Source organism: Pantherophis guttatus, chromosome 3, assembly GCF_059756535.1.
Source record: "Pantherophis guttatus breed Tessera chromosome 3, ASM5975653v1, whole genome shotgun sequence".
Classification (NCBI taxonomy): Eukaryota; Metazoa; Chordata; class Lepidosauria; order Squamata; family Colubridae; genus Pantherophis; species Pantherophis guttatus.
The window spans coordinates 41,455,606-41,527,694 of record NC_142065.1 but is presented as its reverse complement, the minus strand read 5'-3'; the positions used below and the strand labels follow the sequence as shown (position 1 = coordinate 41,527,694).

Below are 72,089 nucleotides of genomic sequence, written 5' to 3'. Positions count from 1 at the left end.
TTCCTCTTCCAGTGTCAGTATCAATGTGTTGTCTAGTTGGGTGTCAAAAAAGATATTGAACTCTATAATAAGATAGATACTGACTTACTGATACAGTATAAGCAAAATATGATAAAATATCAAGACATCCATTCTTCCTTCCTTCCTTCCTCCCTTCCCCCATTCCTTTTTTTTTGGAGTAAGTATTATAGCACTCAAAGGCCTTTGTGTGTGTATCAACAAGAAGACTGCTAATATCCACCTTATTATTTACATACCCACTTCTGTCACTAATTGTGACTTTAAATCATAATAGTTTAGTCATCTATTTCTACCAATCAAAGAGAATATTTGTAGCTCAAGGCTGAACATGGGATTCCTGATACTCTCTGAACCAACCTCAGAGAATACCAAGGATCCTATACATCTATTTCTCTAGGGGGAAAAAAAAGACATTTTGTGCATTGTGGATGTGGTTTCCTTCTTTTGCACTCTTTTTTTTCATAATTCTATATATCCAAATTGGATCTCAAATAATTTTAATGCAATCTTAAGTTAATTATTTCAAATCAAATTGAACTGAGTTGTGTGGAGTTGAGAAGTGCTTGAAGCAAAACATTTGACTTACCCTCAGAAGGTTTCAGATACAATTAATTACATTTCTTTTCCAAACATTTTTGGAAGCAAGTGATGGGAAATATGTTTCTACAGGAAAACCTGTATCATTACTGTCAGAGTAGAAAGTACTGCATGGATGATGAAGTAGTTTGTACAGTATAAATCAGCCTCAGTATAATGAGATATAGCAAGAGCTGAATCTTTAAGAGCTATAGTACTATACATATAGAGCTCAAGAAGCCAGGACAGGAGATAATAGGCATATGTGTTTCCTTCATGGATTTATTATCCCTGAATTTTTAGTACTGAACACAGATATCTAAAAAACTTTCAAAAGTTTCAAAGGTTTGAAATTTTCCAGAGCAAACATTAGGGTTACATTTTTCAATCTCAGTGAGAAAGCATTATCCTCCACTGTATTTGTACAACTTGTTGAATGTATGTGACTGATTGCTGGACAGAAATAAAACAGGGTGGAAATATCCTGCAATTTAAAACATTTCTGAAGAAACTTGGTCTCATTCGGGATTGTTTAAATCTAAAAGTAAAAAAAGCTTTTGAAAAATAGATGAGTTAAATTTTTTCTTTGTCCTTCTTCCCACAACTTCTTCCATTCCTTTCTTTTGTACTTAATGATGCACATGCTTCACAAAGCTCTCTCTCCCTTTCTGTCTCTGTCTCTGTCTCTGTCTCCCTCCCTCCCTCCCTCCCTCCCTCCCTCCCTCCACACACACACAGACACACACAGTGTATACCTTTCAATCAATGGTCAACATAAGTAATGAAATAGTTCTGAACTATATTCCTCATTTTACCTCTATAATTTCTCATTCCATTGGATGGAATAAATGTACCTTTAAAAGGTCTTTCAAAGAAAACTTCAACATAGTTTTGATGAAATTCTTTTGGATGGGATTCAGTGTTCGTAAAAGTTGACAGATTGTCATGATTTCACTGTACATTCATCTCTTCAATAACTTTTCTGATTTTCCATACTTTGGTTATATCCCAATAGAAGATATGATGAAGGCACTTTCTCCATTTGGAGTGTTTCCTCCCAGATTGGGTTGTAGGAACAACCAGTGAAGCTTTGGATAGGTATAAAGATTAGTTAACATGAAAGTACAACACTAATGATAGCAGCTTCTGTCCCCTCCAAAAAGAAAATAAGCTTCAAAATACATTAAGAAAAAATACATTTGCAAGTATCCTGAGAGTAAGGTTAAAAAAGAGAAGCCTGTTTTGCCAGGCAGATTTCAAGACAGCATTAAATAAAAGACAAGGACTCAAAACACAGCATTCCAAGGAACCAGTGCTAAGATCTTAAAAACTACAAGGAGTAAAATGCACAGTGGTGGAAAGATAGAGAAATAGGACCAGGGAAAGAATCTCCATAGGTGGATGAGAAAAGTGAAATCCATTTCAAGAAGCAAAGAACTTGAGTTCAGAACTTTGACAGAAGCATCTCAATAAAGGCATTTCACAATGCCTTTATTGTGAAATAAAGGGCTCAGGATTGCTCAAAATTTTTTTTAAAAAGTCTTCAAATACTGCAATCTGTTTTGAATTCATCCTACAGGAGGCAACTGCAGTGTAGAAACTATTTTGCAGGAACATGATCCTCTTAGGAAAAATAGGGGATGTGAATTATTTTCAATTATGAAGCCTTTCTTAACAATTAATGTGTATAATGCTCAGAGTGAAAGCCTCTTTCTACTATAGAAATAAAATAAGGGTGGTTTTTTTTGTTTTTGTTTTTTTGTGAAACAATGTTTACAAAGCTTGTTTATTCATATCACAAACTTCACTCAGCCCCATCTCTATTGCAAATCAGTTTTCCCCAAGCACTTATTTGGAGCATTTCCATTATGCAGTGCATAAAATAAGCATGCTAACCCTTCATATGCTGGCTTTTTCTGTGTCAAGGAATAGCTCATGGTGCTTTGCAGAGAAGGACCTGATTTTGAACATTGTTAATCATGACATAGTGATATAATTCACATTGTATTTGTCATTCTGCCCTCTGGTCCTCTTTATGTTATACTTCATTTCTGCAGAAACATTGCCAAATAAAATTAGCTGTTCTTAATTTCTAGATAAGCAGATGTTCTCTGCCCTATTTTAATACATTCTACCTTTCACTCCCGATATCTTCTGAAACTTTTGTATTTAATATCAGAACTGACATATGCATAGTATTTGGAATTCTTAGCATACAAGCTTCACTTTCCTTATGAACCACTATTACACATTTACATACACACAGCATTAATGAATGTTAATTAAACAATTACAAAACAGTAATGAAACCCCAGTGAAACAAGAGAAGTTGCAACTTTATGAGTATATCCTTCTTCTATATTACATACTGTGCCTTAGTGAAAATGTGCCCATGTCTTCATTGGAGAAAATCCAACTATGTAGCTGTTAAGCAGAAGAAAGAAGAGAGAGCAAGCTGTAACACAGGCAAGAATTTACATTGTTTACATATTTTTTCTACATTAGCTAAAAACAATATGATGGATAATTAGCATAGATGTCTCAATGACCACTGGTTTTTCCTTCTTTAACCCTTTAATGTACATGAGTAGCGTGGTGGCCAAGAGTGAAGATGTCTGCCTTCCACTCGGAAGGTTGAGAGTTCAATCCTAGGCAGTGGCAGATGTTTCTCTATCAGGGCACAAAGGGACAATATCTGCTGCAAAGCCCATGCAGGTGTCAAGAAGTACATCTGGCTAGTAATGCTCAGCTCCACTCAGTTGCCCCAATTCCTCCCTGAATAAAAGGATTAAAGGGTTGTAAAATGGGGAGGGGAAATCCCTTAATATACTTAGTGGTAGCAGACTAGAGATCGAAAGATAAACACTAGATAAACCTTCCTCTATTCTAAAAGAAGCAGAATTTTTTTTGATGGACTCAGATAATGTATCCAACAGTGAACAAGTTTCTAGAGAAATTATCTTAGGGCACAACATTTGTGCATAGTATACACTTCAAAACAGAAAGTTTTTTTTAAAAAAATCAGGTGTTCTTTTATTAAGATAGCTCTACTTAAAGCAGTAATAATTTTATACTCCACTGACATGAATAAATTCCAGATTTCATCCAAAATTCCAGTTTTTATCCAAAATAGAAAAAATAATTAATTAAGCCATGGTATAGTAAGTTGTTTTCTTGAAACTGGAGTTCCAGTTCTAGGAGAAACAAAGGCTAATTGACAGACTATTTAGGCAAAATAGAGATTTCATTTCCAAGTGATCTTTAATACAAGTTGAAATTATACCAAAAAGAATTGCTGATTAATGTATGCTGAGGCATTACATTACTTTCAATCAGTTCAGTTCCAATTTTTATTAATTAATTTAGAAATGAATTCTGACCTTATTAAATTTTTAGATAGCATAATGATTTATTTTTTAAAAAATTATTAGGAGATCAAATTACAATATTAATAGATAATATTATTTATTTATTAATCTAATTTATATAATATTCCAAAATGGATCATTGGAAGAATTTGTCTCAAATGTCCGATTATGATGACAATATATTAAATGAAAAAGGACAGAGTATTTGACTTTTAAATTGTTCGCCATTTGTTTCACCAAAGACACATCAAAATGAGGTTACAAGAAGTAAAATAAGGAATATTCCCTGTATAATATACTTCAGTAGTTCCTGTCCGACACTAGCATTAGGTTTCAGTATATTGTAAATTGCAACAACTATTTTCCTCTTGAGGTTCCTTCTGAGGAAATGTTTGGAAATCCCAATGTAAAAACAAGAAATTCCTGCCCAATGGAAACTAGAAACAATATCAAAATCAAGGATAGTATGAAATCATAGAAGAATTTCAGTTCAGTTCATTAATAATTAAAGTCAAAAACAGTGTAATGATATACATGCAGCATTTTTAATTTTAAGAATGTGACTCTGATTTATGTTGAAATGAATTTAATTCTGCTTAAATGAGGCTTATTACCAGTAAGGAAGACTCCAAGATTGGCATGTGACTGGCAGCTAGTTACAGTCCAAGGATGATTAGACTTAATACTCTCTCTCGTAACATACAGTAAATACTGTCTTGAAAATAATCCATTTTTAATTTTAAGTATCTTTTTAAAAAATATTTGTTTAAATAACTGTCCTAATATTTTTAAATATAATAAAATGTATTGATATATTAGGTTTGTTCTTATTTTTTATTGTTGTTGATATTTGGAGGAAGAACGCCTTTGAAATATTTGTGCATATGTGCTCTTACTGGAGACAACTTGCCACCCTTAACTTTCATTATCAAACATTTGAAAATTAGGAGAATGAAATATTTTTCCTCAATTATGAACATGAACATACTGTCGGGGTTTACTTCTTACCACAATGCTGAAATAATATTAAAATGGCGTAACACAAATGTCAGCCTTGTGTGCTTGCTTCTCAACACTGAACACAAGTACATAATGTAATCCATTCTAATCAGTGGTGAAATCCAAATTTTTTTACTACTGGTTCTGTGGGCATAGCTTGGTGGGCATGGCAGGGAAAGGATACTGCAAAATCTCCATTCCCTCCCCACTCCTGGGGGAAGGATACTGCAAAATCTCCATTCCCAGCCCACTCTGGGGCCAGCCAGAGGTGGTATTTGCCAGTTCTCTGAACTATTCAAATTTTCCACTGCCAGTTCTCCGCACTGGTCAAAATTTCTGCTACCAGTTCTCCAGAACCTGCTGGATTTCACCCCTAGCTCTAATCTTGATTGCAGAAAATATGACTTCTGCAATAGAGTAGTAAATGTCTGGAACACTCTACCTTATACTGTTGTTAGTTTCTCTAACCCCTATACCTTTTACCTTAAACTGTCTACCATGGACCTTACACATTTCTTAAGAGGTCCCTAAGGAGGCATGCATAAGCGCACCAGTGTGCCTACTGTCACTGTCCTACTGTCCCCATTTATATGTACTCATTTTATGTGTTATATTTTGCTTATTTATATCCATTTATTTGTGCCACTTTTTTTTCAGGTGTCCATGTCTATGTCTATTCTGATACTTGTTTCCTTGTACTTGTTGTCAAATAATTAATAAAAATAAATAAAATAAAATAATTTATGGGCTTTTCATTGTGACTTCACATACACATCATAATTCTAGTCCCCCTTGCCCAATCTAGAAATTTCAGGGAACTTGAACCGGGGCAGTTTAAGTCCAACTGATTCACAATAATGGTCATTAAGACCTAATCTGCTGAAAACTAAAGTTAAATGTGACAATGAAAAAGTTAAGGTCATGATAGCTAGGGAAAAAGAAAAGATCTCTATGGTGCTGCCTTTCCTTGGTGCCCTAAGCACATGTTTATTTTGTTTAATGGTAGGGCTGATATGAATGCTAAAGCATCATACAGTTCATGTACTGTAAATGGAAACAATATTGTGATTATCTTTTAAGATAGCCAGAGTCACTTCACATATTTTAAATTTCACATTGTACATTATTGCCCCTTGGCAATGATCAACCTGCTGAACAAATTCTGAAATATACATCTACTGACAGGTGTTCACTCTTTCTGGATGGTTCCATCAAGATTAGCAATATCCTTTCTTGTTTGCCTAACAATCAGCAGCTGAGAAAGTTGGACCATAAGAAAGGCTGAGCACCAAAGAATTGAGGTCTCTGAACTATGGTGCTGGAGAAGACTCCTGCGAGTCCCTTGGACTGCAAGGCGATCAAACCAGTCAGTCCTAGAGATCAACCCTGACTGCTCTTTAGAAGGCCAGATCCTGAAGATGAAACTCAAATACTTTGGCCACCTAATGAGAAGGAAAGACTCACTGGAGAAGAGCCTAATGCTGGGAAAGATTGAGGGCAAAAGAAGAAGGGGACATCAGAGGACGAGGTGGCTGGATAGTGTCACTGAAGCAGTAGGCATGAGCTTAAATGGACTCCAGAGGATGATAGAGGACAGGAAGGCCTGGAGGAACATTGTCCATGGGGTCACGATGAGTTGTACATGACTTTGCAACTAACAACAACAGCATCAGCTGAACTCAAAGGATTTGAAAGAAGAAATTCTCTGTTGCTGTATGTTTTCTTCACTGGTATTGCATTGCTTCTGTCTAGCTGCTTTTGGTTTATCTGCCTTGTTTGCAGCACACATGAAATCAGGAAAGGTTGCTTGAATTCAGTAAATGGACACATCAGAAAGCTCTGAGGCTATTTGATTCTCTACAAGGGTTATGTTTGCAAAAGAAGCTAAGTGATGGAAGTCACTTGTATGTAGTATTACGTGAACCAACTTTGAAGGCAAATAATTTAGAGTATAAACCATGAATGCTGCTCTTAAATATGCCAACAAGCCTCTCTTAAACAATAGTAATTAATCCCTAAATTCAAAAAAAGAAGAAAAAACGGCATAGAAATGTAAGTATCTAATAACGTCATCCCAGTAGCTTTGATTCTTTTTAGCAGCTTATCATTCAAACCCATATCCTTGTTTGTAACAGTATTCATGTATTGCATTCAAAGTTTCCACTGAAAAAGAATTTTTTTCCCTCTCATTTCAAAGCTTAGGAATCAGAGACTTTTTAAATAGGCTGGGGAAAAAAAATAAAGACTTTCACTTAATCTTGTCATTAAAATAAAGAAAAGCTTCATTAGGTAATCACTCTTAAACATAGTCATGCCACATACAACATTCCCTACTAAAAGTTAGACTACAGTTCCAGTTTGTTTGGAACATTTTGACCAGTATGTCCCAAATATCCACAAAGTCCAATTTTGCTCTAGGCATGCTCAGGCTGTTCTAGACAAGCTAGGATCTCTAATCTAAAGACTACCTTATTAGCTATGATAGTGGTGCCTGCTTCCCAACAACTAGGAGATACAGGCAACTGTGTTAAATGATCCCAAACAGGCACTGAATAGATTAATTCTTTGTCTTTAGCAGATAATTAAGCAATATGTAAATGAAAGAAAGAAACTTTACATGTTTATGAATGTAGAGGAGAACATATAGAAGAGAAAGCACCAACATATAATGAAAAGTAATTCTGGCCTTCAAAAGAATATCACCAATCAATTGTTTGGCAGTTAGCACAGCAGCAGCAGCAATGGAGCTCACAGTGACATGGAGGCATTGAAGGTGCCCAGCAAGTGCATCTTCTGGTATAGTGGCAGCAGTGGTTAATTTATTGGTTGTAGATGATGGACCTTGCAGTTGGATGGACTACATGCAATAAATTAACCACTGCTGCCACTATAAGCTGTGTGCCTGCCTGGTTTAGAGAAAGCATATGATAAATTGAATAGGCTTGAATTATGGAATGTTGTACCCAAACATGAAATTGGAGGTTGGTTCTAGATTGTGATAAGAGTGATAGAAATTGGACATTAGAAGAAATAGAATATTTATCAGATGTCAGCACTGAATAGGGATGTGTGACTACCAGGTAGTCCTCAACTTACCATAGTTCGTTTAGTGACCATTCAAAGTTACAGTGGCACTGGAAAAAGTGAATTATGGCAGTTTTTCACATTTAAGACCATTTCAGCATCCTCATGGCCATGCAATCAAAATTCAGATGCTTGGCAACTGACTCATATTTATGACATAGTGTCTTAAGGGAATGGAATCGCCTTTTACAACCTTCTGACAAGCAAAGTCAATAGGGAAGCCAAATTCTCCTAACAATTTAACTACTAACTTCATAACTGCTTAATAACGACTGTGGAAAGAAAGGTTGTAAAATGGGGCAAAACTCACTTAGCAACATAAATGTGGTTACAAGTTGAGGACTACCTGCGCTGTGCTTCTGTTAGATGATTTATGCAATTGAATCCTCAAGCATAACAGAGTTCAAGATTTCCAACTCCAACTATTAAAATATGCAGAAATGGCCACAATATACCATGTTCACATGGTTCCCAAACAATGCCTTCCATTTTATGGTTCAGTGGAACTCCTGAGGAGTGTGATCAATTCACCACAATCATCAACTTTTCTTGGATACAGTCAAATTGTAGAACCAAACTAATCTTTCTCAGTCAACTAGTTTATCTCATCTACATCACAGATCATTTGCCCTGTTATCTGATAATAGTTATAACGTTGTAATATTTCAATGCTTAATCTCACCCAGTAAGAGGAATTATATATTCACATCTCACATATTAGTATATGGTTCATAGTACTAAAATAAAGTCTTTAATTCATTTTGATTGCTGAATAATGAAGTCAGGAAATCACCTATTCTATAACCATCCTACTGCAGTTTGATGAAATGTTTTTATGCAGGTGGTAGAACCTGGCTGTCCTTGGGCTCACAAGCTAAGGAGAGATAGACCTCATTATCAGGATTGTAGGTCACAAAAATGTCCTGGGAGAAGTGATGGCAAAACACCTCTGCCCTGATGCCAAGAAAAATTTATGGCTGTAACTATGTAGGTACCATATTTTGAATTTGACTGTTGAGGTTGTCTTATCTATTGCACAGATTAATGAAATGTTATTTTGGGAATCATGATGACTACTGTAAGTTATTTCACTAAAACTACTTGAAAAAAGAAATACCAGCTCTGCATGAGGGATCACTTGTCCTTCTTGGGGAGGAGCAGTCTAACTGAAAATCTGGGGGGGAGGGGAATCTCTGGTTTATTTAGAAAGAAACCTGAGTCAACTCAGGGTCTGTGATTCAGAAATTCCTCCACTCTGGGAAGAGTAAATAAAAATAAAAATAAATCCCCTAATGGTTATGTTGTTGTTTTTCAGCTAATAAGATGAAATTTGCAGAGAAGAAAAAGATGAGTAGTCAGTTTCGTTAACATTGCTTCATGTGTATAAAATGTCTCCTATAATCTTTTACTTTCAAAATGATTTTCCCTTCCTTCTTCTTCCTCCTCCTTCCTTATTCTCTGTAATCAGTTTTGTCCTTGGTGTGCAGGAAGGTAAAGTGACCTTCAATGTCATGAAGAGATAGATGAAAGGAGGATTACTATCTAAATGGTGCGTCCTGATTTTTTTTTTTTAAATGTCAGTTGAAGCAAGACTCTTCCAAACAGCAAAATATCTTACTTTTACTGTTTACAGAATTCTGGTTTTATTCTTTATTCTGCCATCAAAGGACATTCATTTCTACCACTTCTAATATTTAATGCTGCAGCTGAACGGGGTGTGAGTGCAGAGATCTTGTTTTCCTTCCATGCTGCCCTCTCATCCCCCCTTCCTACAGGATTCAGATGACCCATCATTTGAAGAAAGAAACATAACAGATGCTTTAATTTACTTTAAAAGGAGAAAAACAACCCACTTCTGTTGTGTGTTGGAGGCAAACATGTTCAGCTGCATAAAAGAAATTTAGAAACCCTGTCCCTTTGAAAGGGAGTACTCATTTTCTGTTCAATGTGAAATATAAATACATTTGTATGAATCATAATGAGTCAACGGGAGCAACAAGAAGAGTTACATCAAGTAACCACAGCAACTGACCCCCCATTTACCAACCTTACTGTTTCAGCAACAAGAGAGAAATAATAAATTAAACAGATGCCGTTTCAGAAAGACAAAACTACTTAATTGGTCTTCACTTTCCTGCACTGTAAATAATAAATCACAGTGCTATGAATATGACCTCCCTTTCTGCTATCGGTCTGATCTTTTCCAAGCTGGAGGACCAAAGCTAACAGTATCCATGGTAGCAGTGTCAGCATCTCAGACTTGCATGCAAAATGCAGGCTTCTGGATCAACAGACATAATTCGGGCAGAGCCCTAAACATCTGGCTTTTCAGTTGGGTCTTTGTACAGCAGATCTAGCTAGATCACTGTTTTGTTTGAAAGACAAGGGGAATGACAACTAGTGGTCCTGATAAAACTAAAGCCATGAATTACACAGACAACATGCCAAATATTTTTAACAATGAAAGATGGAAGAGGCTTTTTTTTTTTTTAGAAACAGATATAAATATTTCAGACAAAGGAAAGAAGAGATCAAAGCTGGCCACTTGGTGTATTTTTTTATTTGTACAAATGTTATAATGCATTAATTGATACCTTTTTTTGCTTCAGTGATTACTGAGTAGTTTGCAATTAGTAAAAGAAGAAATTCATTTCTGTCAAAGAGGTGAAAAAGGATACATCACTCTGGAGCACTTATTTTGGGTTGGATAAATCTTCAAAAGAGTGTTTCACTTTGGCGAAGGTTCCAATGAAGCTGCCTTTTGTAGGTGCTCCATTAAGCTCCTGTGGCCTCAGTTTTGAGAGTGAAGCCCCACTGAAGATGAAAATGGAGAGGAGGCTTTTCTTGTGGCCTTCTTAAAGTAAAAATATCAGACCTGAGGCAGGGATATCTAGGGCTATCTGTCCAGAAGTCCTATAATCAACACACATAAAAATGGGATGAGGCTTTGTTCCCATGACCACAGCTGCCCATATGATTTTTTTAAAATCCTCCTCTGCATATCTTGCATGTAGCCTTGGCTTGAGTTGAAGGTCCCAAAGGTGCTTTTTCAGGAGGCAACTGGACTTTCTTGTTTTTTCTTTTGAAGATGTTTCACTTCTCATCCAAGAAGCTTCTTCAGCTCTGACAGCATAGTGGGGAATGGAAAGATTTATACTCCTTGCAGATAGTTGGTAATTTGCATCCTTTTAGTGCAGCAGCCACCAACTGGGGGTCCATGGACCACTGGTGGTCTGTGAGAAAATTTTGGTGGTCCACAAAAAATTATTTGTATTTTTAATACTGCACTAAATCAGGGATCCTCAAGCTATGGCCCTGGGACAGATATGTGCAATGAACATTTGTGTTGCTGCAGAGAGTCTCCCCTTTTGGGGTCTTTTTGTGTGGATCAGAGAGGGGCAGAAATTCTGACTTGGAGTCTGCTTCAGCCTCCTGGTGTGGGGCTTTGGGCAAAGACTGGAGGTAAGTGCCACTGGTGGCAAAAAGCCGGAATGGGACTGCATCATGGCCTGAAACTGGCTGATCATCTCAGCCCTCTGAGCCTCCAGGCACTGGTACCTGGCCTTGCACTCCCGCAGGTCTTCCCTCTGATTGGAAAGCCTATGCTCATAGTCCTCGGTGAGGTGCTTCTGCTGCTTCCTTCTTGGTCAGATCCAATTTGAACTGAGCTGTTTTGCCAACTCTTTCTCATGGTGGCTGCTTAGCTCCAACAACTGCTTCCTGCTGGGGCCCTAAGGAGCCTGGACAGGAAGGTGAGAAATAGCTGGGAGGGGAGGGGTGACTAGAGGCTGGCGAGGCACCCCTTGACATGAGTGACATTGAGATGGCCACACTCACTGAGTCACATGACCACCTAGTCACGCCCACCCAGCCGGTCATTAGGCAGGATTTAAAATTATGAATTTAGTGATCCCTGAGGTCTGAAAGGTTGGTGACTCCTGTTTTAGAGGGTCATTTTCCAGAGTAAAAATTGCAGACTACAGGAACCAGGAGCACTACTCAGGTGACCCTGAGACACAGATAAATCTCCAAGTGCTTTAACAACCCTCAAAAAGGATGCAAATGACCAGCTGTCTGCAAGTAATATAAATCCTTCTATTCACCACTATTCTGTCAGAGCCAATGAAGTTTCTTGGATAAGAAGCAAAACATCTTCAAAAGAAAAAACAAGAAAGTCCAGTTGCCTCCTGAAAAAGCACCTTTGGGACAACCATGATCTGGATGACTGAGAATCTCTACAAACTATTAGTTGAAGGCTTTCCAAGTTGGGCAGATTCTGCACTGGCTGCATCTTGCCACATGCTGAAATACTTCTATTTGGGAAACTTCAGCCTTCATTGGGGAAGAAGTCCGAAAGAAGATTTGTCAGGCCACCAATTGCTTTATTCAGGTAAACTGCATTCCTACTTCATTTCATTGAAGAGAATCATGTCACTGCCTATGTCCAAATCTCTTTATCAGTGCAAATCTAAGTTACTTTGTATGGAAGAAACTCCTGGGTTAGTATACTAGAAGGCTATGAAATAAAAACTGGAACATAGTTTAAGGAGAAAAAGTACAAAAATAGATATGTTTTACTTAAATTCTACCTTTTCATTCTGACATCAAGGCAATATTGTTTAGTGCTATCCCCACCCCATTTTAACCATAGAACAATCCTGTGAGGTAGGTTGGTCTGAAAAAAAACTGACCCACAATCACCCAGGTATCTTCTGCAATTGAGAATAGACTAGCAGCTGACTCTCCCAAATGTCAGGAAAATATCTTGAGCTCTTTACTGGCAAGAAATTACACAGTATGAGGCAGCTACAGAGAAGGCATATTATGAGAGTACCAACGTCCTTGTTTTCACATAAGGTGAAGATTGCTTCAGGAGGACTGCAGAGAAAAGAAGGACTTAAAGTAAAAATGCAGAAAAAGGCAATGGCAAACCACTTTGGTATTGCTGTCAAGAAAACTGCACGTCCCTGTTTATGAAATTACCTGGAGTCAGACTTGTCTCAAAGGAGACATATAATCTTTTTGTTGATGCTACAGAAAATCTTGCCAAAATACAAAGTTAAGGAAATAAACAATAACAGAATATTAGCACTTGCAGCTGTTACAAAGTGGTAAAGAGAATTGCAACTAGAGTCGAAACTGACTATTGCGATCATCTACTCCAACTTCCTACTTAGTGCAGAATTGATTATAGCATCTCTGACAGTTGACATCCAATCTTTGACCGAAAACTCTTAGTAAAGGCAAATTCACTGCTTCCTGTGGAAAGATTTTCACCAGCTAGAAACATTTTTTTTTAAGTCTGGCCTTTCAATTTCATGTTATGTATTATAGTATATCTTAGTTAGTTTTGCTTCTTTTTAAGCTAATTTTAGTTAAAATAAATATACTGGATTACAGGCAATGTAATAGATTTTTATTAGACATATTAGATATTTTTAAATTTAATTAGCTTCATCATGCTAACTTGGAGGCAAAAGATGTAGGCAAATGATTATTTGAACTACATGGGAAAAAGGATGGAACATGGTGGCATCAGACTGGCTTTCCTTTTTTCATCAAAGTCTACTAAATAACCAAATGTACAGTAGAAGAAGATTTTATATGAAGAAATTTGTCAATAAAACAACTTTCTGTCCCACCTTTAACAAATCTGCAGCCCTGAATCACTTGAATGGGACCTTCAAACAGAATTGGGAAAATAACAGCTGCTTTCATTTTCACTATCTGTCCCGGAAAAGTGAGATGAAAATCTGGATTCTTGCCCAGTGTCTCACTATGTATCTCCAGTATAACTTGCTGGTTCACCGGCTAACCTCAAGGGAAATGAAAATAAGCTTAAAAATAAGATGCAAAATCAGAATATGGAGACGCTCCCAGGAGAAAATTCAACACAGGTTATGGCAAAGCAATGCCTTCTTACAGTGTAAACTGTTATTTCATTATTTTAGCAAATGTCAGATATCAAATATGACCTGAGATTGCTAAAAAAGAGACTTTGAGGCTTTCATTCAAAATTATGAAGCTAGACTTACACTTCCATTAAGGTTTATGCAGAAACTCTGCTAAATTACATATTCTGGGCATGCACTCTGTTTAATTTTAATGATTTACCCTTTATCAAACTGAGAAAACTCTGCAACAGTCAAATGTCTGTATTAATAAATTCTTGTTCTCCGACAAGGTAAAGAGTGTGTGTGGGGGGAGAGGGTTCAAGCCTACTACAGCCTCTACCAAAAAAATCATTTTCCTGCAATTTAAATCATTCACCCCAGACACAACAGATTGCTCTATGTATCTCCCTGAACAGTATTGGGTGCTGGGATTCCAGGGGACCACTTGAAACTCCCCTAGGAGTTTACTGTTAATGCCTAACACAGACATATGATGTATGTGCTATTGAATGCCTTCCAAGTGCTTCAAACTGAAAATGGATTCTGTTCTGTTATCTTTTAATCAGCCTATTAACCTACTGAAGCTCTTCAAAATGAATTTATATTTAGCATCTTTTCAAATATTTCCCACCAGAGTCTTTCACAAAATAAAAGTTAGTTCCCTATTTGGTTCTGTCTGACCTAGATTCCATAATTATTTCAAACTTTACCAGATGCCACCAGGCTTGCCTGTTTCTCACATCTGGCCTTGAATAAAGCAAGGATATGGGAATCAGTCAATCTCATTAAAGAGGTATGTCAGATCAGCTGAAGCTGGCCTTATAAGTGCTTTTCCTTTCCTACCTAGGAAAAACTGGAAAACTTAAGAAAACCTTACTGGTTACAATTGTTACAGCTGAGCCACTTATTGACAAAACTTTTGAGATCAATATTTGTTGTGCCCAATGGAACAGCAAACACCCAGCTGTGGTTTGAGACAGGAATGGATGATGATGATAAACTACTGGCTGAAAATCTAATTCTTCCCAGTTGGACCGAGCCCTTTAGTTTTAATAGACAGTTTTTCTTCTCTCTGGAAATGGAGTATATAGAATATCAGTTGGTTTATGGGCTCTCTGTACCATTCCTAATTTCTTTAGGGTATGACCAAGCCAAAGAACTGTTTACTCAAAGAATAAGAAACTTGGAATTTCATACAGAAGTTAATAAGGTTCCCAAACATGGCAGAAATTGAATAAATAATGACACTTGGGAACCAGCAAGGTATCTATTAAAATGTAATTTTTCCCAAGCTGATAATACTATTTTTTTGGGGGGGGGGGGTTAAAGCCAGGCATAACTTCTTACCATCTGCAAGGTAGCTACTCCAAAACACCATTAAACAAGCATATCTTGTTTAATGAACTTCATGGGATGACAAGAAGTTCAAAACTGTTTTTCATATATTACAACATTGTAATCAGGGATATCAGGTCTGCTTATATGCTGCTCCTAATATATAAATTTCCAAGCAATTTCTGTGGAACCATCTTCTAGAAGATTTGAATCCATTTATTACCGGCGCAAATTCAATATTGCTGCAATGAAAATAAGGCATAACTGGTTACAGATATAATCACTTCTGTTTTATTTATCACTTTAAACACATGCTTTCTTTTAGACATATCTTTCTTTTAGATGTTATATATTTTAATTCATATTTTAGATTTTACACTTGCACAGATAATCAATGCATCATCATAGCAATATTTATCACTTTTCATACATTATTTTATTTTTGTTATGCTAGTATTTTAACCTCATCTATTTGATTTTACTTTCATAATTTTTAAAATTTTTGCAAAAGGTCTCCAAGGACAAACAAGAAACACCAATTGCCTTTTGAAAAAGCATCCATGACCTGGATGACTGAGAATCTCCATAGAGAGAATACACAATTTTATCTTTATTTCTAATCTCATTTCTGTACCTTTACCTGTATCTGTACCTGTATCTTGACTGCACAATTCTCGCCCTGCTTTTGAATAAAAGAAAATAAATCCATGTCTCTTTCTGCTATCATTTTCTTCTCAGTCATCTTTTCTGTAAAATAAACATGCAAGGAGTTAGCTGCTAAACTGTTCCTTGTATCTTCCAGAAGTTGCTCTACTCTATCGCTGTTCTTTTTAACTATAGTGCCCAGAATTGGTTACAATATATCAAAAGGGTTCTGTCAAGGGCAGACTAGAGTAGCAGCTATGTCACACTATTGGCTCATATTTACAAGGGCAGGGCACCCCCATCCCTTGCACATGTACTACTGCCAAATGAGGACTGCCCATTTTATACTTGTAACTTCCATTTTTCCTACCCATATGCAGAATTTAATATTTCTCTCTATTGAATTTTATCTGATTTATTTCAGCTCACTGTTCAAATTGTCTAGATCATTTTGACTCTTCTGTCTTCTCTCTTTCATCTAAAATATTGGCCACCTCTCCCAGCTTGGTATCATGTGCAAGCTTTAAAAATGTTTCGTTAACTTCTTGTTCCAAATCATTGAAATAGCACAGGGCTTAGAACAGAACCATCTGGCACTTTATTAAATGCTTCTCTCCAACTTGAAGTGGAACCATTCACGAACACTCTTTTGTGGTTATTCAACCAACCAAAGGTGTGTCACTCAGTACTGATGTCAAATTGACAGGCCTGTAGTTTGCTAAGAGCTTTTCCTACCTGTTTTTGAAAATGACCCCCAGATTTTGGTAACTACTTAGATTCATTCTCTATTCACCTCTGTTGGTTTTTACAGTAGTACCATGAGATATGTTCCATTTGGCCCAGAAAACTCCAGTGATATAATAGTGGCCAACTAGAGGTCCTTTTCCCTTCCAAGAGAAAACACCCAGAAATACAAGTTCTGCTTTCTCACCATCACCTGACCAAAGGATTTTAAGAAATTAAAATATTTGTCACTATGTGAGAAAAAAAAACTTTGAAAATTGTTTATGTACGTGTGAATTAAAAATTTAACTATATTTTATGCCTTATATCTACAGTAATCATTATGTTTCTTTATAGGCCATGAAGTGGGAATACACTGCCAAAACAGGAAAGTATATATTTAAATAACTAGTGACCTTGATTTAACTAGGCCCTGTAAACACTTTATCTTAAATTGTTGATTGTGCTTTGCCCAGTAGAAAGTTGGAGAATTTGAGGGGGCAACATCTTTATCTTTATTCTTTATCTTTGATTCTTTATCTTCAGATATTGCTGCCATATTGTGATGTTTAATGTAATTAAAAGAAAATTGAATAAGAATTGGAAATGTACTTGTTTATTGCAAAATTTTATATACTATCCACTTTCATAGGATTCAAAGGAGGTTTATAATACTTTTTTTTATTAAAAAAAATGTTTACAAAAAAAAGTCTTAGCATATGCAACTTAAAAAGCAATCTAATAGGCTACCTGCTATTGGGCCCTGAACGTTCAGTGGAACAACCTGGCATTAAGTGACTCCAATTTAGAAGCATGATTAAAGTATTTCAGGAAGCAAGGCATTCCACAGCATGGGAGAAAAGGACCTTTTCCTTGGCTTTGCATAGGAGGTCACTATCAGTAAGTAGGGCCTCTGTAAAGGCAGGCTGCATTTTATTTTAATTTACTTTTCATTAAATGTATATTTAAATTGACTCGAATGTAGGTTTTGGCCTGTATCTGCTCATTATTTGACTTCCACTCACTTACTTTTAGAAAATGGCATCTGCCCCCAGTATATATCTCAAATTCAAATGTGGTTGTTGAGCAGGGTGGGTTCTACTTACCTTTACTACTGGCTCGCAATGGGGCCGCGCATGTGCAGAAGCATTTTCATGATGTCAGGGTCAGTGAGTGGAACCTCCCGCCGGTTTTACTACCAGTTCTATAGAACCAGTGCGAACCGGGGGCAACCCACCACTGTTGTTGAGTCTGCATGCTGTTTATCGCTTTCAAAGAATTTGTGTTTGCCTATAAAGGAGACAAATTTCATTTCTTTCATGCCAAAGCAGTTGAGAAGAGCTTAAGGGACAAGGGAATCCCATTTCTGTATTTAACAGGCCATACTCTGCTGAGTTCTTTAATATTCCATGTAAGCATAAACTGTTGTAAACATAGCTTAAACACTGTTTAAAAAACATTTTTCTTCTTCCTATTTTTCTTCTTTAATTATTATGCTTGATGAATTCTGGAAATGTAGGACTTTGTGGCATTGTTTTCTCATAGTCTACCAAGTTGCTTCTCTTTTTCTCAGATAGCCAAAACTATTTTTTGTTTTGTTTTGTAGATGATTAATTTTAATTACCGTATTTTTGAGAATATAAGACACACTTTTTTCCTCCCTAAAAGTGGGTGAAAATTTCAGTGTGTCTTATACAGTGAATGTTGCGGTGTGTGGGGGGGGACGGTTGGTGCGGCGCCAATTAGCTGTTCTAGAATGGGCCGCGGTGGTGGTGGTGCACAAGCTGCAGTGGTGGCAAACAGGTTGCGGCTGCGGCGAACAGGCCATGGTGAACCAGCTGTGGCAGCGCTGAATGGGCCACACTAAATGGGCTGTGCTGAACGGACCACGCCGGCGACAAATGGGCCATGGCAGTGGGCAGCGAATGGATGGCAGTGAATGGGCCACAGGGCCGGTGAATGGGCCGCAGAGAACAGGCTGCTGCAATCGGGCCAAATAAATACCTGATGGATGCTGGGAGGCAGAGGCAGATTTTTTTTCTTGTTTACCTCCCCAAAAAAGGTAGGTGTGTCTTATAGTCTGGAGCATCTTATACTCCGAAATACAATAATGTATTTGACTTTCCCATCCTTCAAAGAGCTCAGGGCACAAAATATGGACTCTAATTAAGTCTGTTTGAATGCTTTCCATTAATAATACTGTGACATAGCATTAGATATTAAAAAGTTTATTCTGAGAGTCTTCCTTGCTTGCTTGCTTGCTTGCTTGCTTGCTTGCTTGCTTGCTTGCTTGCTTCCTTCCTTCCTTCCTTCCTTCCTTCCTTCCTTCTTTCCTTCCTTTCTTTCTCCCTCCCTCCCTCCCTCCCTCCCTCCACTACCATCAACATGCGACTCTGTGTAGCTCACATGCAATACTGTAAAAACCATTAAAACAAACAAATCCTCACAGAGCAAAATTAATCAATCAGTAATTGCCATAAACAAACAGGTTCAACAAATATTGAAACCCAATGCTCAACAGTAGAACCAGGTCTTTCATGCTTTTCAAACCAGAAAAGTCAGGGCTTTGCAAACCATGGGGGTGGAATGGGGGAGAGTAAGGTGTTCCATAAGCAGGCCAAATCCTACAAATATGCATTTTGAGAAGCAGATATAAATATGTATCTTGGAAAAATGTATTTAAATATACATTTTGAAAGAGTTAAGAAGGAAATATGAAACCAGAACTATATAGAAGTGGGAGTAGATAGTCCCAGAGTATAGACTGAATTTTTTAAAGATGGGCAGAACTTCTCCCTATGGCTCAATGCAGGTCTCCATTATTTATTTCTCATTTAATTTGCTAATTCATTTCCCCTATGATACAGCTATTTAAAATACTTCTATAATACCTGTCACCTTATGCATCTTCAGGCAGTGTACAAAGAATATAAGCAATAAAAAAATTAAGATATTAAATTGTATAAGCAGCAAGACAATACCACCAGGAGCAATAATTTGCCAAGATAAATAAGAAGGTGCCTAAATTGAAATTAAGTTAATGCATGCTTTAGCTTGAGGAACAGAATATCCCATACAATATGCATCAAAGATTGGATTTTGCCATATACAGCTTCAGTTGAAATTCATTTTGTGAATATACATGACAACAGAGAAAGAATCTATAGGTCTTCATTGTATGAGTCATGTTTAGAAATTTTGGAGCTGAATCCAAACTATCTCATAGTGGCTTTGAAATTATTTGCTTAAGGGTATGTTAATCAAATGGCATGGATTATATGTAATCCTTATTAAAGTTTGGAACAAATTATAATCATTCCGAGCAATGCTTTTCGTATGTATTGTGGCTTAATTTGCTCATTTAAGCATTGGATAGCAACTTTCATGTAAGGAATTTCTACCCAAGATATTATATAAAGCATTGCAATTCTGACTGTTAGCATGGATATGACATTTTAATCTTTTTATGATAATCCTTAAGGCAGCAACTGTAAATATAACAACTATGATAAGTGTTAATTCTGCACTTGCTTGTGTGATGGGCAGCTCTATACATTAGATAGATAGATAGATAGATAGATAGATAGATAGATAGATAGATAGATAGATAGATAGATAGATAATCAATAGTTGATTGAACTTGAAACATGGAAATTAAAAAAAGCATTGCTATGCCTCCCATCAATCTTTGACAACATGTATCTGGAAGATCATTGGCACATCTTGAGTTTATTCTATTGAGTGAAAAATGCAGGATTTTCTTGAAAATGTTTCTTGGTTGTAATTAAGTTCCATTTTACTCAATAGAAAGTCAATCTCTAAAGTTAATTCTACATTCTAAGATTCTAGCTTTATTCCACACCCAAACTACATGTTCAAAACTTCCCAAATAACAATTGCTGGTAATTTTGCAATGAACACCATAACAGTGTGTTTCCCAAGAAAGCCTGCAAAGGTTGTTACATCAACTTGTGGTCATGATATAGTGCCTATGGAGATGAATGGATAATATTCTCTATAATCCTATCATAGTGTAGTTTAGTGGCTTAAAGAGTGAATTAATTTTTCTATTGACTTATTTTTAATCCCTCAGCTACAGCTAGATGATGTTGACATGATGATGATAACAATAATTTTTTATAACATTACTGAAATTGCAATTCAGAAAGGAACCATATTAAGTTCAATGAAGATTGTTATTTAAAATGATACTTTGTGGGAACAACTTATTCCATAAATGGAGGGTTACCATCAAGAAGGCTTTCCACCTGACCATTGCTTTCTGTCAACCTACCAGAATATCCCGGTCCTATGAAAAGCAGTTTATTTCTGTGTTGCAAGGCTTACCTTCTGATTCTAAATTAAAGGTAGGTTCACTACACAAAGATAAACTGACAAGAAAAAGAGTCAAGAAGTTTGGAGAAGAAAGGAATTAAGACTCATAAAAGAAACTGAATCAAATTTGGAAGCTTTGGTTGCCACAAGATCAGAATCTGTTAAATCCAGGACAGAGGCAAGTGGGGTAATTCTTTGGGTCTGGAAGCATAGGATCTGATGCTTGGACCATTTCTTCCTTGTTCTCCTGATATTTGTGAGGATGACCATTTTAGGACTATGATACATTAGTAGTGGCTTAAGCAGACTCTCCTCAGTTGACTGTAGAGTACACGTTGGATGGTACTCATAAAACAGGTGTGAACAGGTATTCCTCACCTTACCCCCATTTGTTCAGCAAACATTAGAAGTTCCAATGGTACTGAAAAAAGTAGCTTATGACTGGTCTTTGCACTTACAACCATCATAACATCTTCATGCAAACATGATTGCAAATTGGGCACTTAGTAACCATCATGTATTCATGATCACTGGCTTCCCAGATGGCCTACAATTATAGTTTTTATCAATTCAAATTGAACCAGGGGTGAAATCCAGCAGGTTCTGACAGGTTCTGGAGAACTGGTAGCGGAAATTTTGAGTAGTTCAGAGAACCGGCAAATACCACCTCTGGCTGGCCCCAGAGTGGGATAGGAATGGAGATTTTGCAGTATCCTTCCCCTGGAGTGGGGTGGAAATGGAGATTTTGCAGTATCCTTCCCCTGCCATGCCCACCAAGCCCACGCCCACCAAGCCACACCACACCCACCAAGCCATGCCCACAGAACCGGTAGTAAAAAAATTTGGATTTCACCACTGAATTGATCCATTTAGAATAAGCATATGTTTGCCTGAATGGTAACCCCACACTTTTACCTGCACAGTAAAATTCAATTTGTTTCATAGAATTCATAGCCTCAGAGACCATTCCAGTCTCTATTAAATCCCTTATTTGGTGAAAGACAAATATAACACTAAAGAATGGTGTAAAGCAGGGCTGTCAAACTCATGGTCTGCGGGCCAGATGCGACATTCACTGGCTATGCCCACCTCTGGTTAAGCAAAGTGGGGGGAAAGTCCCAATACAACACATGACGATGCGAGTTTGACAGCCCTGGTGTAAAGTATACACCTTCTTTAAACAGTAGGCTATTCTTCAGTGGGATGAAGCTCCTTGTAGGGAAAACATACTCATAGCTAGCAGTTCTTACCAATAGACTATGGAGGCTTCTTAAAGGTACAGTACTTTTTGAAAGCACAATATATATTTAACCAACCCAAATGTCCCTTATTCTGTTGTCATTATACAAGTTACAGTCCTTACACATGTAAGCAATAAAGAATGCAAGTAGAAAAAGTAAGGAATTGCATTACGGCATTGCAGTACACATATTATCATTTAACTACTTGACTCCAATTCCATGACTGATGCTTTCTATCTCCATTGGCTGAGCAATTATAACCATTTTTTTTCATTGCACTCTCCCAAGCTGCTTCTTTCCCCCTTGTTAGTTGCAGGAAATGCATTCCCAAGTGGGCAAATCATTAAAGGGAAAAAATGTGTTTTCCTCTTTACCCTTTGCTTACAAATAAGTAGTTCTTCTCCCCTGAATGCTTTGTTTGCTTTTATTACTTCTTCTATCTTTTTAGTTTGCCTCTTATTAGGCTATGTCACTCCTATACATTTGTAGCCAGGCCTCAAGGCTGTTGCCTTTTCAATCTTCATGTTTCTCTATATATCCGTATCGGGTGGGTTTCAAAATCCGTTGCTACAAGTTCGCTTGTGGGCGCATGTGCAGAAGTGTCCGGGCGAGTGGGTGGTGTGCCTGACTCAGGGAGAACCAGTAGCAACCCACCACTGATCCGTATACATCTGTGTACAGCCACAATTCTATTTTTTTTCTTTTCTTTTCTTTTCTTTTCTTTTCTTTTCTTTTCTTTTCTTTTCTTTTCTTTTCTTTTCTTTTCTTTTCTTTTCTCTTTTCTTTTCTTTTCTCTTTTTTCTTTTCTTTTCTTTTCTTTTTTTCTTTTCTTTTTCTTTCATTCTTGAAAAATGAAATTTTTCAAGTTTCATTTACTTTCCCCTCTAGTCTTTGGGCAAGGGATCTTCCAGCGCTGATTTCCTTACTGCTTCCACAGTGTCCAAACAGAAGCAACTAATCATTTGCTTTCTTTGCTACCTCTATGTACTCCAATATCTCTCAATGTCCTATTTCTTAGCTTTGGACTTCTTGCAATTCTGAACCGGTGCTACTGGAAAGTGTATTGATAAGACATTTAAAATAGTGACTGGGGCATAGGAATCAGGCTATTCATCCAGCCAAAGATACAGTATATTCTCTATGGTGAATGGCAGGGGGTTTCTTGGATTTTGCACAAGAGTTTCCTGGCTTGGCTAGAGGGGTCCAGAAGAAGAACCTTTTCTGCCATGGCTCCTATTCGCTGGAACTTCATGACTTTCAAGGTAAGATCCGCCCCAGCTTCCTGAAAATCAAACTCTGTTAACTGGCAGGGGGCCTCTATGAAAGGGCGACCTATTTTGGACGTGGTTAGTAGTTTATGTATTGATCTTTTTTATCTAATTTGTTATTAAGTTTAATGCTTTAAGTTTTAATACTTAATGTTTTTCATATTTTACATATTCTAATTGTTTTATATTGTTGTTTTATCACAGTGTAAGCCAGGGGTGGGCTTCAAAAATTTTAGCAACGGGTTCTCTACCCAGTTGCTGGGTGGGCATGGCCATGGTGGGCATGGCGTAGTCGGCCTCCTGCACCATGGCGGGTGTGAGTGTTTTTGCCCTCCCCGGGCTCCGGAGGCTTTCTTTGAGCCTCCAGGAGGGCAAAAACAGCTTCCCCAGGAGGCCCTCTGGAGGCCAGAAACGAGCCCAAACTTCCCGAACTTCCGGTAGGCCAATTTTTCACCCTCTCTGAGCCTCTGCACCCACCCTCCACTTACCTGCATCCAAAATGGGCCGGATGGGTGATTCCTGGGAGGGGTAAGCGGGGCGGGGCCAGCCAGGAGTGGGATTTGGGGATTCTCCGAACTGCACAGAATCTTAGCTAGAGGTTCTCCTGAACCGCTGAGAACCCCCAGCAGCCTACCCATGGTGTAAGCCATCCAGAATTGCATGTGCAGCATATGTAAATAAATAAATAAAGTGCTTGATACCCTTAAAGGATGGCTGATGGTTCCTGAATTCAACCTATTTGGATCAATAGCCATGAGCTTGATATTTATAAAGCTTACTCCAGTCATTCTTATTGGAAAAGTATTGCCTTGGCCTATATTTACTTAATACAAATTTTGTGTTATCTTATAAACTACTCATTGATTCCTTTCAATGAGGAATCAATGTGGTGTTCATTGAAACACCACAACTTGATGTATGCTCATCTAATTACCTGTGTTAATAGATCTAACTGATTTTGCTTTTTAATATTGCACATTACTGATTTGCACTATGGAATGTGTTCCCTCATAGGCTGATATTAAACTTTTAAAGACATATTGACCTTTTCAAAAAGCTATTATGCCACATCTTAATTGTACTTGAGAAGAATCGCCCTATTTTTTAGAACTTTTCCCCTTGCTGTTATTTAACCTTTGTACTTATATAAATATGTTAGCAATGACTACTTGAAAACTGGAATTTTTTTAGTGCAAATTCTTGTTCCAGTTGGCAACATAACCAAACTTTAAAGTCATTGGGAACATATTTTTATAAGCTTCATTAAATTCTATACTTAAGCAGTTGTGCAGGTGCTTACTCTGCTATTGATTTACATTTTCCAGATTTTTAGTGTATTTTAAATGTTAAAATACATTCAGTCTCTCAATAAATTTTAATAAATACATAAGACCAATCATATTAATGAAATACACACACACACATTAAAGTTCACCAAGAACAATAAAGTAATTTAATAAATGCAGAATATTTTACAAGAGAATTGAAATGTTGCAGTTCTAATTCAACTTGATAAATAGTAAAAAAAATAAGAATGAGTAAGTTCAATAGCCAAAATGAGAAGTATCTGTGATGATGAATTATGAGCAGCAGTTGGAGCATAGAAAACAAATTTAATTAATAAAATATTCATGTAGAAATAAGAACCCCTCAATCTAAACTTTAATTTATATTGGACAGGCCAGACAGAAGAATTTTTAATTGCCAATTCTCATCGATAGTCATATTTTTATAGCTGTTTCAGAAAAATAACCTTAATTTTAATTTTAAAGTCTCTGTATCCCTATAGGTCTATGAACAGCATGGTGGCCTAGCCATGGGAGCAGTGCAGTGTCCTAGAAGTGAAGATACTTACTTCCCACTTGGAAGGTTGAGAGTTCAATCCTAGGCAGTGGAGGATGTTTCTCTATCAATGAGCAAGAAGAAAATATTTGCTGTGAATTCTGTGTAGGCATCAGGAAGGACATTTGACCAGTAAACTCTCAGCCCTGACTCCACTCCAACTAAAGGGATTACAGGGTCAGGAAAAAAAAACTTATAGTCTATCTCACATATTGACTTTTTAAAAAACTCATTTCCCTTTGTTTATTATGTCAACAACTGAGGACTGTCTGTGAAGTTGTCTCTGTGTATTTGACTGTTTGTAGTTTAAATCATTGTCATTTCTTTTTAAAGAGGAATCTCCTTAGTACTGATCTTTATTCAGAAGCCTACCAAGACAGTTGCATGTTCCCTAAAATGTCTAAACTAAATCCATAAATAGGATGTATAATACATTAAACGAGACATTTATTTAGTACCTCACACAATTTAACTTTTGCAGTTCATATCAGGTAAACTTCAGCATAGATAAAATCTCCTACGGTTTTTTTTCCCTCAAGCAGTTCTCATTCAATTAGATCAAAGAGAATTTTAGAAATTCTTTCAAAAGAGAAGTTTGGAGACATCCTTATGACTTACGAGTAGCATTTTTGCACCAGTTTGGATAGGAGCTGGCCATCCAAATGTGTAATTGACTTCCCTTTCATGGTATATTCTTCTCTATATCAATCTGCAATGTCTGTGACTTCATACACTTCAATTACATTCTAACAAGAGGCATAAGGTGGACAATCCTCTCATTTTCCCCCAAGTTGCATTATCACTGGTAATAATGTACTTCAGGAAGTATTGGAGAATTCTTCCTTTCTCTGCATAAAACTAATTCACCCACTTTAATTGCCACAAATGTGTGGATAATTTTGAAAGAGCTTTTGTGCATGATTCAAATAAAAAGATATAAGAATCCAGGGAAATCAGAAAACCAATAGGGACAAAGGAACATTTAATAAAGTTAAGAAAAATGAGGGGATGGTATAATGACTCTTCAACAAAATTGGTCTCCAAGATCTGAGTGTATCAATCAATCAATCACATTTGTTTTTCACAAAAGTCAATGTGAATAATATCATAACTCCAGTTTTCTAATCCTCTTCTGTATCTATAAAGTATTTTCAGAACAATACTATACTTGCTACTTTCAGATTACTAAGCAAAAAGATGGGTTATGGTAATGAAGATTCCTACTCAAACATATGCTTCTTCATCATGTAGAACAGTTTTTCCCAAAATGTACTTTCTACATACCTCAACTCTCAGATTTCCTTGGCTGGCAAGATCATTGCTGAGAATTCTGAGAATGGAAAGCTACAATTTTAGAATGACAGCTTGACTGGAAAAATATTGCAACTTTAATTTAAAATCCCACTAGAAGAAATCTCGTTAGACCTTCCTAGGAATTTTCTTCACAGAGAAAAATGGATATCAAATACGGTAGCTATCAAAACTGCATATCACTGGACATTTTTTTCCCAAGAAGAAAAATATTCTAAATAAAAAGAATGTTAATGAAGAACTGAATATCAGTGACACAACACATTCTGCCATGCATCATAGAACAACATTATGATGGGTAGTCAAAAGGCATGAATCACGGCCAATTGGGAGTGAAGATTCAGAAGCAGCAGATTTATTCTTCAGGCCCATAACTTCAGTTAGTTTGAGAATGTGAACACTTGGCATTGAATATTACGTATACTTTGGACCTGGCATGATGAAGTACTGTAGAAGCACTAGACATCTGGATGAAGACAAAGCTGCTGAGAGGAAACTTAGTCAAATATACTCTACCTCTATTAGTTATCCTACACTTGCTTATGGAATTTACCTGACCAATAGAATATTGTCTCTTTCCAGACAGGACATGTCTGTTATTTAGCATGTGGTCCATCCATGTTTTATGAGAATAATTTGCCATTTGGAGCAGTACTTTTGGATGAAGCACTTTTTCAGATTTTTCAATGAAGGTAATAGTTGAAAAGGGGCTTTTTGGGGGGGGGCATTGCTCTAAATCTTCTAATTTGCAAAGCACTCAGGTGAATTATTTCCAGAGCAGTTAAAAGCAAGTCCTTTGCCTTCATGAAGCAAAGATTAATTCATAAATTTACTCAGAAAAGATAAACAGCTATTTAACATTTTGATATATATTAATACATAACTATCACTTGGTACCGGAGAGAAAATTACATTCTAGCTGTGATCACCCAATATCCATCTTTAATATTGTATTTAAGTATTTAGTATACTTGAACTCCCACAGCAGAGAAATACATACATTAATTCTCCTACATCCTCAGGTACAAACTTTTATATGGTTTTCACCATATCTTTTTGGAGGGCAGAGGAGGAATTCCTCTATTTTTACTTCTATTGGACAAAAGAATGCAGTACTGATACTGATGCTGTCAGTTCATTTGACAGACAAAGCTATGACTTAAAGTCATGCTAAAAAAGTTTATATGCAAAATTATAGGCTTCTTTCTAAATTTATGGCATCCTAAAGTTCTTTTATGAGACTGAATTTCTTTTTTCATAACTTGCTAATTCTCCATGCCACAGTCAAGGAATGAGTTGAGCAAAATCTGTATAGCAACAATGAATCACCAAGGACTGAACTAAATAGGATACATGTAAGGAGGTAGCTGAGCAGAAAATATCTTTTTATAATCCTGGAGAACCAGCCAGAAGGTGGATGGACTCAGTGGCAATAGAGATGGGTACACTGTTGAAAGATCTGAAGATCATCCTAGAGAATCAATATTGATTTGATGGCATATAATCAAACAAAGAAAAGTCAAAAGAAAAAGTTAATATACGCTAGAACCAAGTTAGTAATATTTAAGCTTATGCTTGGCAAGATCTGCCCTCCAAGACCATTCAGGAACTTCATCTTCTGCAAAATGAGGAGCCATGGTGACACAGTGATTAGAGTTCAGTATTGCAGGCTGACATTGTCCACTGCTAAGAGTTTGATCTTGACTAGTTCAAGGTTAACTCAGCCTTTCATTCTTCAGAGGTCAGTAAAATGGGGATCCAGATTGTTGGGGGCAATATGCTGACTCTGTAAATCGCTAAAGAGACTGCTGTAAAGCACTATGAAGCAATATATTAGTCTAAATGCTATTGCTATTGCCATTTGTTAAAGTGACAAACAGGCTATTACCGTGGAATATCTATGCAGTGGAAGCTGCACCGGCTACTAGTCTGGTTCTGGTTTGCTTCTGGGTGCAGTTTAAGATATTAGTCCAAAGAGTACATGTGTATTCAATGCATGTTAGGTAGAATCTCAACCCACTGAGAAATTTAGTAAGACGAAAAGTAAATATTATTTTGGGGACCTGATTCTTATGCTATAGGCAATTTTAGCTCTGTTACCGATTATGTTTAGGAAATTTGTACATTTCCAGCTTTCTCAAAGAGGCTTTGGAGAGGGTATTGATGATGTTTGAGAGTTTGTTCTGAGAGCAAGAAATGGTGCTGGGTCTAAGGAATACATATGCATGATAATATTTTGTTTTATTACATTGCTTCTTGATGTTGTTTTGGACACAGCAATGTTTAAAATGTTTAGAATAAGTTCAGCAGAAGTAGCACAGAACATATAGTAAGAAAGAATAAAAAAGCAAATAAGGAGTATATGTCCAGCTTTCTTACAGCAAACGTGCAATATGATTTTGATGAGAAGGTGATAGCAAAGCTATGAGACTTTGATCCCATTAACATAAGGTACGGGAAGAGGCTATAGTGCTTATTTAGCAAAAGTATCTAATAATCTAGGGTAAAGGAAAAAAGAAAAAGAATGAAAATAAAAACTTTAATACGGAAGTTTGGGTCATGCCTGGCTATTTCTGACTCAAAAGCATATTATTTTGCAGGGAAGACTGTTTTAGTATAATCTGGCTTCTGAAGTTCACTAAGCAGGATAATTCTTTGTTCATAACTGTTCACAAGGATAAAAGAGAAGTCAGGGAGTGTCTATTTTATTATTCCTTTATTCCTATTGTGAAGGGCAAGGAGAGCTGTTTACAAATGCTTCCAGTAGTTTGCTAGTGATGTTGCAATGCCTATCCGGTGCATTTTTCTTCATGAAAGCTGTGCTTATGTTCTCTCTTTCTGCCTCTGAAAATTCTATGAAGCCCTTGTTCAAGAAAAAAACCTTGAAGTCAAACCTCCTTTAATTACTAAGCGCCATTGGAACAGGCAACAGATGGACAAAGTCAAGGAACTGTAATATTTAAAAGTATCAAGAGAGTTTAAAGTGGTAATTTGCCACTGACTCACTTTAATGCAAAAATGTGGGTGGTGGGCAAAGTTCATGGCTGTATCATAGTGAAGGAGCAGATGGTGTAGAACTTTGGGGATAGGAGATGCTTTGGAAGAAGTAATTTGTAGTCCTCCCACTGAATATTCAGTAAATGAAAATTGGGACTATTTCAATTCATGGAACAGAGGTTACCCAGGTATAAGATGAGACGTTCCAACTTCAAACTCCTGGTCAAAGTTTCTGTAATTGAGGATTTCAGTTTTTAAGCATTCAACTCTGTTTTAATTCAGTAGGTCATACCATGCAGGCTGGGTGTCCAAGCATTTACTTTCAAATGAGATTGCTTGCATTACAGAATCAGTTTGTATAACAGTGATGGCTTCCCACCAGGGGAAATATGTGAGTGCCACTTCTATAGCAAATGTGTGAGTGCCATTTCTATAGCATCATCTATGTTACACATAATGTAAAGTAATTAGAGATGTTTTGCATTTTACTACTGGAAGCCTTTTCAAATTTTGTCCTCTAGTGTTCATAAGCAGCCTGTGCCGTTTGCTCATGCAATGAATTCACTTTTTCTTTGCCAAAGCAGCAGCCCTGATGAATTGTAATACAGGTAGTCCTCAACTTATGATCACAATTGAGCCCAAAATTTCTGTTGTTAAGTGAGATATTTGTTAAGTCACCTCTCATTTGGACTACTGCAATGCACTTTACATGGGGCTGCCCTTGAGGAGCACTCGGAGACTTCAACTGGTGCAGAATGCGGCCGCGCAGGTTGTCATGGGGTTACCTCGGTACTCCCATGTCGCACCACTCCTTCGCGGTCTGCATTGGCTCCCGGTTGTCTTCCGAGTGCAATTCAAGGTGCTGGTGATCACATTTAAAGCCCTACATGGCCTAGGACCAGAGTACTTGCGAGACCACCTCCTGCCACTGGTAGCCTTCCATCGTCCAGTTCGGTCCCACAGAGTTGGCCTCCTCAGGGTACCTTCGTCTAGACAATGTCGACTGGTGACCCCTAGGGGGAAAGCCTTCTCTATGGGAGCTCCTATCCTCTAGAATACGTTACCCCTGGAGCTCCGGATAATCTCCGACCTCCGAACCTTCTGCTGAGCCTTAAAGACCTGGCTCTTCCAACGGGCGGGCCTGGGTTGACTCTAAACTGATTTTGTAGCTTTTTAAATTCTTAAATCTTAAATTTGAATTTGCATTCCCACGTTTAACCTTATTTATTGGATATTAAATTTGCTTTAATTTGTCTTTTAACTTTTGTATTTTCTGTTTCTTATTGTTGTGAGCCACCCTGAGTCCTTTGGGAGAAGGACGGCATACAAATCCAATAAGTAAGTAAGTAAGTAAGTAAGTAAGTAAATAAGTAAGTAAGTAAATAAATAAATAAATAAATGAGCTTTGCCCCATTTTATGACCTTTCTTGCTTCAATTGTTAAGTGAATCACCACAATTGATAAGTTAGTAACCTGGTTGTTAAGTGAATCTTTTTTCCCCATTGATTTTGCTTGTCAGAAGATCACAAAAGGGGATCACATGACATAGCAACGGTCATAAATATGAACCAGTTGCCCAGCATCTGAATTTTGATCACATGATCATGGCGTTGCTGCAAAGGTCATAACTTTGAAAAGTGCCATTGCAACTTTGAATGGTCATTAAATGAAATGTTGTAAGTCGAAGACTACCTGTAGTAGTAATAGTAGCAGTTGTGTAATAATACTCAAAAACTATTACATGCTTTTCAAAAGAATGAATACACAAATATAATCCATTTACTGATATGAATATGCAAACCTAGGATATTTTTACCCAAATATACTTGATGAATGAATTATAACATATTTTTAATCAGCTAAATATTTTTAATCAGCCAGCAACCCTAAAATACGTTGAAAATCATTGCATCCAGCAAGCAGGTGTTTATCTTGGATAGAAGGGTAAGGGGAATTTAAGAACCAGAACCAGAGAAGTAGTAATCAAACCAAATTGCTTAATTCTCTCACTACTTTTTTGGCAAAAAAAACATTTTTTTAGACTTTTAAAGTTATATTTTTCATTTAGTTTGATGAAATTCTTTCAAATGAGAGGATAATTTCAATGAATTCTCTTGGGTATTCATGCCCCTATTTAGTTGCTGTAGGCATGAAAGAATTATCTATTATTATTCCAAGGATTTGTAATTTCTTTAAACTCCTTTACCTGAACAATGGGTCAAGAAAAAGGAAGGAAAGTACTCCTCTTATGTTTTTCATTTTCTATCACCACTTAGGGGAAACAAATTTTGTAGACAAATTTTGAGAAAATTTGTTTCCTTCCCCTAGAGAAATTTGGAGAAACTACCCAAATTTGGTAGAGAATTAAAAAAAAAAAAAGGTGATTTCTCTCCACTCCTGGTTACTAGCAATAAATGCATTTTATGGGATGTAGAAAGGCTACCCTTAACACTCTTTTCTCATACACTATCTTGAAAGCCATCAAAACAAATGGCCATCTTTGCTTCTTGTGACAGGGAAATTTATTGGCTTAATTATGAAGAAAGGCCTCCTCTCTCCTTTCCATCTATTGACCTTGAGTTATTTAAGAAGAGACTCATGGTTCCCCAATGCAACCTCACCATGTAAGGATTAATAAAGCAATAAAACAAGATTGGGCATGCTCCCCACTATAGTTCATCTTCAGAATCTTACGCATAGAAGAGGCCCATACTATTGAGGCCCAGAACTATTGTTTTCCTATAATCAGAGCTCTATTTAAATTGATACTTAGTGATTGCATTCCTTTCTAAAATAAGATTTTAGTGAGTTTTTTTTAAAAAAATGTTATGAATTGGAAATTAAGTTGAAGCAAAACAGAAAATGGCATTGATATATCTTTGCAATAGCTAAATAGTAATTGTAAAGAGTTGCAGAGGATGTATGGACTTAAAGATTGGGCAGGAAGAAGTTGACTTCTGCAATAATTCTGTTTTTGCTAATGAAAATAGTTTAAAAACTTGTTTAAAATTTCACTGTTGGAATTAGTTTAGTGCACAGTAATTCCAATAAAATGGTCCATGAATTAATAATAAGATGAGATTGCTTGAGGAGCAGCAGCCTTGTCAGTATGCATGGATTCAGTAATAGTAGTAATTGTAATGAAGGAATACTAAAACACAATGTCTTGGTCTTTTCATTTAAGGATAATAAATATTAATAATAAATTCCTTTCTGACTTCTTTTTAATTTTTTCCTTTTAATTATAGACTGAAACAATTGGGTTCCCTGAATGTAGGCGTAGGAATGTGGTGAGTTATTCATGCCTCAATAACTTTTTATGCTCTCAATTACTCATCACAGTGCCAAACTGTGAGTATAAGAAAGTACATCTGACTTTAATTTCATGTTTTATCATGATCGTGAGAACCCTAACTTCTCAGGCATTATCTGAATTGCTGGACATTCCTGCTAATTATTGACTTAGTTTTTATGATTTCATGGGCTGATGCAGCCAAGGATTGCTTGAGTTATTATCTCCCCCCCACTTTTTTTTTTTTTTGCATTTAGCATTTCTCCTTTCACTTATTTCCCAACATCTGGATGCAATATACAGTCTTTCAGTGGGTCATGTGTACTAGTACAAGTAAAGTAATAACTAGCAGTCAGCATGGGTTTGTTAAAAACAAATCATGCCAAACCAATCTTATTTCATTATTCAACATAGTGACTAAATTAGTAGACCAGCAAAATACTGTGGACATAATATACTTAGACTTCAGCAAGGCATTTGACAAAATAGACCACAACCTACTTCTTGGTAAGCTAGAAAAAAGTGGGATAGATAGCATCACCACCAGATGGATTTGCAATTGGCTGACAAACTGTACTCAACAAGTAGTCCTTAATGGGTCTAAGTCTACATGGAAGGAACGAAGCAGTGGGATGCCACAAGGTTAAGTACATAGGCCAAGTACTCTTAAATATCTTCATAAACTACAGATGAAGGAAAAGAAGAGGAATTTACCAAATTTGCAGATGATACTAAGCTAGCAGGAATAGCTAACACCCTAGAAGATAGGCTCAAGATCCAGATGGATCTTGACAGACTTGAACACTGGGCCCTGTCTAACAAAATGAAATTCAATGTAGAGAAAAGTAAAGTTAGGCAAGAAAAAACAAAAGTACATATATAGACTGGGTGAAACCAGGCTTAAGAGCAGTAACTGTGAGAGATCTTGGAGTCTTAGTGGACAACCAGCTAAATATCAGCCAGCAGTGTGCAGCAGCAACCAAAAAAGCCAATGCAATCCTAATTTGCATTAACAGAGGGATACAATCAAGTGAGGTACTAATACCACTCTATAAAACCTTAGTAAGACCACACCTAGAGTACTGCATCCAGTTTTGGTGACCACACTATAAAAAAGATGTTGAGGCTCTAGAAAAAGTGCAGAGAAGAGCAACCAGGATGATTAGGGGACTGGAGACTAAAACATATGGAGAACAGTTAAAGAAACTGGGCATGGCTAGTCTAGCAAAGAGGAGGACATGATAGCCATCTTCTAATATTTGAGGAGCTGCCACAGAGAGGAAGGGGTCAAGCAATTTTCTAAAGCACCTGTAGGCCAGACAAGGAATAATGGATGGAAACTGAACAAGAAGAAATAAGGAGAAATTTTCTGACAGTGAGAACAATCAACCAATAGAACAGCTTGCCTTTGGAATTTATGGGAACTTCATCATTTGAGACTTTCAAGAAGAGATTGGACTGCCATTTGTCAGAAATGGTGTAGGGTCTCCTGCGTGGGTGGGTGGTTGGACTAGATGACTTACAAGGTCCCTTCCAACTCTTAATCTGTAAAAATATAAGTATTTATAAATACAGCTTTGATCATTCCAATCCTCTTCCTTTTCATTCTGTTTGTTGCTTTTAAATCTAATTCTGCAAGATCCATTTGATATTTTTTAATGTAACAGATGAAAAAGAAGAAGAAGAAAAGCTCTATTACTCCAAGGTTTTCTTTTGATCCTCTACCAATTACATTGTTGCACTGATGCCAGATCAGAGTGCCAGAAAAAATATCCAGGAATTTTTCTATGGAGATACATCTATCTTTTTGAATGTCACCCATACTCATGACTTATCACATGCTTAAAAATAAAAAAATAAATTGGATGCAACAAGCTGCTGTTAGTCAAAAAAATCTCAAATGGTCAAAGTATTTGTGCTTTAGCTTCAGAAATCTTTTATACTCCCTACATTTTTTTTAGTGAGGATATGAAATTTCTGACTGTCTATGAACTATACAAAATCTTTCCACTAACCATGCTATTTAGTGGTTCTAGGAACTGAAGTTTAGCAACATCTTGAAGGCTTGGGATTCTTATCCTGGTTTATACCTTCAACAATTCTGTTTTCTATTTGGTTACTTTAACTTAATTAGTTATATCTGAGGAAGGCTATTTTTATGCTGGTGAATGTGTGGTAGCTAAATCAATTATAGAACATAGAATGTATAATAATAGAATTGGAAGAGATATTGGAAGTCTTCTAGTCCAACTTAAGCAGGAGACCCTATACCATGTCAAATAAATGATTGTCCAGTCTGTTTTTGAAAGCTTCCAAGCCCCTCAAGCAGGGGGTTGGATTAAAAGACTTCCAAGATCCCTTCCAATTCTATTATTCTACATTCTATGTTCTATAATCAAAGTCAACAAATAAAGTAAAGTTTCAGTTCTTCAAGGACAAATGTGGTATTCATCATATGCATTGAGATAGTGATGACTCAGACTTCCCGGCAAGATAGTTGAGAGGTAGAAGTCACAGAATATTAGACTAGGAGCTCATCGGGGAAGATAGGAATTTTCATTCCAAAAATATATAAAAGATTATATTACAATCAAAATGCTACATTAAAAGCAAAATGTTCAGAGATCAGCATATTAATGAAAGCATGATTAAATGCTTCCTACCATACTCATAACTGATAGTATATCAAGAAAATCTGTTTTTTCTTATAGAAGAATATGGATCAACTATCCAGTAACTGCAATCTATACTTCTCAAGATGTCTAATTCTACAGTATTCATATTAATTACAGATTCATCATGTTATTTTGGAGCTATGTTGGTTTACTCAGGGACTAAAATGTCATAGAATTCTATTAGATTAAAAAATAAACTGGTGCAGGGACAAAACCAAACATATGGATAACTTCTTATAAGTGAAAAATATTATAGATAGCTTATCAGAGTGTATAGTATGAGCCAAGAAGAACTAAAGGGGAAAAAAATCAGATTTAAATGAGATTTTCTATCCAAAAGAGAATATTGCAACTTCATTGCTGAGTGCCCAAGAAATCTATTGGGGGGGGGGAATTTGTTTGCTATTCCTTTAGCTCATTCAACAACTTTTCATGAATTTGAGGGAATTAAATACCAGAGATAATGTATGAAAGAGACTATGAAATTATTATCTATAATCTATTATAATGTAAAGGTGCCTTGAAGCATAAAATTGTGCTTCATGGTTATGACAGCCAAGATGTTTCTTCCTCCTCCTCCTTGTCTTCCACCTCCTCCTCCTCCACCATCACTACCAGCAGTATCACCACAACCATAATTTCAAATGTCAAAGATATATGTGGGTCCCCATAAAAATTGGGCCACCAATTTTTGGTCTTAACGATGAATTCTATAAGCCATTAATAGTGAAGCTCTCAAGAATATATATACATATACATACATGTATTATGTATGTATGTATAAAGCTTAAGTCAGAATAATAACACATTTGCATACCATATAACAGGTGGCTAATAGCTTTGGCTCTACAATTTTTGTGGCCCTTGGGATATAGTGATTGTCACTGCAGTTAGCAAAATGCAAAATTGTGTTTGAAAGTATATGAGCCCTAACAGATGATTCTGTCTTTGCTGATGATTCCAGGTCACTGAAGTGTAGAAATATATGACCAAACATTTAAAGACCTTAATTTGATCAAAAGGTGACGAGATTAGTTTTATTGTAGTGTGTAACTAGCTGTCCTCACTGCAATTAATGGACAAAAGCATAAAGTTTCCATCTCAGGTCCACTGGCATTAAAAAAAAAGATTGCTGCCTTTTCAACTCATAGGCAGAAGGAAACGAAGCTCTTGATTAATATGGACAGAGTAAAACTCAGCTTTTGTCAAAGCTTAAGCCAGGAACTTAATATAAAAGTTAAAAAGAAGAGGGATCAATCCTACTTACCCATTTCTGAACCTGAATTATGGGTGTAAGGTATCCTGAGCCAGCAAGTTGTACTATTTTCATGTAATTTCATAGAAACAGCAGCTACTTTATTCCACAGTCTCGTGACAGAAACCAATTCGAAGCTGCCTTTAAATCAATATGGGAAACCTAGAGGATGTCTCAAATATGTTATATTGAAATGTATTGAAAAAATAAGCCATTGAACCTCAGTTCTCTGCCAGGGTTTTATTTTGTGTCACCCAATCTATAAATTTCCTACAGTGGTCCCTAGTATACAACTTGCTTATTAAACTGAACAAAATGATGGATTGGAAATTAGCTATCTCTCCTTTCTATATTGGGTTAATGGTGGATTTTTTTCACTCTTAACTGTTCTAGAAAAAGAACTCTATAGGAATGCAATCAGTCCACAACTGCTGTTAGTGTTACAACTAAGATCAAATTAATTCCTGCTACTTTACCATCTTTTAGTTGTGAGACCAGCTTAGTTCAAAAGAAGACCTTGTGAGTCAGTTTGCAGTGGCATTCTGACAGTGACCCAATATAATTGGGACTTTGGCACATTGTTAAACAAGGCACAAAAATATTCAGCTTAAACCTCAGGAACAATCAGACAATGGGGCTTAGTTGAAACTTTTGGAAAGAAGTGGGGGGAAAGGTACCAGAAAGCAATTAAATTCTCCTTTTCTTTTTTTCCCCTGTACCTGAACAAGTTTATGACATGTATCTAAATTGCTTACAAAGCAGGGCATCTGTAAAATGTAGAGGAGATAGGTGATAGAAAGCTGCAACATAGCAAGTTTAATGTCATGATCCAAGCCCACTCCTTTTACATGCATTCTGTGTCAATGCTTGTAAAAAATGCTGGAATTTGGATGACAAAGTATAACCTCCATCTTGAAGATTTTGACCTAATCCCGGCAGATGACACTGATAGAAAGACCATGTTGTACACAGTAGGCTACTCCCATGTTATATTAATCCTGGGGAGGGGAATTAAACTGTTCAGTGAATATGAAAACAGTTCTTGGTGGAACTGTAATCATTTCTTGAATGTGAGCAAAACTCCCTTCAAATATTTTTCTGAAGAAGGAATGATCTGGATTTAACAGGGAAGGAGCCATACTCACAGAAGATTAAAGGGACTGGCTTTCTAATCTGTGGCTCCATTCTACATATTTTTCACCCTCAGCAACTGCCATATTTATAAAGAGTTGTTTTTCTGTCTGATGCAGACATATGCATATAAACTGTAATATTTTTATACACAACAATATTTCACAATCGTTCTTCCCCAAAGACTCTTATTGTAATCGGGATTTGTAAAAAATGTCTCTAGCATAATGCTTCCTCTTCTTTTTTTTACTTTTTCATATAGAATTTTATTTCAAATTTTGCAAAGCCTATTGCTTCCTAACCTTTACTAAAACATTACAAGTTTGGCTACATGAAAACAAATATCTAAATGGAATGCAGTCCCTGTGACTTATAGGATCGTTAACATTTTCTGTAAACAGAAAGAATCCCTTTATTTCTCTCCTTCATAATGAGATAAATTCCAACATTTATAAAACCCTTGTCTGGCATATGCCTGGTTCACAGAATTGCAGAATGTATGAGTTGGATAGGACCTACAGGTCATCTAATCCAATCCCCCTCTAAATGCATCATCCATTAAAATACAGATTAAATTATCCCCCATTTGGAAAGTGGCAGTGAGGAATATCTACACAGACTTCTCTATGACTTAACTGCTCTTACATCTGGAAATGTTTCCTAACATTCAGACAGAATTTCCTTTCTTTCAATTTCAGCCTATGGATCCTTGTTCTCTTCATGATTTCACTTTCACATGACTTTTAGAAATGTGTAGACTGCTATTACTGTATATCTCCCATCAGTCTCCCTTTTGTTTTGCACACCAAACAAGCCCAGCTCCTTCACATAGAGCTTAAGTCCCAGTTTCCTAACCTTCCTTAGTAGCTGTCCTATGAATTTATTCCAATTTCTCCATGTCCTTTTAGATATATTGCCCAGAAATAAATACAGTATTCCAATGATTGCACTGTACAATGGAACAATTAACTCATGGAATCTCATTGAATGCAGTCCACTTATAAACTGCTTGCTCATTTTCTGCTAGTGGTCCACTAATATCCAAATTCCCACCAAACCTGATCTCCTGATTTCACCTACCCAGATGAAGACTCTTACATTTATCAAAGCTGATTACCATGCAGTTGAATATGACCTAAGAAGAACATATTGATGCTGTTTTGAATGGTTATTTTGCCCTCTAAGGTGTTAGCTCATCTCCTTTAGCAAATTGCATAAGCATCCCTTCATTTCATCATCTAGGTCATTTATGAAGATGCTGAATAGCTCTGAGCCAAGAATGGAAACCTAGGAATCCTGGGGATACAGTACTCCACTCCAGGATGATGCAGCACTAATTATAATCAACTTTTGGATGCTGTTGTTCATCACTTGCAAATTCAGTTGGACCAGAATACAGTCTAGTTCACATTTATGTATCTTGTACAATGTACAGTAAGGTATGTACATTATCTGATTTTAATATAAATATTTATTAGCATTCAGCCAGGTAGTGCTCGATGGACTATCAGTCTATTATAGGATGTTGTTTTCTTAAGAAGCAAATTGCAATAACATATCTGGCCTTATGTCAAGTTAATTCTAATAGATATTTATGCAGAGTTCACCCAACCTAGAACAAATAAAGGGAAACAATATGGAGTTTGCATGGAAATCTCTGATAATAATATTTATTCCATGTTGAAAATGCAGTAGCTTTACAGGAAAGCATAGTGTAAACTGTTGCCTTTATTTCAACTTGGCACATCTCTTACACAAGTTTCACCTTTATTTTATATCAAAACAGTAATCTTTAAAGATAGGTCCACCTCAGCAAGAATGCTTGAATAAATTTCCATGGCTGAGAAAATTTCTCATACTTTAACCATAGCCTTCTTGCTACTTATGCAACTTATTGGCCAGAATCAGGCCAGAATATTTACAGTCTGGAAAAGAATGGAAAACGACATTCCTTTTTGATTCACAAATAGAATTTAGTGGAAGCAGATAGAAATTTGATAGCAAAAAAGAAAAGATTGCTTTGTAACTATTAAGAGAGAAGCAAAGCAGATGAACCATACTTATGAAATGCCAGCTTGGGCTTCAGGAACATTCTAGTCCTTCTGAATGCTTTAACCTCGTTTATCCTTTAAGTACCTACAGAATCATTTTACATTTGAGTACTTAAAGGATTAAATGAACTACATGGAAATGATTATTACTGCACCGAGCAAAGCTAATGTTTAAAGACATGCTGTTTTGCTGCAAACTAGAACTGCTTTTGCACTGTATGGAGACATTTAGCTTTTCAAAGTAGGCAATGATGAACCATACCATCAAAAACATTCTGCTGCTAATGAAAAAAATCGGCTAGTAACATTTTTAATGCACCACAAAAGAAACTCAAATATTGACTCCCTATGCATTTATCCTGAAAGTTAAATGAATTGAGATCAATGTTGCCTAATCTTAAACAATAGTGAAGATGATGATTTACATTAGTGTCTAAATGCCTTAAACATTTTGCATTGACAACTCTACATAGTAGTATTTAATATTTATCATGGCAAAATAGAGGATACATTTTCAACAGCACAGAATGGAATAATTGCTATTCCCCGCCTTTTAAAATCACACAGAGGTGTACATACAACAATAGTAATAGAAGAATAGATAACTATGTAAATAGGCTGCTATACAAATGTGATAAATAAATAAATATATCAAATCTGTCATTATGTCAATAGAAGATACTGTATATGCTCAACATATCTCCAGAACATCACTGACTAAAAGAATGCAAAGTATAATAATAAATGTGACTTATAATCACCTTAACCTCCTGTGATAAAAATAAAATTTTATTAAAATGATTTAAATAAAATTTAAATAAAATGATCTAAATTTTAGCATTAAAAGTTACTTGAAAATATAGTTTGTAATAATTAATTTTAAATTATGCCCAAGTAAATATTTATTTTTATTCAAGGGTGGAGGGTGTCACCCAATTCATTTATCATCATAGAGGATTGCAGTTTGGGAAGCCCTATTTTAGGCACTTCCATAGGGATCTGCTGCTTATACATTGTTTGACTGTCACATTTGTGTCCTCATCACAAATCTTCAAAGGAGAAAATGGGAGAATGGAAAGGGGAGTATTCTACCATCTAGCCAATGGCAGCAGAAAAATAAGAATAATTATAATAAGACTCCAGCCAGTACCTTACCCTTTGCCCTTTTTTTTCTTCACTGCATTTGCTGTTGCACTCTTTTCAGACAATGTCCCACTTCTGATCTTAACATGGTAAATGTGAGCACGATGCCATGCTTCATTTATTCATGGGCCATCACTCAGTGGTATAATATATAAGATATTTTTTAAAAATGGTCCATAGCACTTTTGAAGAAATCAACATGTAAAATTAACAGTAAAAATTACAGTGCTGTTAGGAATCAATTTAGGGAAGTCTGGGTTATTTTTATACAATGAAGGCAGCCAAAAAAAAAAAATGATACCTAAAGCTTTGGAAATCATAATATGCCCTCTTCTGGTTAATAAATTTCTAGCTGTTATTTCTTTTACAAATTTATGTAGGCTTCCCCCATTGACTTTGCTTGTGAGATGCTGGCAGGGGGTGTCAAAAATCACAATCATGTGACCACAGGAACACTGCAACAACCACAACTTGTGAATAAAACTTGTCTGAACTTCATGGAAATTTCAATTCCACAGGAGTAAAGGGTTCTAGATTCTTTAAGTTAGTGGATTTTAGGGACCTTGATTTACAAATTGGCAGTATATTACACTATTTAGACTACCTTGAGTTACAAACAAACAGATCACCACAAATACAAGTTGAGTTTTAGTAGAATATAGATTTTGTAATTCAAAACAGATATCTTTTTATCATAATGTTTTGTAAAGATTTATGTTTGTGGTACCTTCTCATTATAAAAGAAACAAACGATTAAACGTATTAGGAAAGCAGAAGGTATCCACTGGGGCAGAAGCTTCAATTTATGTTTAATGGCACAGGATTCTCACCCAACTAAACTTTGCATCCATTTGCCTTATTAGATTACTTGGCCTCTCCATCTTTCAGATAGACACACATAGATGTTATTTTCACAACACCCTTGTGAGTTCCATACTTAGTCTATGTTTAGACCCCAGTTGAGAGGAAATAATTGGCTTAACATCATCTAGGGAGCTCCATTATCCACTTGTAAAGTCCACCATATTCATTCACACAAAAAGATAGATATAATTTTCAGAGATATATTACCCATAGACTCTGAACTTTGGTCTCTTTGCTGTCCAACACCAGTAGTTGTGGTAGTACTAGGAACAGCAAATACAACAACAACAATAACAACAACACTAGAAAGGGGAAGACAAGAAAAGAAGTAGGAGTGGATTCTGAGAATAAATAGGGTGGGCAGGGAGGCAGAGCAAAAGGAAGAAAAGTAGGGTGGAGATTTGCCTGAACTCATACAGAACGTACTTGAAGGAATTGTAGTCCTTCAAAAGGTAAGGTTTTCAGCTCCACCTCTTCTGGCAAAGTGAAAATCAAAATTCTATTATTTTCTAGTATTTCCTAACTGGTTTTCATGCTGTTGCTGCTCCATATCTCTGTATTAATAACATTTTTGTTGGAACCAAACAGATGTAACTGTAATCCTATGCTTCTAGAAAATTTGAAAATTAAGACTGATTGACTGACTGACACGCAGTGGGCTAAAATTCCATTGAATCACAGTAGCGTATAGTAAATGCAATAATCACCATTGTTTCCACACTTCAGTGATGTTAAACTGTGTTTGCTTTAGAGTACTTGTGATTCAGCTTTAGCTCATGGACTCAGTTTAACACTTAATTGATGATCATATAAAGCCCATACTAAATTCTAGAACTTTTTAAAATTTAAAATACCCACTAAGAATTAAGATGTAATGATGCAAAAGTCATTCATCTCCAAGTTTATCTGTAGATATGGTATCCTTATTGGTACATGGTTTTTAAAGTAGAATTTTGCAAGATTTGGCATTACCCATTGACATCTTGGCTTGTCATTTCTGGACAGTTGTATAAGTGAAGCTGGAACAAGATAAGCAAATAGTAGCAATGAAAAAGAGAAAATTGACTTGGGAAGCAGGTTCTCCACACTTGCTCAAAAACAGGTCAAGTGCTTGCCCGCCCAGTTCCACAACTTCTCAACTTTCATGTGCTTAGACTGTTGCTGATTGTCTACTCTAATTTTTAATAGAGTACCAAAGAAGACAGTGGGATGTATCTTACTTGTGCTAAACCTGTGCCCATTTTAGTTTCATAATATTTGCATATGGTTATAAATATGAATAAAAATAATATCAAAAGAAGAACTTTGTTAATACTTCTTACAATTTTTTTACAATTTAAAAGATAAAACTGCCTTTATCATTGGTTCTATATTTGTTATACAGTTTACTCCTAAAATGCTTTTCAAACTAAAATGCTATGAACATTAAAACGCCTAATTACTAGACATAATCATTCCCTCCCTTTCTTCCAGTTCAAACAAATTAATTATGCATATTGAATCAAGACTTTAGGTGTGATCTTATCATCCCTGAGATACATCCTATGGACCATTAGATATTTTCAACCTCCTATTTCAAAGATGAAGATATGACGTTGCCACTATGATCTGGAGTAAAATGGAGTTCATAACCTTCTGCAAATAGAAGCAGAAATAACTGCTTCCCCAAACAAAAATGAAGCAATAGAAGAGAGAAAAAAATTATTCTCTAGCATCTTTATGTTCTGGTTCCTTGCCTGTGGTAAAGAAATATAAAGCCATATATTATTTGATTGGTTATTATATTTTGCTGCAGCTGGCACTTTATTAGAAAGCAAATTGATGCTGTCGGTTAACATATATGCCTGTTACAAACTGATATTTGCTCCATGAAGTAAGTAAATATGCTTAGATATGTCTTGTCTTTCTGCTCCTTGAGCTATCTTTGGATGACATGCTCTTTTCCTACGTAGAGTTAAAGATCTACATTAGTCTTTCTCAAACTTGACAAGTTTAAGATGTGTGGACTTCAACTACCTACCATGGCTGACTGGGGAATTCTAATAGTTGAAGTTCACACATCTTAAAGTTGCCAAGTTTGAGAAACACTGATCTATATGATAGAAGATCTTTAAAGAACTGTCACAGAGATAAAATAAAACTGAGCAGCAATGCAGATGGAAATTTTTCTGAAAGTTTCATCAAAGTATTTACCAATGTAGGTATTTTTCTGACACAATTTTTGAAGCATATGCTAAAATACAGCTGATGACTATAAATCTTCAGATGGTTCTTGAGGCAATTCTTTTCAGCTAAAAAGATTTTAAATTCAATTTCCCCAGGTCATTGCAAAATCAAAGTTCAGCCAAGAAATTTATGTGAAGGATTATCAAAAGACTGTATTATGTGTGTGTTCATGTGAGACAAAGGAGAACACAGAACTAAAATGCTGTTCCAAAATGGTATATATAGTCTTCTTTGCTTCTTCTTCTGATTGATTGATTGATTGATTGATTGAATGGTGCAGGGATGGGTTCTAAATTTTTTTACTACCGGTTCTGTGGGCGTAGCTTATTTTGTGGGCGTGGTTTGATGGTCATGTGACAATTCTTTAGGATTTAGCAGAGGTACTGGTCTACCAGGCTTTTAACTGCTTGCAGAGCTGTACCGGTCTACCCATTTTTCTTGGAACATTCCGGTCTACCCATTTGTTTTTGGAGGCACCGGTCTACCCATTTATTTTTTGAGTGCGCTGGTCTACCACCACACTGCCTTTTAACACTGATCAGCTGTAGGGCGGTCCTTTGAAGCCCTGCAGCAAGAGTTTAAACAGTTTTTTTCCCTTCTAGCTGATCAGCTTGGACTCAGGAGGCAGCAAATAGATTGTGGGCGGGGCCAAATAAAAGGTAAGAATAATGTGGGGGGCAGGAGGGCCCAGCTCCCAAACAAAGAGAACCAGTTTGGTGATGTCATATCGTCACCGCTACCAGCTCGGCCAAACCGGGCCAAACTAGCAGGAACCCACCACTGGAATGGTGGTGAGGGAGAAGTAGGATTAGATTAATATAGTTCATTTGTGAGCTGTAGACCTCAAACTAGTGACTTGAGATCTGTCTGCCCTACCTGTTCACATCTCTCTAAGTTTCTAAGTTGCCACGTTGATTGTTAAGTCTGCTCTCTTTCCAGTGTTCTCTGTTGATGGATAACTTTAAAAGGGATGCTGTTGTTCTTCTCCTCATAGTTATTTAGAGTACCCTTGTGTTGAAAAGCTCTTCAGATAAAGTGGGAGTGCTTAACAGAAGACACCCCTAAGGTTTTGGAGATGCCCTCTTGGCCCAATGGGCTGGTTTCCATCAGAAGCTTCATCTGATGCAGAATGTGACAGTGTGGACCATTATGAACACATTATAATATGCCCATGTAACACTTTTTTTTCATAAATGGCACTGGTTACCAGTCAGCTACTGGGTGAAATTCAAGATGCGAGTGATCTATAAACATCTTCATGGTCTAGAATGTCATTGTTTGGAAATCACCTTTCTCTCATTACTTCTGCCAGTCTGATAAGATTAGACAACATGAGCATATTTCAGCTACCATTTTTAAACAGGTTCATTTGACGGGACCTAGGCAGCTTGCCTTCTCTGCTCCAGTGCCTGTTCTCTGGAACGGGAATGGGACAACATGCCACAGTGAGTTTGCTGTGGCAAACTCACTGTGGCCAATTGCCACAGCTAACTTGCAGCAAGACAACTCATTGCAGGACAATTTAACAATTATATTTAATTATTTAAAATAAATAAAAATTATTTTAATTATTGCCATTCACATTTCATTCTGTTCCCCATTTTGCATTATTTCTTTAATGATTCTATTCCACCATTTCTTTGATATTAGTGTAACTCTTGTCCCATAGTGAGTTGTCCTGCATCAAGTTGGCCATGGCAAGTTGGCTCTGGCAAGCAGGCTGTGGAGAGCTGGCTGTGTCATAGACCCCTCTGGAACAGTTTCCCTTTGCCACCCTTAAAATGGACCTTGAAGATTTGGCTAGGTTAAAAGTGAGTTTTAAAGTCTTCCTTTATTTTTAAAACTATGTTTAATCTTAGTTTAAGATTTACACTGAATCAATAATTAGAGTTTGTTCCTGGAATGGTTTTTTTTTTTTTTTTTTTTTTTTTTTACTATTTGCTTTAAGCATAGTGCAATACATCATATTTCAAGCCACTTATCTTTCCTATTTAAAAAGCAATACAAGATTTGGGTAGAATGAAGTGGGACTAGAGATAAACAGTTTTTCTGCGAGCTTTGTTGTTACTGCAAGTGCTACAAAATTGTATCTACAAATAGAGGGCAGCAATAAAATTCAAAATAATTTTGATATGTTAGAAAAGTGAGGTGAAAATAATAGGATAAATCTGAGAAGTGACAAAGGCATACACTTTTAAACAAAAATTAAATGCAATAGTTTAGAATGAGAATATTTTGGCAATTCTATTGTGAAAAAGATCTTGCTAGAGTTGTTGATAAGAAACTGAATATGCGGCAAATGTCATTTTAGGCTGCACCAATAAAAATAGTTTCCAATTATATGAGATAATAGTTCCAACTTACTTAGTTTTGGTCATTTTCTAGCTTGAGTGGGCCCTGTTCTAGACATATTATTTTAGGTTTGATTCAGACAAACTGGAACAGGTTAAAAGAAGGGTAATAATTAGGGAACCAGAAAGTAAAGTTGATGAAGAAAAATGGAAGAAGCTACATTTAGCCCTGCAAAAAGATGACAAAAATGGGACTATTTTAGTGCATTTAAAATACTAAAAAAAAAAGTTTCACAAAAGAAGGTCAAGATATATTCTCTAATATTCTGGAGAGCAGCTATAGATACTGGAATTTAAAGGAAGATAGATGAAAAAAAAAACACGCTCCAAACAATAAGAGCAGTTTAGCATTGTAACCAGTGACCCAGAAAGATGGTCAGCTAGCCTTCATTTAAGGCTAGACAGCCATTGGTCAAAGGTTATTTTGTTTCAATTTCTGCACATAAGAGGATATTGGAGTCAATGGCCAAAATGACTTCTTCCATCTCTTGATTCTATGATACCAAACACTCCATCCAGACAAGAGCATGAAACAAGATCAAGCTCATTTATCTCCTTTTATGATATGACCATCTTTGGTGTGACTGATGCAGACCAGCTTCCAACATCATGAAAAAAGGATCCCAGTTTTTTTTGAAAAAAATTCTCAGGTTCAAAAAAGAGCATCTTAAAAACAAATTAATTATAGCACCAACTTTTAAGTCCTTTTCATCATCAGATGCTTTTAAATAACATCTTCAGAAAGCTGTTATTATACAGATGCACAGTGTGTTTGTTTTGTGTGGATTTAACCTCTAACTGAATGACGTTGCTTTCCATTTCCATATAAATTGTAGAGTTTCAACCCTCTGCCAGCAGCCAAGATAACTATCTCCAGTTCTATTTATCTGGGAAAGATCATGTCACATTTTTGCTCTATGAGATGTTTTTCCCCGCAACTAAAACAAGGGCTGCCAGAATTTGGATGGCCAATAGATGGCAGGAAAGAGAGCTGATGGCTCATAGGAATTTTGCAGATTAGACCTTGAAACTGTCATTAATAGTAAAATGCTATATTAGTACTATGGCTATATCCAACATCGTAGAGGGTCTCTGCAAAAGGTAGTCATCTAGATCTCTCTAAATATAATTTTCTATAGACAGGAGACTTTTATTTTGGCTTCTATTGGAATGCATTTCAAATTTATGAAGATTTGGAAAAGTTAGCAAAGTTGAGACATTTCCCACATACCTCAAAACATTTTTAATCTGGTTATCCCTAGCAAAAGCAAGGGACTAATTTTTCTAGATACAAAGAGGATTATTCCTTCTGGCTCACTGTATAGTAAATAGCTGGATAGCTTCAGGCCATAATATTTTCCTCTTTTTCTTTATTTTAATTGCAGGGTTTTGTTTTTTTTTACACAGGCATTTAAAGAACCAACTCATAACCACATTCCACAATTTGTTTTGTATGTTTTTTGTAGTTTAATAATTTAAATTGTTTCTATCTTTAAATATTATTTAAAGCAATTATTAATGGAAAGTTTATTCATGTCTTTCCCCAAAATTATTTAGGATCATCTGGTACATGGAAGATATTATGTGAATTTTTCCAAGTATAATTAAAATTATTTTGGAATGCATCTGTTTTTCAAATTCACCAGTATCTTTGCCATTGAACTGAAATATTATGAAAAATACTATTCAGCAAAAGTACCCAGATATGATTTCCACCTACTGAAAAATAATTGTTTGAAAAGGAGAATGGAATGGAACATGTACTGGTTGTTTAGATATAATTAGTTTCAACAAGCAATTGCTGAACTTCAAACTGTAAATACTTGATTTAATAAAATTTGAGCCTTGCCAAGTAGTATGTGTCCAACTTGCATTAAGAGTCCTGTTAGATGAAGAGAAATAAGTTTCTCCCAGCACTATATCTTAGATTTCAGAACTACATAAGGACAAAGCAGAGTTGCAATGGCCTATTGCCAATTTAACCTTTCTAACCCGATCCTTTACTCAAATGTCACCAGATTTTTAGCATTTATTAATCAAAGAATTTGATTAAGTTATGTAAGTAAGGATAGGGATTCTGTTGTATTCCAATTGCCTGCTTCCCACTGGTTTTTCAGCATAAGCTAGCTGTTCTCTAGCATGACTATGACTTCAAAACATAAGATTTGTCCATTAAGACATTAAGATCTGCCTTAAAGGACAGAACTTAAGTTTTATTACATTTCTCTGGCATTCTGTTATCAAAACATAATGCAATATCTTGTAAGCAGATCACTCACAACTATGGTGCCCATTTAACAGCCATACTTGGAAAATAAGAACTAGGCCTATGACAAGTAGCTTTGTCATCTAATTGTCAAATTTTATTTTTATTTGATCATCTTGTCTGAACTCTGTCCAAAAGGACATTTCAAGAGTTGTTAGTATTTTAGAAATGCAGCATTTAATAAGCAGACACATCCATTTCTCTCCTCAACAGTCACATGAGAAATCTGTGAGTATCAAAGTAAAATTCTGCTTGAATAATTATGTGTTAATTTTGGGTATAGAGAGATTTGTGCAGTATAGATCAAGTTTGTTTTAATTGGTTAATATTTTGTCATTTCTGTCTTCAGATCTTTCTCATTACTGATGAAATGAGCAGTTATTACTCTTCAGGCAATTTCACACATTCACTTAACCTATTGTAACTTGTTTTCTCTTACTTTTTTTCTTCATAGAAGAAGAGTTATACAATTTTAGACTACAATTAATTCAAAAAGATTTTAAAGGCTAAAGTACAATTGAAACCAGTGGCTTTTCTTTTGCGACTAATATGCAGGCAAGTAGAAAAAAGTCATAGAACTTTGTTTTTACATGATAGCTGCTGCAAGATTATTACAGGCTGAAAACTGGTAAGTTTTAACACTATTCACAATGGAGAAATGGTTGATGAAGGTGAGGGCACTTGAAGAGCTGGCTAAATTAACTTCTTTGATTAGAGAAAAGATAGTATCTATCTTCCTTCCTTCCTTCCTTCCTTCCTTCCTTCCTTCCTTCCTTCCTTCCTTCCTTCCTTCCTTCCTTCCTTCGGTGGTCTTCCGTGTGCGCTTCAAGGTTTTGGTTACCACCTTTAGAGCACTCCATGGCTTAGGACCTGGTTATCTACGGGACCGCTGCTGCCACCAGTAGCCTCCTACTGGCCAGTACGCTCTCATAGAGAGGGGCTCCTCTGGGTGTCATTGGCCAAACAATGTTGACTGGCAGCCTCCAGGGGGAAAGCCTTCTCTGTGGGGGCACCTACTATCTTGAATGAGCTCCCCCCAGAGATACGGAGGATCCCGGATCTGCTCACCTTCCGCCGCGCTCTCCAGACCTTTTTATTCCAGCAGGCTGGCCTGGCCTAACTTTCCCTTTTTCTCTTTTAAAATGTAAATTTTAAATCTGTTCTTAATTATTGGGGTGTTTTAAATCTGTCTTGGGTCAAATTGTTTAATTCGGTTTTATTTTGCTTTTAAATTTTGTATTTATGTGTTTTATCTTGTGGCTGTTCACCTTCGGGAGTAGGCGATATATAAATCAAATAAAACCTAAAACCTAAACCTATGAATCAGTGGTGAAATGTAAAATTTGTTACTACTGGTTCTGTGGGCATGGCTTGGTGGGGGGTAATGTGACTGGGTGGGCATGGCCAACTTTTTTAAAAAAAACTTTTAAAACCATTTTTTCTACAACCTCTTCGGCCGAAGAGGTTGTAAAAAAATGCTTTTAAAAACCTCTAACGATCAGGCAACTTGGCTGAAGAGGTTGTAGAAAAAATGCTTTTTAAAGCTTCTGACGATCCCAGCTGAGCTGTGTGATCATCAGAGGCTTTTTTTTTTACTTTTTACTTTTAAAAGCATTTTTTCAGCTGAAGAGGTTATAGAAAAAATGCTTTTAAAAATAAAAAAAAGCCTCTGATGATTGCGCAGCTCAGCTGGGCATGGGGGGGAGGGCAGGGATTTTTGCTACCGGTTCTCGGAACCACCCACCACCATCGCTACTGGAATGGGCGATCCGGTCCAAACCGGGAGCATTTCATCCCTGGTATGAATCTTCAATATATAAACAAATGTGCATGTCTCCAAATGTAAATTATTATTTCCTAAAGCATTTTATGTGAAAAATTCACATCAGAAAGTCAGAGCTATGATTCTGAGTTATGGAACAAAGTAAGGATAGTAATGAAACACCTTTATTTTAAAAAGGATTTTTAAATGGGTTGGGACTGACTAACTTAATCCCCAAGGACCAAATGAAGACATTCAATATTTACGTTGATTTGATTCTTGGAGGTTTTCCTCTTCCCCGTCATTTCCTGATATATTCACCAGAAGCAAAGGTATTAATTCATTTTTACGAAGCTTATTATTCTGTTCAGCCAGATACATTAAGGTCATTTCCCTTTAAGAATAGAACAGCAGTTTTTCATAGACAAAAAAAAATCTCATTAACCTTGGAAGTTAAAGCAGCTGTTCTTTCTCAAAATAAGCTGGCTAGTGACTTGTAATTGGCATTGTTTTAGTTGGTAAGCACAGGTAAAATGAATTCATTGTTGAAAACAAACCATTTTTTCTCCCACTTTATAAGAAGAAGAACAAAAAATATTGTGGCATTTCTGAGGGATCTGTTAAAGAAAGTGTACCTTCACTTTGTTATTCAAGGATGTAAAAACTGAAACAAAAAATGATAAAAGAAGATAAGCCAAGAAAACAGTTTTAAAACTTGGCTTTAAATAACTTAGACTTTTGCTTTGCATAAAGGGTCCTTTGCTGTATTAGTTCCAGATTATTTGACATGCATATATAAGTATTTTACAGATAAAATTAGTAGATTTAAATGGTACCATTCATTGTATGGTTATATGACTCAAGCAATATATTATCCTGAGTGTTGAGACTTTATTCCATTTTAAACTTGGATGTTTTACATGAGTAAACTGTATAAGCCAGGGGTATCCAATCTTAGTAACTTTAAGACCTGTGGACTTCAATTCCCAGCAATACTGGCTGGGAAATTCTGGGAGTTGAAGTCTACAGGTCTTAAAGATGCCAAAGTTGGACACCCCTGGTATTAGTCACTCTGCAGTGCTCTTAATAAAAAAAAAAATACTGTCTAAAATGTCTTTGGGCTTTTGTGCGATAACATTTTTTCCCATCCCTCCTTTTTGGGGAGAAGGTGAATGAACATTCACATTATAATGATTTGTCCACAAAATGAGTTCTCAGAGAAGGCATAGGAGAAGCAGTCCTCTTCTTTCTACCCAATTATTTGAGTGGAAATATATACAACAACAACAACAAAAGAGATATGGATATATAAATTGTTGTTGTTGAGTGAACTCTAATATATTATCTTACCTTTAATTTAGAGTACTTCATTTCTTCCATGCTTTTCATCTCCTTATCTGCATTCTTTATAAATAGTTTAATTTGCTTTATATTTCTTTTATATCATCTATATCAGTGGTGGGATTCAAAAAATTTTACTACCTGTTCTGTGGGTGTGGCTTGGTGGGCGTGGCAGGGGAAGGATACTCTAAAACCTCCATTCCCACTCTACGCCAGGTGAAGGCTACTATAAAATCTCAATTCCCTCCCCATTCCAGGGGAAGGTTACTGCAAAATCCCCATTTCCTCCTGATCAGCTGGGACTCGGGAGGAAGAGAATAGATGGGGGCAGGGCCAGTCAGAGGTGGTATTTCCGGTTCTCCTAACTACTCAAAATTTCCGCTACTGGTTCTCCAGAACTGGTCAGAACCTGCTGAAAGCCACCTCTGATCTATATACTACTAAAGCTATCATTTCTATAACTTTTAACAGGGTGAAACTGTTGTAACGCGGGAATAACGAGAGTCACAAGCAGACTAGTAACAACAGCTCCTTAATTCAGGGTGAGACTTCAGCAAAACTCACAGGCAACAGCCCTCTTTATATACTTTCTAGAGGTGACCAAGAACCAATCAGGATTCACTATGCATTTGAATTTCCCGCACAAAATAGATACATACATAACACCCCTCCCTTCCCAGAAGGCACTTATTCTATCTATTTACATATTTACATACAAAATCACGCAGGTGACCAGGGCGTGTCTTAATCCTGGTTGACCTGCGCAGTTCAGTTGTTGACGAGGCGTCGAGCCGGTTGGAGGGACCTCCCGTCTCTCCCGGCTCCGCCAATGGAACCTCCTGGATTTCTCCGGAGGTGTGGCGATCTCCAGCTGGGAGTGTCGGCTCGCTGGGGCGGCGCTGGAACTCAGGGTTGCCAGATAAGTATTCCGGCTTACTCAGGCTTGAGGTAGCTGTGTCAGAGAGACTTGGGTAGTTAGGACATGGTGTTTCGTTAGGTAGACGTTTTCGTAATTGATCTATATGTCTCCTCCAGATTTTACCATGCCCAATATCTACTGTGTATGACTTTGGACCAGTGATTCCTACGATGGTTCCTTCTACCCATAGTGGCCCATTAGTGTAGCTTCTAGCAAAGACTAGTGAACCTACTTCGAAGTGTCTTAGTCATCCCCCTTCCCCGGTGAAACTATCAGAGGAATAGTTAGGATGCAGTCTGTCTAGAACGCATCGAAGCTTTCGGCCCATTAAAAGTTCGGCCGGGCTGCGGCCCGAAGTGGGGCACGGGGTGGCATGTTGTACTGCTAGGAATTCGTCTATTCTAGCCTGCCAGTCCCCAGCATCGAGTCGGGATAGGGCTTCTTTGGCTGTTCTTACAAATCGTTCAACAAGGCCATTAGAAGCCGGATGAAAAGGAGCGGATAGTGCATGTCTAATGCCTAGTTCAGCTAGGTAGCCTTCGAATTGAGTTGCCGTGAATTGGGGCCCATTGTCGGACACCAGTGTGTCCGGCAATCTGTGTGTTGCGAAAAGTTTTCTGAGTATTTTGATTACGGCCTCAGAAGTGGTCGATGGCATTAGGGCAATTTCGAGCCACTTAGAAAATGCATCTACTATTATTAAAAAGTTTTGGCCATGGAATGGGCCAGCGAAATCTATATGAATCCTCCCCCACGGTCCTTTTGGTTTCTCCCACTCTTGAATGGGCACAAAGGGGGGATCTGGGCTGGACTCCTGGCAGGGCCTACACTTCCCTACCCACTCAGTGACATCTTGGTCGAGATGCGGCCACCAAACATAGCTATGAGCTAGGCCCTTCATGCGAACAACCCCAGGGTGACCCTCGTGCAACATTTCTAGGACCCTGTGCCTTAATCGTGAAGGAATGACCACCCTGTCACCCCACAACAAGCATCCCCCCAACATTGACAGTTCATTTTTCTTGTTGAAATACAATTGGAAATCACCACCGTCCACCTTGGTGGGCCAACCCCTCGTTACCCAGCCCATTACTGTGCGCAAAACAGCATCTCTGGCAGAAGCCCTCGCCACCTCGTTCGAAGAAATGGGGCCCAGGGAAACAATGTCTAGCAGTAAAACCGGGGCTTCCGGGGTCGGGTTGTCCAATAGATCTGGTAGAGGACATCAGCTGAGGGCGTCAGCATGTCCTAAGGTTTTGCCTGGTCGGTGGAGCAGTTTGTACGAGTATGCGGCCAAAAATATGGACCATCTGGTCATCCGGGGGGAGAGGGCCACCGGGGTCGGTTTATCACCAGCCAAGAGTCCCAAAAGAGGCTGGTGATCTGTAATGAGTTCAAAAGTGCAGCCAAAAAAGTACTCGTGAAATTTTTTGACCCCCGCTACAGCCGCTAGTGCCTCCCTATCTAGCTGGCTATAGTTCCATTCAGCACTAGACAGAGTGCGAGAGTAATAGGCGATGGGCGCCTCTAACCCATTCGGCAGTCTATGGCCTAAAACTGCGCCAACGCCAAAGGGGGAAGCATCACAGACTAACACCAGAGGTAGTTCAGCATTGTACTGAATGAGGAAACTGTCCTCGGATAAAAGTCTCTTTACTGCATTGAAAGCGGTCGCCTCTCGCTTGCCTCAAACCCACGGGACGTTTTTTCCAAGGAGCCTGTGCAGGGGCTCCGCAATGGTGGCTTTTTGTTTCAAAAACATCGTATAGAAATTGAGTAGGCCCAAGAAGGCCTGCAGCTCAGCTTTTGACTTGGGGGTGGGCGCGCCTTGGATGGCCCTCACTTTGCTTTCTGTGGGGTGAATGCCTGAGCCGTTGATTCTGTAGCCTAAGAATTCCACTGATGGCACTGCTATCCTGCATTTATTCCATTTAAGCTTAAATCCCGCTTCTCTGAATCTGGTTAGGACTTGTCTAACCCTTTGGCCCAACTGCACTTCATCTTGGCCACTAATCAAAACATCGTCGAAATACGGAACGATGCCTGGGAGGCCTTGTAGAAGGTGCTCCATGGTACTTTGAAAAAGTCCTGGGGCGATGCTGACCCCAAACTGAAGCCTGGTGCATTTAAAGGCACCTCTGTGGGTTACTATAGTCTGTGATTCTGCTGTAGCGTCATCTACTGGCAGTTGCTGGTACGCCTGCGCAAGGTCTAGCTTCGCGAACGGCTTGCCAGGGCCCAGGGAGTGTAGTAGATGGTGGACTATAGGAACCGGATAGGCACTCTGTTGCAATGCCTTGTTAATCGAACACTTATAGTTGGTGCAAATTCTAATTGAGCCATCTGCTTTAACTGGAGTAACTATTGGGGTTTCCCACTTAGCGTGATCTACAGGAACTAGCACCCCTTGTTTAATGAGCTTGTCGAGCTCCGCATCGATCTTGGGTTTTAAGGTAAAGGGAACTCGCCTCGCCTTCAGTCTAATTGGCGCTACGTTGGGGTCTAAATTGAAAGAAATAGGGGTCCCCACGTACTTGCCTAGAGTGTCTTCGAAAACATCCCAAAACTCGTGAAGCAGTGTTTCTTTCAGTGATGATCCGTTGGTGTTGTGGACGCCCGTGAAGCCCATGCCAAGGGCTCGGAACCATTTCATGCCCAGTAGACTCGGAAGGGGCTTGCTGACTATGGTCAGAGGTAGCTCTTTCTGAAACTCGCCGTAGGTGACCCGGAACATGCCCACTCCTTCAACGGGGACTCGGTTTCCCTGGTAGTCGAGTAGGCGGATTTTCTGTCGGGATAGCTGTCTTTTCTGAAGCTTGGGCAGGAGTGCCTTGAGAGTTGATCAGGACATGATCGATAGCGTAGACCCGGTGTCGATCTCCATTTCGCACGATTTGCCATCGATTTCTACTTTCGTATAGACTTTCTCGTCATTGGGTGTGCTGGCTTGGCCGATTGTCGTGCTGTAGGTCTCCCGCTTTTGAGGTTCGCCCCGTTTTCTCGCGCCGTCATCTTTGATTGGCTGATTTGAATGCGCCGATTCTGGTTGGTTGCGGTAGTCACGTAGTTTTCGACTACGCGGAAGTTGAGCTCTGCAAACTCATGCTAGATGGCCTTTTCTATCACAACGCCTGCAGATGGCTTCTCTATATTTACACGACTGTCTCTCGTGATCCCCGCCACAACTGGGGCAGTACTCGTGGCGCCGGCTTTTCTTCATTCGACCTCTTCTCTGTATGGAAGACGTCCTCATCTGACTCTTCCTCTGTGCTGGTTCGCACCTCTTCTCTGTGGACTGGGGCTGTTTTCGGCCTGTCCTTGCTTGAATTGGGACACTGCAGTGCTTCCGACGCCTTCGTTGATGCCTCGTGTGCTCGGGCTTCGTCTAGCGCACCGGCTAGCATTAGGTCTGGCTTGGCTAGAAGACGCCTTTGTAACCGGGTATCGCGAACCCTGCAAATCAGTTGTTCAAGCAATTCATCGTCTAAATCTCTGTAGTCACGATGCGTAGCGGCTTTTTGAAGCATGGCCACATAAGCACTGACCGGCTCTCCTTCTTTTTGAACTCTTTGCCGGAGTTCGTAGCACTGAACGAATTTGGACGGAACTGGGGCGTAGTGAGCCTTCAGGTTGGCTTGAAGGATATCCCAGGGAACCATCTGGACTGGGGTTGGCTCGCAGAGAGATTCTGCCATTTCAAATATGTCAGGCCCGCAGTGGCTTAAAAACAGAGCCCGTTTTCTGTTTGCGGAGAGCCCTTGCATTTCGCTCGCTTCCAAGGAGCACTCGAACCTTGTCAGATACGATCCCCACTTCTCTCGGGTCGGGTCGAAAGGTTTTGGCGGAACGTAGGTAGACATGCCGCGTCTCCGTGTTCACCAGTCACCCTGGCTGAAACTCCAAGCTCTTTTCAATTTGCCTCTTGTGGCCTCTATCCCACCTTCGTCGCCAATGTTGTAGCGCGGGAATAACGAGAGGCACAAGCAGACTAGTAACAACAGCTCTTTAATTCAGGGTGAAACTTCAGCAAAACTCACAGGCAACAGCCCTCTTTATATACTTTCCAGAGGTGACCAAGAACCAATCAAGATTCACTATGCATTTGAATTTCCCGCACAAAATAGATACATACATAACAGAAACAATGCATCATAGGACAATGATTTTTGAACCAACATGGCCTAACTTACAAAATCTGGGACCCATGACTCCCAAGGGAATTAAATTTGGAGAAATTGTGACTGCTTCAGGCTACTGCTATGGTAGGGTGAAAGCTTTTTTCTCCTTTGTGAAGTTGGTTTGCCCGTACCCTATTTAAACTGTTATATTGATTAAAAGACTTGTTACAAGTGTACATATCACTTACTACAACATAGTTCAATGACTTAGCATGTAGTGTGTTGATATGGGAATTAGCTTCTTTGAAAAATATGGTGCTCTTTTGATGATATTACTGAGATGGTTGACCTGCGATAAGTCATACACAGAAGTCATCAATTGATCTGATGGTAAAACAGAAAAGTGAGAAAAATGTATGATTTCAGTCCATAAACATTATCTGTATTCAAATCCATACACACACACACACACACAAAATTTGCTACTTCATAAGAATGTTCCAGAATTAGATTCTTACAGAACCATTAAAAGTTAATAATAATCTTCCTATGGTTCTTATTTATTTAAATGCTTTGAGGAGGGATCAAACTGTGTTCTCTTGAAGAAAGCAATTTATCAGGTATGATCTCATTTGGAATCATGTTAACTCTTGTTCAGATTAATATATTGTCAGAATAGTAGCTTTCTTTTAATTAAGCTCCATCTGAGATAAACATCAATAAACAATGTTCTCTGGATCTAGGTGACTTTTCATTAATTGTATTTGTTTCTTTATTTTATTTTATTTGTTTCTTTTAATTTTATTGATTAAAAGTTGACAGATTGCAGAACTAATCCACTAACTTCAAATGTGAGAGCTGGATTCTTTCTGTGAACTCAAACATAGGCAACATTATGTCATTCATGGCTATTGACATAGCATGATAGTAATAGGATTTTTATATTTCATGAACTTATAAGAAAGCAATATTATTCTTTTTTAAAGCTAGATAGAGGTAAGCTATTACAACCTTCTGTATTCAAAATAAATAGTTTGTGAATAGCTAAATATATTCACATGTAAGCTTCTTTTCAAAATCCTGAAATTCAGGTTCATTCTTGAGACTTTAATATGTTTCCAAGGTTCCAAGTATTCTTTTTTCCAAGGTTCTTCACTATTTTGTTTTCTATTATCCTTTTTGTTTAATTGGGCATTTTTCTTTTAGAATGATCCTGGGCAACCATGCATATCTGAATTATATAAACAGGGATATGGGTTTTGAGTGTATGCTGAGAGCAAACAAAACACGCAGTAAGGGATGAATGAATATTTCAATCTGATTGAAATTCTTCAAGAGCATTTGCAACATAAAAACATCAGTTTTATATAGCAATTTATTCAGTGTATTTATTCAAGGTTGTGACACGCTAAGCAATGCAATAGTCATTAAGCAAGGCTGTTAATGCTCCAAAATACTTTCTTGTTGATGAATGTCTCAGGTATATCATTCATTATACATTAAAGTGGCAACTAAAATCCATTTGCTCCTAGGAAGCTAAGGTGTTATTACTGTTTAATGGTACATCACTCTGCTATACAACTATATAACAGGAAAAGCTCAAGAGCTAATTAAAAAAATGTAGTGGTATTTGATGTCTCCATCATTTTTGGGAAGAGGTACTTCAAAATATATGCAAATTTATTTATACATGGTATTTATATGGTTGTCATTTTTTTATGGAGATATCTCTGGAAAGCTAATAAGTATAAAAATGGAAGCTAACATATAAAAATAGTAGATAAAAAGATGACAGATAAAAAAATAACTTCACATTTGCCACTGGTCAAAAACACAAACTTGATTCTACTAACACTTTGATCCTAAAATCTAAGAGGGAAAACAAGTCTTTAAGACTTTCCAAAAGACAACAGGATCAGGTCTATCCAAACTTCACAGGGTTCATAGGGCAAGTGTCACGACAAAGAAGGCATTTTTGTTAGTATACAGAAGGAACCTGGAGCATACTCTTCATTGCAGATGTGGTAGGATGGACAGAAACCACTGGAACCAGCAACATGCTTCAGGAACTTGCTGGTTCCTTCTTAGTGAAGTTGCAGGGCTAGGTGCTAAGGGAATAGAAATAAAGGAAATCCTCAGGTCTGAATCCAATTTATTTCCTTCTGGACACATTTAGAAAACCAGCTGAAGCAATACGTGATTGGGAATAAGCATTTTAATATAATATTTCTTACTCTTTTCCAACTGCATAGCCTAAAGTGAGATGCAATTCATGTCATTAAATCAACAATGACATTATTATCATTACAGGCCACAACAAAAATATCAGCTAAGTAAAATATCCTCTCCATTAATGATACATCTTATAATGCAAATCAATACAGATATAGTTATAGAGTACAAGTCCTCCTCATTTTGCAATCAATCTTTTTTATATATATAAAAAAAGTGATCGTAAATCTCATGTAAAAATAGATTATTTACATTTACATATTCCATCAATTGACTATTTTCTTCTAAGTGGTGCGATGGGGCTTTGATCGGGGTGGCAGCCCCTCCACAACATGTGACCCTTTGGGAAAATTAATTGCCCATCCTCTGGTAGATCATGCAATACCCACAGATGCTTCATTTCTGCCTTTCCCATTTTACATTTTGCTAAAACAAGAGCATGACATAAATTGTCAGGACGTGACAATAATAAAGCTGGAATTGATTCTTTGCCTGTCATTGGATTGCATGAAAAGAGATTGCAATTTAGGATAAGGTGGCATCAAGATGATGATACAGATTCACATGTTTATATTTCAAATTAGCCCGTAGGGTAACTCATTTATATAATCATCTTCTGAAATCTAATATGGTAATACTGAAGTCTGGCTGATAGAAACTCCCGATCAAATTCAGATCTCCTATGATGCTTTAAGTATATGAGCCTAGTAGCCATTCTGACCTCAGGTGAGCTGTACTATTTAGTCCCACCACTAACTTTATTCACTTACAAGAAAAAGGGCAAAAGAATATAAAAATGAGTTGAATAAACAGAAATAGAAGTCTGAGTGTAAGAGAAAAAGCTAAAATAAAATTCTTATTTCAAACTAAAAAGTATAAATATCTCCTGAGTATTGAAAGAATGAAAAGTTTCATAATTGCTGTGGGGCTTTCTTGATAATATACAGCAAAGGTAGGAAATGATGCTCCTCCGTATGGAACTTAGAACTTGAGTCATAGGCATTTCCCTTCCAATTCCAGTTTGAGTCATAATTTCTCTATAACTTAATATTAATCTTGGCCATGGAGCTGAAGAACATGATTTTATACACTGTTTCTTGAGGAACAGTACATCTGGCAGGAGGCTACAGGTTAGGAAAGGCAGGGTATGCTGCAGACCACCAACTACAGCACCATCCTTGGTGTGCCAGTGGAGCAAGAAAAGTTAACAAAGTTTTCTTGGGGGAAAAAAGACAAAACATCCTCAAATTAATGAATTTCTTTTCTGCTCTAAGGAAAAAAAAATAGCCAATTGCTCGAAGAAAACCTGTTCTCATATACAGTACTTTATTAGAATTTAAGCTTACCTTTAAAAGTCCTTCCCTTGGTACTCCGAGGGAAGTGACATGTTCTACTTGAATAGTGAAAGTCCTTTCACTATTGACAATCAGCTGAGAATATCTTTGCCTAGATACATTTATGATGATGATGAGGAGGAGGTTCCTAGCTTTTTAAAGGAATCAGTTGCCCCCTGAGATAAGGAGAATCCATGACCTCAATGCCTTCCGTCGTGCCCTTAAAACCCATCTTTTCCAGCAAGCTGGGCTGGCTTAAGAAGAAATTTTAAAATTCTTTTAATCAGTTTGTGATTTCTTAACTTTCGGGCCAAATTTATATATATTTTTAACTGTTTTTAATATTTGTATTCTATGTTCTTATCTTGGCTGTACACCGCCCTGAGTCCTCAGGGAGAAGGGCGGTATATAAATTGGAAATTAAATTAAATTAAATTAAATTAAATTAAATTAAATTAAATTAAATTAAATCAATTCTATCAATTCTTATAAATCCCACCTCTCTTTCTTATTTATAAAACTAATTGGCTGCCCATCTTACCCTAGGGTAACTCTGAGTGGACATCTTAGTTACAATATAAAATGTTAAAATCAAACCTTACAATCAAAGATACATGGGGAGAGCAGGGATGGAGTGGGGTAGTGGTGGGATCTGTTATTACTTAATCAACCACCTCCATTGCACTGATCCCCCACTGGTACCCAAAGCCAATTGGCACAGCTAGGACCTTATGAAAAGATACTCACATCTGGGGACAAGATGTTTCAGACGGTATGAGCAACATCAGAGAAGGCCCTCTTCCTGGACCCTGCTTTTAATTTTTATATTATTGCTTTTAAAATAGTAATATAAAGAGAAAAAAACCAAACAAGAACAAACACCAAATTTATTCATTTATTTATTTATTTATTTATTTATTTATTTATTTATTTATTTATTTATTTATTTATTTATTTATATTTTGTATTTCTTAATCTTAATTCTCAGATAGATAGATAGATAGATAGATAGATAGATAGATAGATAGATAGATAGATAGATAGATGATAGATAGATGATAGATGATAGATAAATAGATAGATAGATAGATAGATAGATAGATAGATAGATAGATAGATAGATAGATAGATAGATAGATAGATAGATATAGATAGATAAAAATCTCTAACATTGTTTAAGAAATAATTGGAAAAAATACAACAGAAAAAAGTACACTGTATAATATGACATTACAACAGTACATAGATACAATTCTATATACAATTCTATAATATAAACCTTATAAACCTTATATAAGTGTATAGTGTATATTTCCCATAATATAAGTCCCATGTTTCATAATACTTATCCATGGAACCTCTACATCTATAGCAGGAGTGTCAAACTGGCGGTCCATGGGCTGGATGCGTCATGTGCAGGCCACGCCCATCCCAGTTCTGCAAAGGAAAAAACTGTCGTGACAGCAATGGGATGCCATGTGTTTGACACCCATGATCTATAGGGAATCAGGTTTTCAATCCATTGAGAAAATGGGGCCATACATTTATTTTTTAACTGCTGCAACACTTTTTTAGCCATACTTAGAGTTGTTGCGTTGTCAAATACTAGATATGTAATTCAAGAGAATATTATCCTCTGAAAATTTTAGATTTTGTCACCCAATCACATTTATATGGTCCACTACTTTTTTCCCAAAGTAAGTATATGACATTGTAAAAACCTCTGTTTTGAAGAAGTGTGGTCCTTATTACATCTCCAACAAACTGCTGTCCTAATATTCTTGGTCCCAAAGTACAGTGGATTTATACAGAGCTTCAGGGAAATATTGTCAGGTCTATTTGATTGGCATTATGCTGATCATAACCAGATCTGTATTTTAAAAAATTGAATAAAAGTGATCTCAGAGTAATCTGATTTATCCATGCTATCTGGAATTTTATATGTTGCATTAAGGGATTAAATGTAATCTTAACTATGGGAATTATGTAATACAGCTGTTTCATGTTGCTAGGGCTATGAACCTCATATGGGTTTGAACTGTTTGGTACATGAGTATGACTGTACTAAGTGATACTATGGAGGGGGAACTATGCAGGTGAGATTAAGAAAATAATGTGAGGATTTTTTTTTTTTGCTTTGCTTTGCTTTGCTATGCAAATATTATAGTTGTCAAGATTTCAAGGCAATGAGTTTTATCTTACCAAGGTGTTTTGCATCATCTTGAAACTTCTCCCTCAGAACTTCCATTAGCTGGGTGATTTATATCATATAGTGTGCCTTATTTAAATTGTGATGCTTCTGACATGAATAAACAAACAGCTGGAAGACACTTCCAGGTGATTACTGCAAATGATCAGAAGAGATGTGCATATGTGGACATCAGAAAGCTTTTCCATCTATTGAGTCCCAGAGAAATTAAAACAGACAGAGTGAAGGGGCCACTTTGCCTTTCAAATCAAAGAGAACCCCCCACTTCACAAAGCATCTTTGAGAGAGCAGGTCATCAGAGACATAAGACCCCTTTAGAGTTTTGTCCTGGGAATGTCTGACTGCTCAATCAAATATTTGAACTTTGATTGACAGTATGGGGAGGAGTACTGTATTAGAGACAAAATAATATCCTTTGCTTTTGACAACCTTTCATATCTTGATAATTTGTTGGACTGAAATAATGAGAAGTGGCTGGTTCTATAAATCAGATGTTATTTTATTATCTGTGAATAATCTACATAATAAAGACAAGAGTTAAATCTGAGCATAGTGAACTGCGAGCAGAGATACTATATTTTTCTTCTTATCATTTTTACTTTGCTTTTGAGGCTGAAATATTTGATTGTAACTCATTAAAAATAATAGAATAAAATGTCCTTGATCTTATAATTTTAAAGGCAAGACAGAAAATGGAACAAGTTCAGAGACCAGTTAGAGTGCAAGGACTTTTAGGTAGGACAAACTAGTCTCTCAGTGCACTAATAGAAGATCCCTCTTTCTCTCTATTGCATCAGGAGGATTGAGCTGAAGGAGAGCCAGCAGGGTTGATGGGTTCTTTATTTATCTGAAATGAAATATTTATAAATTGCTTACTTGCCCAGAACTTCCAGGTGATACATCACTCAGAGGTATTTTACATACAATATAATACCCAATAATGTAATAAATTCATAAAAGTATAAACAAGAAGATATAAATAGTGGAACTGTACATCATAAATGTCGAATACATCATCAGGTGAATAAAGATATGATCAATGTGCTTTTTCTTCTAGCTGCAGAATGGTCTTACATCAGGTATCGACTTTTCCAAGAAGAAGAAAAATTCTCCAGTTGAAATTCCTGGATGCAGCACTTTTGCTAAAGTTAAAGTAAAGGTATTTCATTCCAACAGATGAACAATTAGGAATCAACAGTTGCAGAATCAGCTTTACGGATATATTTGTTTATAAATCAATTGAAGAAATGTACATTATGTAATATTCACTATTATTTTTACATTACCTATCTTGACAATTTTTTTGCATCAGATTTGCCAAAACATCTTGTGATTATATAATAAATATTTAAGGATAGTTAATGTATATCTCAGATGGCTAGATAGAGGAAGAGAACAAATCTGTTTCACTCTGTCTCATTCACTCACTGTGTGTGTGTGTGTGTGTGTGTATGTATGTATGTGTGTAATATATGTACATACAAGTATGTATGTACCATATTTTTTGGTGTATAAGATGCACTCCCCCCCCAAAAAAAGTGGGTGGAAATGTCTGTGCATCTTATACAGCAAATGTGCCAAAGACCCACCCACCTGCCAGCCCCCACTTTTTGGCTTCTGCCTCCCAGCAATTTACCTCCTTGCAGCAAACAGCAAACATTCTGGTCAGCTTCAGCACAGCCTGATTTAGTACAAGCAGCTGGTTGGCAGTTGGATCTGCCGCCCGGAATACTACCTATCAGCTTTTCCAGGCTGCAGATATCGCCACTGCCCATCACCACAGTCACCACCCATTGCTGCTGCCACCTATCGCTGCCTCTGCGTGCCCCATTTTTGGCCTCAATGTGCCCCATTTTCAGCCTGTTCCAGGCAGCAGGGATCACTGCCATTACCTATCCCCACTGCCTGAAATGGGCCAAAAATGGGATGCGCGGAGGCCAAAAAGAGTTGCATTAACAGAGGGATATAATTAAGATCACATGAAGTATTAGTACTGCTTTATAAAGCCTAGTAAGACCACACCTAGAATAGTGCATCCAGTGTTGGACGCTATATTATTTAAAAAATGAGACTCTGGAAAGAGTGCAGAAAAAAGCAACAAAGATGATTAGGGGCTTGGAGCATATGAAGAGATTTGGTATGTCTAGTCTAGTGAAAAGAAGGATTAGGGGTGACATGATAGTAATGTTCCAATATTTGAGGGGCTGCCACAAAGAAAAGGGGGTCGACTATTTTCCAAAGCACCAGAAGGCAAGACAAGAAACAATGTGTGAAAATTAATCAAGGAGAGAAGCAACCTAGAACTAAGGATAAATTTCATAACAATGAGAACAATTAATCAGTGGAACAGCTTGCCTTCAGAAGTTGTCAGTGCTTCCATCCCTGGAGGCTTTTTGGAAGAGATTGGACAGCCACTTATCTGGAATGGTATAGGGTCTCCTGCTTGAGCAGTGGGTTGGACTAGAAGACTCCAACATACCATCCAACTCTGTTTTTCTGTTAATTGTATAGTACAGTAAAGAAAACAAAGCAATAATAAAAGGAACTGTCAAAAAGCCGGGTAAATTTATTCAGTTATTTATTCTACTTTATAGTTTTTATATATAGCTCAATCACTAGCACTCAGCATGGTACACACTAAACAAAGTTAGAAAAATAATACAAAAAGCATAATAAACAATAGTCATCCAATAGTTAAGCTCTGGGCCAAAGACTTGTTGGAATAAAAGTCTTCAGGCCATTTCTTGCCTGAAGAAAAACAAAAAAGCAGAATTGAAGCCAATTGTACTTCTTCAGGCAAAATATTCTCAGGGGAATGAAATCATTATTTCTGAAAAGGCCTGTTGTCCTGAACTCATGGATCTTTCAGTGGAATATGGGAATTTCCAATACTTCCTCTCCTGAGAACTGGACTAGAAAGACAGAATCAAAGACACAATTTGGTAGCTTTATAGATAGTAGAAAAGGGACACAGTGATAGAAAAGGGACGTGGTGGCTCAGTGGCTAAGACGCTGAGCTTGTCGATCAAAAGGTCGGCAGTTCAGTGGTTCGAATCCCTAGTGCCACGTAACGGAGTGAGCTCCTATTACTTGTCCCAGCTTCTGCCAACCTAGCAGTTTGAAAGCATGTAAAAAATGCAAGTAGAAAAATAGGGACCACTTTTGGTGGGAAGGTAACAGCATTCCGTGTGCCTTTGGCATTTAGTCATGCCAGTCACATGACCATGGAGACATCTTCAGACAGCACTGGCTCTTCAGCTTTGAAACGGAGATAAGCACCACCCACTAGAGTCGGGAATGACTAGCACATATGTCCGAGGGGAACCTTTACCTTTTTATAGATAGTAGAATCTCCCATCTGGGTATGAATAGAATCATAATAAAATTGTCATTCTTTCCAAACTTCTGCAGGCAGTACAGCATGATATTTTGGTGACAAATGCCACCAAGAAATCTTTTAAGATGAGGAGGGAGGGGTACTCCCCAACCCAAGTCCCAGTGAATGACCATTGTCAATGCCTGGACCTAAACCCCAATTGAAATGGATTGAGTTAACCATTCTTTCTAGGATTATCTATGGCTGATTTACCACTTTTCGACAACTTTCCCACCAAACAGAAAAAAAAAAGGAGATAGAGCCAAAAGGTCAAGTATAGCAAAAATAAGAAATGCCTTCTTTAAGAGATGATGAATCATTGCCTCCTTTTGATGTGATGACATAATAACCTCCCTCAGAAAAGCATTAACCCTCTCCCAAATCATCCTGCTCTAATGCCTGAAGGAGATAAGTGGGATGTCAATCAAGTCTACCGGTGTCAGATTCATGCTACAGAGAATTTAATCCACTTCCTCAAGTTCTATAATGTTAATACTTCCTTGTTCACTTTGTTTGGATCTATCTAACTGCCATAGAAGCCAGAGTTAATATGAGCAACTTTATCTGCAGAAAACCTACAAAATCATCTGAATGGCCTGAACATTTTCTCGCCTCTTTCATAAAAGTACCTAGGTTATCCTATCCATCATTTGAGAGTTTGTGGATTCAATAAATGGAGAAAAGCTGAAACCACACAACTCATATAGTCAATAATAGGTTCAAATGTAAATTGGTAACAATGATACATAGCTCATACACTCACTTAAATGTGAGTTTAATGTGAGTCTGGTTTTATGCCATTTATTACCATTTTTGATATTTTCTCAGCAAAGGCACCATTGAGCTACTGGAGAATGGCTCTGTTTGGCCACTCTTATCTAGTCTCTGGGTTCATTAAATATTCTAGATCTCTTATCAACAGTGCAAAACAGCTGCAAGACAAATTACCAAGAAAATCCCCAAGATATCTAGAATAGAATCTTTGGAAAGTAAAGAGGATGATCACATACCTGGGGTAGACTGTTTAACAGCTTCTCTATCTTTGCAGAGGTCAGTGAGGCTAGAGTCTGAAAGGACTGTTGCTATTGTTCTCCATATCCAGATCATATATTACTACTATGAAGTAAAGTGTAGATGAAGCTTGCAACTTCCTGTTGCATCAAAGCTACTATTGCTAGTGCTAAACCGTGCAGTTGTCATGGAAGTCACAAGCCAGCCAATGTTCTCCTATGGTATGGTATTCAAATCACCCCCCAAACATTTCCCAAGATAAGGTCGAAGAGTTCATGCTGGACAGTTAGTCAGTCAGCACACCACATCAGTCACCTCTGGGACAGTGTTATTGGTTGCTACAGTGCTGCCATGGAAGACTTTAGCATCCCTTCTATCTCTGCTGTGGGAAAATACACCGCATTCTTTATGTGTCTAGGAATACACAGTTCATTAAGCTAGTAAAATACTGTTCATTAAGCTAAAAACAAGTGTATAGTTGGCAAACAATTCATTAGTCTTAGATGGGATTTAACAAATACCTAAGTAAAAGTTCAGCCCAGAATTAATTGCAATATACTAATCAGAAGAGAAAAATCCAGTGCCAGTTAAATGTATTTATTCAATTCTGAAGGCTGGAGGCATAAATAATTTCCAAAAGTAACACTTCAGCAGGTGCTATTGTCTCATGCTGCAAAACCTTGGTGCTTCACAAGAAGATTTCTATTGATTTATGAAAGTATTTACTAAAACAAACACTTTCATTCCTCATTTCACACTTGCAGCTCTGAAACCAGAGAGGTAATTATGTAGAATTTTAATAGAATGACTTAAGTTTTGTGGTTTCTCCTGAGCCTGGGAAGAAAGAAATGGCAATCAGAGGTACAACACACTAACTGAAAAGCCTTTTGTTTGTACAGGCAGGTATTTGATCTGACCAGGCTTTGAATTTATTTTACCTTGATTTTCCTCGTTGCTCCTGATTTTGTTTGATTTCCTTTTAGTTGCAATGCTTTAAAAGATGCTATTAATCATTACAGTGTTTCAGTAAAAAATGCAATTAGAAGATGTGCACCCAGAAAATACATAAATCAACAAACTAATCTGTCAGTATGCAAACATGTAATGGAATATATACATATTTTAAAAATGTAATGTAAACAAATATGTGGTCAACGTAGAAAAAATAAGATGGGTATCTGAAATTATAAAAATAATTTTGATGTGAGTTGGTTCTGGGTTATCCCAGAAATCTCAATAAAAGAAAATGTGCAATAGGAAAACAATATTTATCTCCATCTCATGATGACAAACTAAGTTGGAAGAGTCCTCTGAAAATGAAGCAGAACATGAGTAGCTTTTTATTTTTTCAGGGAAAGAAAATGTTTGAAAAACTGGAGAACAAATTTCAGCAATACTTGGTAAAACATGTAAAAAAAATGCCATAATTTTATCTTGCCAGAGACAAGATGGAGCCTCTAGTGATGGGGGGACAAACTATGCATACATGATTCCACTGCTTTGTGAATTGCACAGGTTGACAGTTGGCTTCCTGGTGTAATTTAGGGTCCTGGTTATCACAGTTAAAGCTCTTCAAGTCATACAACTTGAAGAGGGTCTGCCTACCTTTGGTTATTTTCCCAATCAAGGATGCTCAAGCATGGTGAATGCTATTAAATAATGTCATTGTGGAAAGCTCCGGAAGAGTGTCTCCTTTATTGTATCATCTGCCCTCTGGAATGTTGTCCCTCCTAGAGATTCTTATGGCTCCAACACTTGAGTTATTTCAAAATTGTTGAAGATCTGGATATTCTCCCAGAGCTTGGGGACAAGTTGTCTGTGAAGTCCCTTCTGTTACAGGTGGCTTACAGTCGGTGTTCTGCTCATCCAGTCATTTGTGAGGGTTTTTTTTAATCCCTTATACATATTGTTTCAGTTTGTAAGCTACCCAGAGTACTAAATGACAAGATGATGAATCTAAATCAAAGGAAAAATATATCCCAAACTCGCTAAAGAACTTGCTAAATAAAATCAATAAATGGCTGGATTACTCCATTCTGACCCCATCATCCAGATTCTTGCTTAATCTGATCCTTGGAATCTGAAGACTTTTCTCCTTAAGTAAGGAAACCATTCCCTTGTAGGTCAAAATTTGAAAGTAGATTGTTATGACTGAACAGTGATGCAACACGTTTTCAATGGATTTTTTAATATCTTCAAGATATCTGTTGTCTTTTATCTTTCTATTAATTGAATTATTTTCATGCATATAAAAAACAATCTGAATATCAGTCTTGTCTTTCATTTTGAAAAACAATGAGCCTTTTTTTCTATTTTTTTCCTATCTATGATGCAACATTCTGTAAAACTGAATTATTAACTATTTGCCTTAAGCTATCAAATGAAGGATAAAAAATAAAGTCTGGAAGCACAGTTTTTCTACTGGAAAGGATTTAAAATTGGAAAAGTTGATTTACTATAAGATCTAATGATTATGAAATAAAGTAGAAGTAACTGTGACTTCAAAGTGAAACATTGAATAATAGATTTACCTGTAGAACAATCTATTTTGTTTTGTTTTTAATTAAAAAAATGAAAGATCATTGTGAAGGTTAACCATGTCTTAAAGGAAAGCAGTGCTGCACATAAAATATGAATTTAAAGGGGAAGAAATGCAGTTTGTATAATACTTTACTGGTTTGGTGAGAAAAAATCCTTATTAGTCAATAGCCATCTTATTAGGCCCTGAAGAGCAAAAATGTTGTAATTAAGGTTGCATAACGGGTTTGGTTTTTTTTCAGAATAACAGTAACTTTAAAGTGACATTATAATGGACTCCCAGAAGAACTGATATCAAGAAATAAAAAAGAGAGCATAGTTGAGGAATTAACAACTATGAATCCTTTAATTAGAAAACTGGTCTGCGATAATGTCTAAGGTTATCTAACGAGACTGTCATTATGCATTTAAATGTTAAGTGATGGTTTTTAGAGCACTAACTTTTCAACCCCCCAAATTAAATATGATCCATTCAGGACTCCAAACTCACTTTTTCTTTTGAATACTATGATTATAGAAGGTAGTCATTGGGAGCCATCTTTCTTCATAATGGTTCCTTCATGGGTTCAACAGAGCTCTGCTCCTTACTTATCCCAATAACATTGCCTGCCATAAGCAAAGAAAGGTTTTATTCTTTCCACAACTACCAAATACAACATTCTTCAGGTGCTACAAAAAAAGTTTTAATGTGATCTTTATCATTCTAAAGAAAGTACTACTAAGAAAGCAGATTTTTCATCACTCCAAGGATACTTTTATTTATTTTTTATTTTATTTATTTTTCATATTTCTGAACCACCCATCTCCCTCAAAGAGGATGCTTATTTTTTATTCCCTATGTTGGATTAATGAATTCCTTTTAATATTGCTATCCCTTTTGGCCAGTAATATGGATCAAAAGATCACCACTGATCAACTGTCCTGAATTCTACTACGGACAGCACATGCCTGAAGAACTAAGGATTTAGCAGGAGTTGTGGGGAGGGGCAACTTTGTACTATTATTCACTACAATGTGAACAGCAAACATTAAAGTTCGTGACCTGCCTGTTTATGCATTAATTATGGAGAAATTGTTTGAAACCATAATTGTAAAATGTAGGAGGATTCTGATGGTTTCTATTTACATATTACATATTTCAGTTTCTTTGCACTTTAATAACTCTGGTTATGTCACAAAACTTTTAGGAGTAACCGTTGTAGACTGTACAATCTGACCTGCTTCATGAAACATCTCATAGTTCTAAGGTAATCATCTAATAATAAAAGACGTATAGCCAATTAGAAATTGGCAAACCCTTTGCAGACCCTTCTGTAACTCAGTATGTGTTGATATCAAATACAATCTTATGGCTTTTCGACCTCATGTTGGTTTTTTGAGTTCTGAGTTGGTTTGCTGACTTAATCAATTTCTTACTTTGCTTCATGTTGTTGTGAGAGAGTACAGGAAAATAAGCCTATGCGTGCATAGAATCTGATATACGAGAAAAAGAATTTCAAATAATAACACTGAACAACCCATGCATTGGTTGTAGAATCTTCTTAGAACTTCTCAAGGGCTGTGTAAATGGCCTACTTTACCCATCTTTCAAACCAATGATCCTCACTATCTGAAATGTGGACTTTGCTGTATTCAAAAGAGTGACCTTTGTCTTTATGGACCTCTGAATCTTGTCCTACTGGGTTCGAGGCATTTATGTTAACATTGAGCAGCCCTCTCTCAACTGAGGGGGAGGGTTAAGACACCCACCTATTTCCAGTCTACAACATAGCCCCTTGCAGTTCCAAGAAGATTTCACAATCAATTGCACTCTGATTCACATGACCCTGAGGGCAAGGATAAACCCCCAAGTGGCTTCAAGAGCTCTCAGGGAGAGTGCTAATGATCAGATAAGTGCAAAGAAATATAATCCTTCCATTTCCCCTCCCATTCCCCAATCTGGTCAGAACCTATCCTACCATCCCACCCACCATCCATTCTCAATTGTCAGTACCTATCCATCAATCCCTCCCACTATCACAACTCATGAAGCTTCTTGGATGAGAAGCAAAACATTTTGTTCTTCTTCCTCAAGGTAAAAACAGCCCAGTTGCCTTTTGAAAAAGCACCTTTGAGACAACTATGACCTGGATGAATGAGTATCTCCACAGATACTTAAGAAGACATACTTTATATTGACTTTGTTGTTTATTATTTCAAATGGAATTTTCCTGAGACTCTATTTCATTTCAACCTACTGAGAGACTGACTTTAAAACAAAAAACAAAAATCATGTTTCTGAGCAAAATCTCTTGGCTATTTGTGCTCATTCCATAGTTACTGTCAATGCGAAGCAGAGGGTAGCTATTGTTAATGA

At 37.0% G+C, this 72,089-nt stretch overlaps 1 long non-coding RNA gene across 1 annotated transcript; it reads left to right on the top strand.

The window, feature by feature from the left end:
* Positions 1-27,239: 27,239 nt before the first annotated feature.
* On the top strand, positions 27,240-64,047 carry LOC148114556 (uncharacterized). The gene is made up of 2 exons (XR_015733027.1): positions 27,240-27,334; positions 63,866-64,047. It is a non-coding gene; the product is annotated as an uncharacterized LOC148114556 (long non-coding RNA).
* The last annotated feature ends 8,042 nt before the right edge of the window (positions 64,048-72,089 follow it).